The sequence below is a fragment of the Pecten maximus genome, chromosome 14, assembly GCF_902652985.1.
Source record: "Pecten maximus chromosome 14, xPecMax1.1, whole genome shotgun sequence".
In the NCBI taxonomy this organism is placed as follows: domain Eukaryota; kingdom Metazoa; phylum Mollusca; class Bivalvia; order Pectinida; family Pectinidae; genus Pecten; species Pecten maximus.
The window spans coordinates 29,148,608-29,220,696 of record NC_047028.1 but is presented as its reverse complement, the minus strand read 5'-3'; the positions used below and the strand labels follow the sequence as shown (position 1 = coordinate 29,220,696).

The following is a 72,089-nucleotide window of genomic DNA, read 5'->3' as shown; positions in this document are numbered from 1 at the left end:
CACACTGGGAACCAGCGCGCAGAATCCGTCCATGTTGATTATAATATAAGAAACGGAATGACGGAAACCGTCATCTGCTGAGATTCCGGCTTTGATAAAGGATAATTATTTTTGACGGCACAAATTGGTGATAGGTCTTTAGTAAAGTCTGGTATATTCTCAGTAGTCACGGAATATAGAAAAGCATTTCGACTCTATCAAAAGAACATATTTACTGTACTGACTAACTTTTGTTTTTTTATCGTCATGTTTTCATCGTTAAGGCAATGGTTGTAAAGAATGGCATGGAATGATGAAGCAGTTTTCTCAGAAAAAAATCAAAGATAGATATTATTTTATTAATTGAACAAATCATAGCAAAACACATATAATTCTCAAAAGAATTTTATACTAAATATAATAAGTATGGTATGCACGATCTTTTTAAATGATTAGTATGAATATCAATTCTAAATAACAAATCGGAACTGGATTTCAACCTAAAATGAAACGGGGTGGCAGTCTTAAATGTATGTGGTAGCCGCTCAGTCAATGCTATATGATACAATTATATAAATTTCCCCTTTTTACTCTCAAAGATATACTTCAATAATTTTGTTGATATTCAATCTGATCTTTTTCGACGAACAAGAATTACATTCTCGAGGTTATAATAATTAAGAAAGTTGTTCCATGTGCTTTGATTGGTAAAATGTTAAGTTTTCAAAGCTTAAATATTATAAATGATTAGGCATGGCTTTTTGGCACAAAGGCTATTTGAAACACTATATCATTATACTATTGAAATCTATCTCTTACGTCTATATACGTAAAGTAAGTGAATATCGTCATCAGCGAAATTTGTCTATATTATTTCACCATATACACACCACATCATGGTTAATGATATGCACACTAGTCTTACCAGATTGTCACGTGGTTTTAGTTAAGCTTGTATGAGTATTGATATTTTTTTCTCAATGATGCTGATTTGGATGCAACCATCTAACTAAGGTAACCCGATTTTCATCTACAAGTCAAACCTTGTTATCTCGATATTAGACGGGTCATGAAAAAACCTCGAAATATCTGTATTATTCATGGCAAGTGAGTATACTTTAGGCAGAATTTTACCTGTTTAACTCAATTATTACTTCGAGTAAATCAGGGTCTTTCAGTTATCAGAAATCGAGATAGCGAAGTTCGGTTTATATTCTTTTAATTAAGAACGATATTTCTAAGCTTAAAATTTCAAAGTAAAGCATCACAGAATTTAAACATATTTGCTTTTCTAAGAATTTTGTCTCTAATCTAATAATGCTTTCCCATGTAAAGTGTGAGCTAAGAGACTTTCTCAAGGTATGGAACGTTAATGAAGTCTGGGCTACTACAAACCAGGTAGCTAGCAAGGGTGAAGAGCTGCTCATGTTGCATTTGACATTCGTCGAATTTTCTCTTAATACCAAATAAAAAATGGTTAAAATGATAAAAATGGAGACATAAAAAGCAACATTGATTCTATGATGGCACATGTCCACAAGGCGACAGCAGATGATATTTAACATTCGCTGAATCTTTAAGTCGAAATTCATTCTCATTACTTCAGCTTATTTCCAAATTTTGATTTGATGTTATTCCCCACACGTTTCGTTTCGAAGAAATGTTGGTCATTATAACTCTTCAATACTTACGTTTAACAAAACTGATCTGTTTCCAGGACCAAGAATATTCTATGGAGATGGCAGGGTCACCGAAGCAACGTTGTGATATGCCTAAGTCTGTGAACAAACATTGGTGTTATAAAACAAAATGATAAGGAACACAACGGGGTATCCGTAGACGTTTCACAGTTAATCACACTCAGGCAGCTGTTGATGATGATATGTTAACATATTTGATAATTAACTATAGAAAAAAAAAAAAAAACAGAAAATGATTCGATACCATTCTCGATAATTTTGACCTGGAAATAAATTTCTTTGTTATGACCAATCACATCTAATGATAATTTCAATGGACTCCATGCAAATCTGAATTTTTGTTAATATTTTACTCTTGCTTTATCAATGATGTGTTAAAATTATGTCTGAATTCTCTGATTTTCTTAGGATTAAGATACTGGTTAGTTTTTCCGGATTAAGATACTGGTTAGTTTTCCGGATTAAGATACTGGTTAGTTTTCCGGATTAAAACACAGATCGTAGCCAGAAACGTTAAATTAATTGAATTCTCCTTTCTTGACATGCTTCAATACAAAATGTTCTCAAATGGCAGAGCTCGGTCATTTTATGTTCGAAATATAGGAGCCAATACAAATGTTTGCGGACGGATAGGAGACAATATACAGATAAACTACATTTTTTTTTGTTACCAAGACACCTGTAATGTATTTCAATACCGCATATTTCATTTATGCAAGATATAATGTTGTAATGCATATATGTCAACAAATTGTGAAAACGAAAGTAAAAGGCCTCAAATCACCAAAGGACATTATTGTGGAATCTCACTATCGTAGATGTTTTGGGCCGCAACCTTTCGCATTTCACAACTCCATAACGTCTGAACAGCGCCACTGGGAGTTCCTAGAAGGACAAAAAAGCTGTATGATGATAAGGCTGTATACTCGTTATTCGGTAATTTCAGGAGTTTCGACCTTTGTCTTTATGCAACCTATTGTAATAAAAAGTAAGTTAGATGTTAATGTTTCAAATGATACATAGACATTTTAGTTACTGTCCAGTTGGTAATATTTGTGGGGAATTTATTTTCGCCATATTCGTGGTCACATGCGAAAATAAATACTCATCAAATATTCATAGATGTACTTTGTTTGTTTGCTTGTTTTGTTTTTGTTTAACGTCCTATTAACAGTCAGGGTCAGGACGTGCCATGTTTTGGAGGTGGAAGGAAAGCAGGAGTACCCGGCCTACGGTCAGTACCTGGCAACTGCCCCACGTAGATTTCGAACTCACAACCGAGAGGTGGAGGGCTAGTGATAGATGTATACTGCATACTGTTTACATGAAGTTTAATACTCGCTAAAAATAGCTCTGACTGAGACAACCGCGAAACAATAGTATCGTGAAACTTAATAATACAGTATACAATCTGTATACATTTATCAAGTATTTTGTAAAAAAAAAAAAGCTTCTTCTTGTCTTGACTCCGGTGATGATCTAAAAAAAATGATGAGCAGTCCTGTATCAGGTTAACGATATTCTATAACCGCTTATTACATAATTTATCAAGATACACGACTGATAACGAAACATTTATAATGACAAGGATTAGATTCTTCCCCCTAAATGCATTAATATATAAAGATACAACAAGCCTTTGATACGAATATGGTTTTGCAGTATCTTATTGTCTTATCAAGCATTGTTTAAAGTTTTATCAAAATCAGTAAAGTATAACATAAAATAGTGTCAAAAGGACAATGACGAAAACATAATAAAGGAATAAAAGCATTGTTTAAAATAATCTATTGTTTTATGTTATTTCATTCCATATTTATGTTTTGTTCATCAGTATATATATATACCTCTTTAGTTTTGATTACATATTCCAATAAATGTATTCACTTTAGAGGTTCGCAATGCATATGACACATATATATTGTCAGCAGTTTGTTGCATATGATGAGAAGAAATATGCATGGTTGTCATCCAGGAAGTGTTTCAATACTATTTATCAATTTTTCATGCTCCACTTGTCTCTGAATAACGAGTTTAAACCAACTACCAGGATTAAGCCGACATGATCCACACATTGTCGTTATTTAAAAATTCGTTTTAAAACACATTTAGAGTTTGGATTTCAATTCTGTTGTGTATTGACAGCTTTGAAACAACGTCAAAGTATTTTAACAAAAACAAAAAAGGCCAAAAACAAAACTCTTAAGTATTAAATACCACCCATAGCGGTTACCGTTGATGCCACGTGTGGGGGACTACGCAACGTGGTGGGTATACGTCACAAAATATCGACTAATTTTCTATAGAACTTTGCGTTTCACGCTAAGATTCGCAGATTACGACTGCTCATTGAGTAACCTGGGGCGTGCAGGGGAACCGTGAAGATCCTTTGCGACATGCATTATCAGCGCATAGCAGCTTGTTTTCCCCTGCTTTCATTCCCTCTCCTTTCCTGGGCCGTTCTTTTCACCTTTTCGAGGACTCCCCGCCTTCAAACCTATTTGTATGCATCGGAGTCTAGCGTTAATCCCATACGTAGACTTGAAGTCTCAGTGACGACGAATTGGGTATCAAAATCACTTACGTTGATAAATGAGATACTATGTTGTCAATATAAGTTTAAAAATCCGTGAATAAACTTCCATATATCTGACGCGATGGCTTGCAACTTGAATGAATTTAACACTAAAACTACATTAATCCATAATTGAAGTTTAACTCTGAATCGTTCTTTCTGATGTTACTATATATTAAATATTATATCAGCAATTCAGCGTCATAAGAATAGTTAGCTTTTCCTGAAACGCCCTTCACATATTTTTGCTTTTATTTTGCTTCATAACATAAATTAAGAAGATAATTTGGCGACAATAATTAATAAATATTTTTTGTGATCTTAGTAATACTGTTTTGTGATTTTCATTTTTCAAATAAAGCAAAAAATTTGATAAAAGACCATTTTGCTTTATTTATATCATCCAAAAATGACGCGGAATGTTGCAAAAAATATCATCAATAAATGCGTTTATAAATGTCATTGGACGATATCAAAAATATACAAATACCCTTTAAAGACCACAACATAAGAGTTTTGCTTTCTTTAAAGAACATTTGGATAGTGTATATGCTTGCATGTGTCTTAACAAGCGCAGAGCTATTTGGTAACGGTTTATTAAAGCAATCACAAATTTTCAATTTTTCATAATCATATTTGATTCGTTGCTTATTGAGCAGAAAGGGGCAAGCTACACAAAGAAAAATCAAACTCACAGAAAGGTTAAAACCTACTCTACACGTATCAATTATAGACTTCGACGAAGTGAATATTTGCGGTTATAGGAGAATGTGGAACCGAAAAGGTGAGGATGATATCACTTTTGAGGTTCACATAATCTTATATCCACAGAAAAAACCCGTAAATGACTCGTTTAACACCAAGAGAAACATATGGCTTTTTCAGTGACGTAACAAAAGTTAGAATGATGTTATGTAACAATAGATCGAATGACGTAAATAGTCACTTTTGACGTCTCTGCAAATTGAAACCCCACAATAATCTTTATCAATGTCAGTACTTTAAACGGAGACTTAGTAAGTTCCATTTGGGGTATTTATAATGAAAATAATATTATCATATCTCACTCTCAACGACGGTTATGAAATCTTTTTCATGTCTCCACAAAGACATCTACCTCGTCGAAAGCATTCGGAATTATTCCTACCTAGTCAACTACTTTAGTTGCAGTATTATTAGTAGCATACAACGTACATCATTTGCATTTGCATTTTCATACATTTATTCCACTTTTCTGAAGGTCTCTGATAACTTGATGCTTATTTGCTATAATGATTTTATTGATTCTGAGTTAAATCGTTAACATTACAATATAAGTCATGTCTTGTTTTCATGAATTTAAATCTCAAGTTGAAAAAACGAATTAAAAAATACATTGAACTGTTTCATTTTCACGTGCATAATCGTAATTAAGGAGATATTGCCGATTATTCTCCGGCAACTGATTATTATCGGTATTAATTACTTACCGATTTCTAACACACAAAAAATAACATTTTTTACGTAACATTTAAGATAAAAGAAAGTTTCATACATATTTTCATAAAAAATATCGTAGATTCTGTGCGCCTTTTACACCCATATGGCACAAACAACGTTGTATAACCCTTCATATCTTTGTTCTTCAATATTTAAAGTAATTATTCAAACAATATTTGACGAGACTAATATCAATATATCGAACAGTTGTCTGAATGATTTGGAGTTTTTTAAAGTGAAATTTTAAGATTAGCCCTCTATTGCAAGATTATGTATACTTGTATTGATATTACTTATCAGGTAATATCGCTTGAGACTTAACAATCATAAATTAGATACAGCAATTTACAGTATTATTCAAAAGTGTTATTAAGAATGAATTGTTAAGTTATACAATAATCTGGACACGATCTTATTTCAAACGGTTTCGGATGGTTGACAGTAGTGTCGAGTTTTGGAAGCAAACCAGGCTTGCTATTATCTCTCAAACCTCAACCAGCTGTCACCACAAGATGATCAAATTATCTAAACTTGGAAATTATTTAATTATCAATGTATAATACTTGTTATTAACATATCATTCTGTTACACATATGTCACGTAGTGTTCTCAGTATACTGTCTCTTGTTAATTAAGCAGATTTCACTATATGCTGTTTTTCTGTTGTTGGTTAAGCAGATTTCACTATGCTGTTTTTCTTTTGTGTATTTCTACGTCAGTAGCTGCTTCAATAACAGTTACCGTCACTTCATTCTTTTATTTTTCTATTTTTACATTAATCCAGAAACTGTTTCGATTCAGCTTGTCAACATTTTTTTTCAAAGACTTAAGCTGTATCATTACTTTCTTTGCCCATTGTCATTATTATGTACCGTGAGAGTGTAATAAAGTATATGAATCCAAATGAAAGAAATTCATGGCAACAACATCATCGTATTGCTTAGCTTATGTTTCTTTTTGTATGTTTTTGTTTGTTTGTTTTTTGTTTTTGTTTTTGTTTTAAGTTTTTCATTTTTCTTTTTTTTTTTTTTATAATTTGTTTTTGTTTTGTATTTTTATAGAAGTTATGGGTCTTTTAAAGTATATGAATCCAAATGAAAGAAATTCATGGCAACAACATCGTATTGCTTAGCTTATGTTTCTTTTTGTATGTTTTTGTTTGTTTGTTTTTTGTTTTTGTTTTTGTTTTAAGTTTGTCATTTTTCTTTTTTTTTTTTTTATAATTTGTTTTTGTTTTGTATTTTTATAGAAGTTATGGGTCTTTTACGACCCCCCCCCCCCCCCCCCCCCCCCCCCCTCCAACTTTTCACATCTCTTTTGACCTATCTAAAGTTTTCGAGCTAACAAGACCTACAAGGACGAAACAGTTATATAATGCCGTGTAATTCATTTTTGACTCTACTGTGAATAACTCACAATTCGTTTTAAATTGTGTTAATACCTGGTGTATCTTTTATAAAATCCTTTGCAATATCGTAAATCAAATTATTTCTTACAAACTAGAGTTGGAAATAAGACATTTCTTTAATTAAAACAGACATGTTCTGATGTCTGAATGTTGATAAAGTTCAGCGAGAATCATTTCGACATGAATAGAATATTTAAAAATAAATTCAAAATATGAAATGTGCACGAAGTGTTCGATAACAATCGCCGGGAACAGTCCCGTGAAATTCCTCCCTCTGCTGCACCTGTTGAATAAGATATTATTCTAGACTATATACAGTTTGTGCAAAATTAAATTTCCAATACCTTGCTTCAAACGGATCTTGGGACCTTTGGTGAATTATAAGAGTAACACTATGTTGTAATGGGGAATTATCTTTTATTTTTCGCCTGAACCTACTTGTCAATTACGTATTTCCATCCTTTATCTCTGAGGAAAATACATATCTTCTGCATCAGCACAAAATATTATTACTGTAAGTCATAACATTTCAAACATTGTAGCACATTTCATAACCTATCTCGCAACATAAGCAGCTGCATAATCGATTTATTTCGATTTATCAGCAATTAAAACATGTTTTTAAATCACATTAAAAGCCATTTTCGCACGTTCAAAGGAAAAATTTCCTTTAATAAAGTACATATCTGTTTTACGTATCTATGTAAGAAATGTCTTAGAGTAATGGTCAACCGCCCTTCTGATATCCGGAAAAATATTCCGTCATCTTTCTTTTGATCGTTAGATCGCCTCTTCCGATACACAAAAGCTCGTATATAAAGTTACGGCGTTTGAGAGCATGTGCTAATTTTCGGTATCGTTATTGCAAACAGCTTTGCTTTGCAGTATCATAATGATAAATGTATTTCATACGTGCAGATTGATGGAGATGTCATCTTCTTTCAGCAGTTCAACCATTGCAGACATTGCATATAGTTTGCACATCAATCGTTAATCTGATAACAATTTAATCTGCTTCGTAATTTTAAAGCTTTTTCTTTTCTTTTCTTTTTTATTCACTGATATTTTTCGGAAATACGTACCAAATCTCTTTCATGAGCGATATAATCTGATATGATATGATGCATTCGAGAAGTTTTGTTCTGAGAAATTACGCCTGAAATGCCAACTGTTTTGTAGATAAAAATGTTTTGATATGATAGACTGGTGTGTTGTAGGTTACACAGTAGGTGCGAAAGTGTAATCTTGGTGTTAAAGCGTGAAATCAAGTGCTAAAGGTTTATTGTAATCATACTTATTCAACATACATTTTTTAGAGATACTATATAATATATAGATTACATTATCCGTAGAGAGTGAGATTAAACGATGGTTCTTATGGTCTGACAATATGTCAAGTTTGTAAATATGACCATATTTTTCACCATATTTCTCTGTTAATCTTTCCTTTTTATTTCGTCGTTTATATTGTCAGTTCATGCACCATATTCACTTAAATATTAAATTTCAATGTCCTCGCCACATTTCTCGTCTAAGTATTTTCCTTTTTTCGATATCTATATCAGTCCGGTTTTTAATGTCTAATTTGATTTCTTTTTTTATGTATTGCCAGTTCCTGCATCATTTTCGCTCTTTATATTAAATTTCAATGTCCCCTGAATGTTCTATAGAACCGCCAGTAGAGAAAAGAGATCGCGAAAACACCTCCTTCAAGTCAGGTCTGTCTTCTTAGTTCCCCTGTTCCCTCTGTAGTAGACAGTTCCGAGCGAAGATCTGACTTTTTTTAGTCTTTTTGTTATATAGCTTTGGCACGTTTTCGTCCTTTAGATATCTCGCTTGGCGTCTTTTCGTGGGTGACAATGCGAAAAGACGAAATGGCAGATATGAGTCACCATATCTAATCTTGTCTTGTAGAGAATTTCCTCCTCTTTCAGGAGAACCTCTATCCTTCCTGCAGAGTAAAAACAAAAGAGAGGAGATTTAGTGTAAAGTTAAAATAAGTAGTATTAGTATATACATGTATACATATAAGTGATTTGAGTAGACTTAGATATTTACATTGATCACGGCTTGCATCAATATTCAATCTAGCTATCAATATCTAATTTTCTATAGAATAGACGACGACAGCAGCAACAACAACGTATTGAAGCCAAATACCACCACCAATGCTATGTTTATCTTAACCATAGCCAATACAATGTCTCTCTCTATTGTTGCTGTACTGATGAATTGTCCTCAGTAATGTTTTCGACAATATATTGATGAATACAATACCTCTGTATCTTAGTCAATACAGTGTTCGCTACAATGTAACTATTCTCGGATATTACAATGTTAACATATTTATATTTTATCTTAGACAATACAATGTTCTCTTATTCTCACTACTTCTTAGGTAACGATATTTTCATTAACAATAACTATATTCAAAATAATATGCAAATCTTCCTTATTGCTGTTTTACCATATTATACAACATCATCTTATTTCTTTTAATTTTAATTAATGCGGTATTTTCGAAAGGTAAACATATTTTTGATAATATAATATTCTAATCAAGCGATATATTACCTAATACCAGATTCCCTTTTTGTTGCCCTTGATAAGTTTAAACAATGTTCCAATATTTTTTTTGCGAATCTTAGATCAATTAATCTTTCTTTATTGTCGCCATATCTCAAACAATAAGAAATAATCCCCAATATAACGTTATCTTTGAGATAATACAATGTTTCATTTTAACATTTACTAGATATTATACAATAAAAATGTTTATCTACAGGTACTATATTCCAGCTTTAACAATGCTCCCTTATGTTACCACATCTAAGATCAGAAGATGCTCCCCTATGCCAGCTCACTGTGTTCGTCTGACATGATTTAATACCAAAGTACGTGGCTAGGTTATATAATTTAATCCGACTACTAATTTCTTACCCCGGGGGGTTGCTAGTTGTCCCACGCCCATTTGCTTTACCCCCTTCCCGCCCTCAAAAGATATAGGCCTATTAAAATAGTGTTGTGTTTAACAGACTGTGTGTCAAAGGCAAAGCCAGAACACATATCTCTACCATCTGCTCTTTGAACAAACACTTTTGACTTTAGTCAAATTAATAAATCCTGATTTTGTTTTACTATCAAAATACTGACTCATTGAATCCTGCTGGTGAGTTTAACAAATTTTGCTTGTCTTACAGACCTATTTGTGATTGTTTACGCACTCAAGGTTTAATTTCTATCCCCTATGACGGCATTGCATTACTGACAAATCCCCTACCACTGCGCAACTCTGCACGAGCACAGCACGCGCAACACGGGGAGCGCGGAAGAATCTCTCGGAACATGATGTGTGAGGCAGATAACACTCACTGCACTTCTAACGCCGCGGGGAACTTGACAATATCCGTATATTTCCACCTGTTTCTAAAATCTTGTCTATATTTTATACGTCACAACTTCAAACAAGATCTCTTCAGAGTGAACGAAGAGTGAACAAATTACAGTAACGTTCCCGCCCGAACAGATGCGCCGTGGATGTTAATAGTTCGCCCGAGAACGTTGATATTTACCTCATAATAGGTTTGAATATGTGCGTGTTTTTGCTTCAAAAGTGCTTAGATATTTGATTATCAGCTTTATAATTGAAGTATGCATCTGTTGTATATGCTATCGTTGAATGTGCCGAGCGATTCTGTATCTTTATTACGGAAATGCCTCTCTGATCCCAAGCAAGTCTAAGTGTTTAATGTTATAGCATAAAAATTATCATCGTATTAATATAACACAAAATATTTGATAGATATCGGCTTTAAAGTACTATGTGTTAAAAGCGAACAAAGCCCAACATTTGTCACAACTCGAATTACAATTTGATAACCGATAATTGGTACAACCTTGACTAACAGTTTGCCTCATTCGTACAGAGAGGATGGAGGTAAATAAGCTTACATAGCAATTATCATTTCTCTATTTGAAAAAAGGTCATTGTGGTATTAATATTTTAAACTTTGAGATATTTATATATATTAATGCTTTAAATATACATGTAGTTTATTTTAGATACAGTTAAATAGTACGAATGTATCTGTCAATATGCGCGTGGCTATCATTGGCATTACATTCAGAAGTCTCATTTGTTTTTGTGCATTAATTATTCACTGAACTACCGGTCTATATGGTGTTTATAGTCCTTATAAATGACACCCCTTTGCTGACAAACATATTGCACGGTAGCCAAATGCTATATTTGCTATTTGCCTGTACAGTCTATATTTGTATTGATAATGACTCAAGTATGTATTTGTATATATCGTAAGGCGAATGGTTATTGGTTTACAATATTTCATGAATGTCAATTGCTTTGGAAAAAATGTCATCACGACTTCAATTAATTCATGTTCGGCTTTGCCGTTCTGTTTTGATTTATAACTTATCTTAAACTGTCTTTCTCAAACTAGCGTCGTCCAAGACCATTAAAGACAATATGTTATTCAACCTCAGCATTTCCACTGGCGTAATGGAATCTTTTGTTTCATAAAGAAAACAGATCAAATTAGAACGATTTTCATTAATAAGGGAGACAATTATAAGTCAATACACGCTGGTGATGGGGGATGATGGATCGAACGACGTTAAGGACAGGAAGATAGGGAAACCAACAATCAAAACACCCTACACAAATCACAACATCTTTCTCGCCATCTTTGATTAAGTGAAACCCAATATGGCGGAGTTTGTTGTACCTCGTCAGGGCGGTGTCGGGCCCTTCACTACAGCACACGTGTATGTGTCGGGGCCTAATTATAAATTATGGCGATCATTAAAGATTTATTCGTTAACAATATACGGCTGTAAATTTAGATGCAAATAATGGGGTTCGTTGCCAAGTTAATGAATCGCGTTCCAAGCAGTTTCGACACACTCTATCAAAAGTAATGATCGACTAGTAGTTGGCTGGGATTGTTAAAGGTAATTTGACTAACTCATCTCTCAAATTGAAATTTGTGATCAGTAATATGCACCCGGAGAAATACCACTTTTTTTTCTTTCAGTGAATTTGGTTTCAATTCCTCTCCCACAACAGAATGAGTACCGTTTATTCTTGTCGCAGCGGGGAGACCGCAGACGACACACATGCGCACGTGCAGTCTCGCTTTGAGGTGTCGTCTGCTTCTCTCGACGGTTCCTACCTGTCTGGCAATGATGTATTGGCTATTTAGAAAAAGACAGAGGCTTTTCTCAGATACTGTAAATAAAACCTCAATCAGATATATCGCCTTCTCTTTCTTTAAAATTTACTTCATATGTGATGCCGTTAGAGAATATAGAAAAAAGGAGCGAAAGTATAGTTCAATGGCGTAGCGAACAGAGGGTCAGATATACAAGGAACACAACAGCGGGAACCCATGACAAAAAATAGTGACGTACTATAGTGTGAACTTATTGTAACAAAATGATACATAATTAATAATATTGTTTAAATTATCTTGGTTGCTTTGTGTATCATTTTTTTCTCTATAAATGAATGTTGATAATATTTTCTATTTTGTTTTTTAATTGTTCACATTTAAAGGGACATTCCTTCGTTTGAATAAAGTGTAGGTCACCAAAATGAAACTAACGGAAATGTGTATTTTTCCCCGAGTAGTAAAAACTAAAATATTTAAATTAATGCGATAGTTTCACTCTCAAGTGAAAACAAACTGCTTCAAGTTTTAACTCATAAAAATTCTCAATTCGACCCGAAGTATCACTAATTACCGCAAAGGCAGGCAGTATTCCTGTACGAAACATCATTTTTATGTACATTTCGGCTTTACTTTCATTACTGGTAGGCACAGAATCTCATATAATCCTCATTCGGGCATATATTTTATCAACAAAAACTTTGCACGTTTCTGTTGCCCGAACGAAGGACTGTCCCTTTAAATTTAGTTCAGGGAGTATGATTTGTTACTTGTATGATTTCAGTTTTTATCTAAAAACAAACAAACAATCAAAAATTATTAAATACATGAATAAAGAAAGAAAAGAAAAGAAACCAACCAGCAACAAAACACAACAAAAAAATGAACAGGACACTTGATATATATATTTGGCAGTGGATTAATCAGAAAATAATAAAAACCGACTGTTACTTGCATATTCTGTCAAACAAGCCTAAGTCAAACGGACTAGAATCATCTCATAATATTCCTTTGAAAATAAAAACGATACGAAATTATCTTTTACAGTATTCCTCAGAATCACAGCAACAACACATAAGACAACAGACAAGAGAGAATGAACTGTGGGAATGATCACGTGACAGAAATCGGAGTCGCAGAAACGCTTTACGACATGGTTAATGCACTTTAAGATTATTTTGAGGATTTCATAAAGAAAATACGGTGTTGGAAAATATTGATATATAAACAATATCACACAAAATATTAACAGATGTTTGCTATTAAGTCAACTCAACGCTACATATCCGATGAATCAAAAGAAAACGACGATGATTACTTCATCAACATGTCTATACTACGCAGCTGTTCTATCAACGTTATATTCGAGATTAAATTTTCTTTATCTCGAAGAATCAACTATAATGGTAAGGACCGATAAGAAAAGTAAAAGCAGTCTGGTTTTATGATTTTATGTCGGTATCGTTTGAGGTAAAAAGAGACGGGTTGTACACCGAACGATTTTATCGCCGTCTATTTTCAAAAGAACATTTCTGAATATGATATGACCATAAGATATGCTAGTGTTACTATGAAATTCGGTCTGTGTTTTCTGTACAACCGTTTTTCTTTGAACACGTATAAAGAAATAAGAAAAAAATTGTGTTTTGGTTTAAGTATATATAATTTAGGTTTAATATCACTGACACATATTGTTTACGACGGGCAATCCTGAGGTTCGACCGGTGTTTTGAAATCTTGTACTGGAAAAAAATATTGAAGTGGGTCTTAAGTACAGATGTTTTAAACGACAACTTGTTTGAAAGTATTTTTTATTGGTTAGGTGATATTTAAGGAGTTCGTGGGATTAAACAAAATATGTTTGGCATTAACGCTAACACATAAGCGGTTAACCGTAGTCTAAACAGTGTTTTCTTCGTAAAAAAATAACAAAATGAAACATTTCATTTTTTTGTTGTATATTTATGAATTTATCTACAGTTACTTAAAATCTAGTGACTTGATTCTTAAATAAAATACCACTCTCACGTCTAGATCAATGATATTTAAATGATATTTTAAAATTGACTGTGCTATTGTAATATGGTATTACAACTTATGAAAAAGCTAAATGCTAATAGTTATGTTGTAAAGGAGTGTAGCTGGGTTCTCGTATTATATTACTTGAAGAAAGACAAAAAAAAATTTGTTTGTTTTTGTTTTGTTTTTGTTATTTGTTTTTTGTTGTTTTTGTTGGCGAATATGCAAAGGGTCGTTTTTGACATCCACTCAAACACCATTCATTTTTTGTCGTTTGTCGATTCAGAATTTATTTGTAACTTCTTATCATACTAATTTGAATATATATTTATTTGTAATTTGTATATAAATGTCCGAATATTTTATTAAGACTGTAATACAATTGTTTCTTAGTAAGATTTATCAGTTCTTATGTTATATAATAAACTATGTTAACCATTAGAATTTCAGGGTTATTGTGTGATAACATTCAATAACGTTATCTGATGATCAACAATTCACCACTATGGTATGGCGCACTGGATAATGCACTTGTCTTTTCTGAGACGTCAGGGGTTCGACTCCCCGACCGGAGGTTAAAAGGTTTGCGCTCGACAGCCCACATGAGATATCTCCGGATACTCCGATATTCTTCTGCATTGTAGCTACCCTAGACCGGCCCCTGTCTATAGAATATCAAAATTATATATTAATTAATGAATGAGCTTTAATTATGATTCTTGTCTATATGATATGTCCGATTCCTGCCAAAGTTTCAAACTAGGAAATCAAGTATAATATTTTAGCTGAAAAATCCTTAACAAAAATCTTAAGGGCTAGTGGCCAGCCTATTGCTATCCTACGGATTCTAACCTAATGCTTTTCCATCAGAAACAGCAGAGATTTCTATGTGTTTGATAAATGTTGATATTTTTTTTTACAAACGTTGTACAAAATGTCTAATATTTACACTTCTTGCTTATATATTTAGTCCGTTTACTGTTCAGTCAAACATATCAAGAATCTGCGGCGTAGAGGTCGTTGCGCCAAAGACTATAACAGGCCATTCGTTCGGCCTTTATCCTTCAAAACACTGCCGTCATCAAGCTCGCTCTGCTCTCTTATCTTAATTCATTTATGAAGTTTATAAACCCCTGTTCCACTTCATCGACGAGATTTAGCGAGATTATCGCGGGGAGAGATCTTGATCACCATCAGTTATCATACAAAACATTATTCATTTAAATATCCGAAACGAAATGTACGTTTTTATATCTACATCAGCGCCGGATAGCTGTTGTCGTGTTCCGTCATTTGGCCACGAAAGATTTTAACTGTAAAATCCGATTTCCTGTCCCGGAAACTTGAGAGCTAGGTTTGTCTTATCAGTTAGTTTCGTATTTCTTTCTCTTAATCCAAGGTGGATGGTTTCCATCCACATTTCTTAAAAAACTGATACAAATGTATATGACCAATATCGTTTTAAAAAAGTATCATAAAAATTGTACTTTAAGATATGAAATCATGGGTATTTATTGATAAACAGTATCTACATATCTATAATAATAATTCCCGACGTACGATTACAAATTGTTTTATCAGACTATACCGCTGTTGAATCATTACAAAGAGTATTCTGAACTCTATATAATCGTAATAGATGGACTTTAACTAACAGATATGTCGAGCAAAAAAATCGTCACAAAAATTCAAGATAAAATATGACAATTTACATCGTATTTTTTTTACACGAACAAACTTGTTATATGGCATATTTTATGTTAAAAGCTTTGTTTGACAACAACTTAAAAACTACGCAAATGTATGCTTCTGGAATCCAGTATTATTCCATTTGTGTGTTAAGCAGCTTTTATGGTACACAAAAACAACAAAAAATTAAACTCGTAAATACAAGATAAACACGTGGAGTTACATTTCACAACAAGTGCATACAGACAGTTAAAAATGTTTTATGCAACTCCTCCCAATTTTGCAGAAAACATGTTCACTAATCTTAAACACTTGAGACAAACTGCATCAAGAACAGCGAAGAATACCGACATAATAACGAAATGCTGATTTCCCATCACATATTAATGTAATATTAATTAATGTATGTACAATATCGACTAAAGTGCTGTTTATGATAACGAAACCGTAATGCTAACTCTAAGTCGATAAAACGAGGCAAAGTACACAAAAAACAAAAAAAAAAGATTTCGAGACTCTTGAAAAAGTACAAGGAGAATAAGACCAGGTGTTTCGGAAAATTAAGCGTCATCAGACTTCATATCGCAATAGGATGATGACCATAAAATTTTCCCATAATTTTTTATAAACCTACATCTTTCAAATTCTTGTTTTGCTTATTTGCACGTCAGTGATCAATAGCTGTTACGGAAACTGTGGTAAGTTGAACTGGTCCTTACATATCGAATCAACTGGATCCTGTTAACACCGTACATTTTGTATATAGGGGAAGCAGGGATGTTACAATATAGAAATGGAAAAGACACAATTTGGAAATTGAACTAAATACCTTAATATTAATAGCGGTTGAACTCCGACATGTTACCTCCATTCCTTCAAGGTTTAACATAGGATTAGGTATTTGTGGTAAATTAAATGCAATGCGTTCATGCAGGGGTGTTTGTATAGAAATACATATTCATTGCGTGTTTCTGCAATTATCGAACTCCAAATATAAATGTCTACTTTTTTATTCTTGCAACAGGCTCCTTTCTTTAAGATATTTGCTTATGGCTATTATAGCACAGCTCGCGAACAATTCTGGATAGTCTTCAAGCAGGAATTGTAATTAAAACAGTAAAAATAGTTTTACCATATTAATAGTTGGCAAATCTGAAAACAGAATTCGGAAGTAGACAAAAAAGAATTTTAATATTCTTTAGCTCAAATAAGTTAGTTATTCTTATAAATCTTTAAACCCATCCATTCGACAATGTTAAATCCCTTTCTCTTTCTTCTTTCAAACTAGCTCTCTCTCAACCTATTTCTACTAGTCTGCCTTGCTACTATAATTATGGTGAAAGAAAGTTTAATATAATACATACAAAATTAAGATATAAGTGTAGTTCTCTTAAGGATGATCTTTTTCGTGTAAATTTGGCAGAGGACTCTATCTGTGTAAACTGTGGTTACATTTGTGAAAATGCGCATCATTTCTTTTTTGAATGTCCAAGATATGCTACTGCTCGTGCTGAAATGTTCCAATATTTTAATGATTTAAATATACATGTAAATTTAAATTTGTTATTATATGGTAATGAAAACTTGGCTTTGGAAGTGAATAGTTATGTATTTGGATATGTGCAGTCTTTCATAAAGTCCAGCAGAAGATTTTGAATATATATACTTGTATCTCTTTATTATGTAAATGTACATTGCATGTTAAATTATCCATTTTTCCTCCTAAATGTTACATGATTTACTATATATTATACCTATGTCATTACTTGTAAATATTAACATGTTGAGTGGAGAAGGCTTCATAAGTTGTAATAGCTTGTGCCTAATCCTATTGCTCTTGTTTAGACAATAAAATATGTTTAAAGTCAAATCCATTCGACTTAATCATTAACGATGAAAACAAAAATGGATGCTGTTCTTAGAGACATATAGATACAAAGGACGAAACGGTACTGATAGGCGACTACTGCCGCCTTAACGCACGTGCAATCAAGCTCTCACGTGCTTTCTAAAATAGCAGCAACGCGCACGTGACACATTTCACAGCAGCTTCGTAGTAAAACGGAATACAATGTTAACCATGGGCACAGTATCCATCCGCCATTCAAGATACTACCCTGACGTAGTACAGGAAAACGCTCTCGGGCCGTATGCAGTTGTGTTGAATAAATGCCATTCACAGTTTCTCTGTTGAAACGACGATCCCGAGACTTTAAATCGATGTAAGCACAAACTGCAGTCTATAAAACGCTAGCTCACTCCAAATAAATTGAGGCGTTCATTTCGCTCCATTACCGCTATTCAGACCTCCGGCATCCTTTCGTGCCGTAATGTTCCATTTATGTTAGAGAGGCGACGTTCTGCCCGGGTGATTTTTAAGGCGAAGATGCGATTATTCTCGGATGAGTGGTTTGTGGAAAATAGACTTTATTCGTTGCCTAATGAGACTTCAGAAACGATTGATATGAAGAGGTATCGATGGAAGTGATTCTGTCTATTTATGACATCCGCGCCGGAGTCATGTTTGCGTTTTCACACGACGCTTCAACAGTTTGGGGCATTTTAAAGAACTCACACAATGTGTTGAGCCAGCCTATACTTTTCTTTATCATTTACATAACACGATTTTCATATTCATGCTCGTGAAATGATTATTCCTTTTATAAATAAAACGATAGTAAATTGTGACTTTTGTGAGCTTTTTATCGTGACCTATTGCTTACTTCCGGTTGTTGATCCAGGTCGAGCAGACGCTTCACAGGTTCATGTTTGTAACAGAAATGAATTCTGAAGTTGAAGGTGCCGATAGGACATAAATTGTTTAATTATATCGAGAAATGTCAACACTGGGTCGTTTTCGTAAGCCGGACGCCATTGTCTGTGGTAAGTGACACTTCTGACAGAATAGGCTTTGTCGAATTTGTCTTCTTTTAAGAATGGTATATGGCGAACATAAAACGCATTACAGGCAACACAATGAATGGTAGTGTGTTGTCTCGTAACGTAAGGCTGCTTTAGGAGAGGGGATAGCAACTCTGAAAAAAACATTGGGGAAATCAAAGCAGTATGTTAAAGGGGCGCTATAAAGAAGAGCTATGTTCAATGCAGACACGAATGGTTTAGACCCTGGGCCAATGTAATAACTTATCATGACGTTTGAAAGGCACTTAATTGTTATAAAACGCTACCGGTTTTTATTATATATACAATATATATATATATTATCGAATCATTGAAGGCCAATTCCGTTCATGTATTATCCTGAAAAAATGTCGATTAAATTTTTGTCTTAACAGGTGAACAATTGCTCATTATATACTTCGGTTACATTTATGATTGCAAATCAGAATTGTGATTTCCCTGGCATGGCTAATCATCGATTAATTAATAAACTCAGGAAAACTAGCCAAATCATATTTAAAACAAAACTAGTCGACTAATCTATCAACCACTCAGAAAACTTTTGAATGTTTATCTGCATTGACAACAACATTTGCATAATTATATTTAATTAATTTACTGTAATTAGCGCTAAAATCACTTTGATTGTCGATAGGCAGTAAAGCAATAAAAAACAAGAGCCGTTATATCTTTGTATGATGAAATTTGAAAACAAGTAATAATACGTAAATAAATGTTACTTACTAAGGTGACACGGCAAAATTATATTGAAATAGCCGTATATATAAAACAAAATGCATAATTAACAAAACAAAACCTAATTCATTTTGTGTTTAAAATATTCACTGCTTAAACTTTGTATGTACCTGGTACATGTATATTTCTTAAAACTGTTGTTGACTATTTGAATTTATTCTCACCTTCGAAAGCTCTGGTAGCGAAAATGAGATTATACAAAATTGAAACTATTTGGTCCTCTATACAAAATGAATAGATAGAATCCGCGTATAAATCAACCGAAAAACTCTCCCTTTCCGCATTTAGTCCGTGAATGATTAGCATTTGAAATTACAAAGCGATTCCCGTCAGTGTCAATAAAATGCTTGATGTTATCTCGTATTAGAATGACCTGTTAACGGTTACAAAATGTGTACCTAACGCGCCCATAGACACAACCGCCAGGGGGCGTAGCAAGTATCTCCGAACTCCAAATGAATCTTTAAAGTACAATCAACAGGAACTGTTTTGTTGTCTGAGCTTGTAAAGCAGATTTCTATTCAGAGGGTTAACACTCCAAAGAGAGGAGGGTGCACTTTGTAAATATCTTTATTGCCCGTGTCGGCCTGAACTTTGAGGGCTGTTTACCTTACAGATTGTGTTTCGTAATTTTAAATTACCAATCCTAATTCATTACCATTCAATAAAGTAGTTTGTGTCAGTTTGATAGATAAGTCGAAATGTGAGATTTATTGTATATCATTAAATATCCTTCGGAGAGAAGCAAGGCTAATTTTAATCATTTATACTTCTATTGCAGCTTTCAAACTGTAGTTAAAGGATCCACGACCCTTTTCTTTAATGGATTACCCTAAAATGTCTCATTCATGTTGAATTGATGTTTAAAACATCATTAGCTTAATTTTGATTAATTTATTGCAGTATTTTCAACGTCGAAGTTTTAAAAATACTGAGATTGGTTCCTGATATTTTAGATTTTAATTTAGAAATTGATTACCAAACGGAATGGAATATGAAGTTTGATGAGTGAAGCATATCTCTTCCAACTAAATTTGAATATGCAGTTTAGGTTTGGCTTTGTATCGTTTAACGTCCTGGTAAACGTGTTAAACTGAGTTCAGAGGAAGTGAAAATAGTGTAAAATCTTCTTGATTTGTGTGGCCAAATAGTATTTATTTCAGTCGAGGGAAAGGTAGTAATGAGTACGTGTGATCTCACTGGCAGAAAAAAGTTTTTATATTGCATATTAGGACGAATTTTTTATAAATTTGAGATTTCTCGAAATCAATATCAAGCACGTACAAAATGCGTGTTATTTCCATCAAAAGGTCTGTTAGGGGAGGATACTTAATATTTATTTCAGAATTCTATTCTATGTCAAAATTGAAATCATTTTATGTAAAAATGTCGTTTAAATTTTATATAACTTTGGATACACATATGTTACAGCAGATGAATGTCTGTCAGTTAGACACGTCAGGAATGTTAGGGGAGATAACTCATCACGAAAATAAAGGGAGATAACCCAGCATGAAAGATAAGGGGAGATAATCCAACACGAAAATATGGGGAGATAACCAAGCACGAAAATATGGGGAGATAACCCAACACGAAAATATAGGGAGATAACCCAACATGAAATAATGGGGAGAGAATCCAACATGAAAATATGGGGAGATAACCCAACATGAAATAATGGGGAGAGAATCCAACATGAAAATATGGGGAGATAACCCAACATGAAATAATGGGGAGAGAATCCAACATGAAAAAAGGGGGAGATAACCCAACATGAAAAATAAGGGGAGATAATCCAACATGAAAAAATAAGGGGAGATAACCCAACATGAAAAGTAAGAGATAATTGAATCCACAAAGAGGATGGCAATCTTTATAATAACTCAATTCACTGTACCTAATGGCGGTGTGACACTGATGGCAATGATGCTTTAAAAATTTTCCAAAATCGCGTTTATTTCTTGCCGATTTGAAGGCTTTGATAACGTTTATCTAGGTTCCTTTGTAAAATGACCGATGAAAGAGTGTCTGCAGATTGAATGTATAAACATAATGACCGCTCTGTTGGTCATCACTGACCATTGCAAATACCTGGTCTTTCTTATCCATTTTCGGTAGTCCCCTCCCTCCTAACACTCGCGAAAGACTTTAAAGAACCGGGGACTGAAACTTTTAACTTTCGAAATAAAATTATGTTATCTAATGAAAGTAAAGTTGATCTTTTGTATCCTTACTCCTTTCGATTAAGTTGGTTTTTAATATTTAAGCTGCCCCGTCTGAAAAAAACCCCGAAATGTCACTTTGTGTTCTCTCATTAGTGTGTTTTAGCAGTTGTATGAAAGCTATGGAGTCAAATTGTCAATAAAGCTATTTACAACGTACTTACAAATTCCGGCGTTAGTCTTGAGTATTTTAAATATTGGTACCTCTAATTAAATGAGCACGCTCATATCTGTAGGCTACATTTGTGACGTCACGTAATTAAAAACAGATGGCGGGATTACGCTAGTGTGAACGAATGGGTCCCTCATTGCCTGGAAAAATGTGCAATTTAGATGTTTTGGTTTTTGACATTGTTATTTATGGTACGTAAGTAGTAGGTAATATGCCCTATAATGGTCTACATGGACATTGAGCACACTTCTTTCAAGCATTGTAAGCTTACAATTTACTTTTATTATAAATGTAATGATCAAATATGATTTTTTTGTCTGAAATATTGCAGTCAAATTAATTTCTCTTTGCTAACAACGCAAAACAAAATCGAAAAACATATGGAAATCATATTTTTGAAAGAAAGATATAGATATCATTTTTTTTTCAAACTAACCAGCCATTTTAGAAAAAAATTGCCAGATGTACAAGCAGATCCCAAATAGCTGAGATCCATCAAAATCTAAAATTATTTCAATGTCAGATGTTTTCATATTTTAATCAGGGGAAATAATGAAAAACTGTCGTGGTACATCAGAAAACAGTTTTTATTGGGGAAATATGCCATCTGTACATGTAAAACACGTGTATCTATTTATAGATGTGGGGGAGGAATATGTCTCAAGTATTTGGATTTCTCAAGGAACTTTCCTCTCAAGGGACAAAACTCAGGCTTGATAAAAAATACAAAGTTCCAAAACGTTGAAAATGTTAATGCCTCATACAGAATTAGATTGACAGCGAGCTTGAAAATAAACTTATTGATTTGCCTGAATAGCATCTACAATTTGTAAGTCAAGTAAGTCACAAGACATTTTTAAGGCACATTACCAATACGTTTGCTAGTATTATATAATATATAGAAGAAAAAAGCTTAAAAAGGACTAAGATCTAAATACCATTACTCCACATTTTTATGTATTTTCGAATTATTAACTTTCATTCTTAATTATGAATCAATATTTGCTGTTTCAAGTTTCATCGTTTTGCTTTTCGGGGTTCACAATAGGCAATATGATGTACAGGTACAATTTTGGAGTAGATGCTTTTAGCTTTTAAGAGTGCGTGTTCGAAAAATAAGTTTATATATTTCAAAATTGACATTTCCATGGGAAAGAAAATTAAAATTCTGAAACAGAAGCTTCTTTTTTCTTATTTATTTATATTTATAATAAAGTAAACCTGTAATTTTCGTTTTCCCATGATAAAATAACATCAATATCTATTCATTCAACATTTATAATTTCAAAAATACAAACTGATATACCCGTATCTTAATTTAATGGAATTGTAATCCGCTCCACCTGGCTGGTATAAAAAGAAAAATCGAACTTATGAAATTGACACCCCATCAATCATTTCGCGGGAAACCGACACCTTCGTGATTATTAACCTCCATGTTGAAGAGCTCCCTTACACCCAGCTGAGATGGGATAGCTTATCAGAGCGCCCCCGGGCAGTTGTAATACCCGACGGACTAGCAAAACATACCCAGTCGAAATTGGCTCGCTAAATATTTACGATAAAGCACGAAGAGCCTCTGTGAAGGTAATCCAAATATATCCCGAAACCCTGCGAAAACGTACCCAAGGGTTAAGGCAGGGTCGCGAGATCTCTCGCCGATTGTTAAATTAGACTTCAAAGTGCTATAATTCCCGGGGTGATATGTATTTTGAACATATAGATATGATATTTCATTTAATTTACCGAGAGAAATGTCAAGATCTGAATACGATAGGTATCAAAAGTCATCAGAAAAATGTATATGTACGAAGAAACGAACATTCTTTATATCATACTTTATTCGTACGTTTACATGCGTGTATCCTAGTGCTCAGTTACTAGTATCAATTGGAAAGCAATTACTTCTGAATTACGTAAGAAATGCAATGGATGTATAGCTTTTCCATTTATTTAAACTTTCAGCAAATACGGAAGAAAAAAAGTCGTATCGAATTTATTGACAAAATTTCGAAATGTTTATCTAGACTGAACCAAAATAACAGAGATTACTTTATCCGGAGCCTCGTCGATCTTGTTTGCTATTATCCGGAGATTATTATCTATAGATATTAACGTTGTGTTATAAAGGGAATTGCTTTTATGTTAAAATTCAATAGTGATAATTTCAATATAATATGGTTAGATGCAATACTGTAGACATTTCTGGCAGATAAAAAAGTCTGGTGGCTTTAGATTAGCAATAATCACAGGTGTTTTTAAATATCCAAGTATCAGTTTCTGAATAGCGTATTATAAATTCACCATATTTCTCGGAAAAGCGAGCAACATCAGAAAAAGCAGCCGTTTAACAAAACTGTAAATAGTATGCATTAAAGCGACTATAACTGAAGTTTTCATACTCATTAAAGCGACTATATCTGTAGATTTAACACCTATTAAAGCGACCATATCTGTAGATTTCATACTCATTAAACGGTTATTTCGTTCGATAGTGAAATGAATTTATGAAATAGCTTATACCGTAAATACTGTTCTATTAAAATATGCTTACAAGTTTTAAAACTCTGCTTACCTCAAATGATGAGTTTGACCAATTACCTTTATCTGAACTTAACCTGAAGTCTGCCTTCATTCAAATGTTCTCCGATGAGTACATGTATATATTTTTTCTTATCTAACTCACTGTACACATCAAACCTCGTGTCCTTTCCATTTTGGTGTATTTCTCTTTTATTGCTTGCGTTGTTTGTTTGTTTGCTTTGTATGTTTGTTCATGATTTAACGTCCTTGAACCAGCCAGATTATATGAAGACGAGCGCCAAGGATCCAACAGAATATATCAAACTACATAAAGCAGAAATAGACAGAATGTAAAAGGAAAATCAAGAAAAGAACGTGACAAGGTTCCAGTGCCAGCAACATATCCAACGTCCTCTAAGCAGAAGACACAGAAGGAAATATCTGGATTCCTCAGGAGGTCCACTAATAGTCGCTTCCCACGATCAATATGCAGAGGGTTAAGAAAGCCTTTCCCTTAGAAGCTCCAATGTGCCATAAACAGAGGATGTCACCCTTATCCCGCACAGGTGAGTTGAGGGATGGGGTATACAGCATAGGTTTCACCACTTTTCTCGTCCTGAAATAGGTTTTATCTCTTCTCTCGTTCCGTATTTCTCCTCATTTCCTTCCACGGTTTAATTCTTTCAAGCATTGATAATTTGAAATCTTTAGTCATGATATGGGATGCATTACGTCAGGCACATAGAATGTAATGACATCAGTATGGTAAAACAGACAAACTCTCCATTTCCGTTGATGTCCGTTTTTTTTAACTTTCATAGAAAGCCGAGCTTTGGTTAAAAATCAAACCGTATGTTAATGATGAAGTTATTTTTTATTATGGTTACTACTGTTTGATGCCATAAGTCCACAATAAGACTAAGTAGACGGTGCCTATTTGAATGAAGTCAATTTGACCCCCCCCCCCCCCCCCCCCCCCCCCCCCCCCCCCCTCCATTAAGCAAGCGGTATCTTCAATGAAATGTTATCATCTTGGCCAATAATTATGACATCTCATCCAGCCCATCATACCGACACCGAAATAGGCCATTATATCTAACCGGACAACTTTCTTATGGCTGAGCATCAAGCCGGAAGCACCAAGTACCTGTACCAGTTTAAAAGACGTTGGTACCATGGGACAAAACCCACAGCCTTCCTCACAGGAGGAGCGCTAGACTAAATGTCAAACGTACATGCGGCATTGCCAAGGAAGACGTTAGAACGGGAACAGTCATTTCGAGGTATATCATTTTGTAGGGGTTTAAATTCCTCGCAACAGCTTGTGTCAAATGAGGTCGGGTGCCAAGGAGACAACAATAGAAGAAAATAAAGCACAGAAAGACAGAATGAAAGCGGTATATGAAATGAATCAATTAAACAGTTGTGTTTTTAGTTATTGGGCAGTTTGTATTTGTTTATAATTTTCGTCCGCGCTACAGCCGGGGTCATATGAGGACTGATGTCGAAGAGGATTTCAACGCAGAGGAAAAGAAGGCACCAAACGGAAGAGCAGTTCGGAAAACAAAACTTAATTGATGCTTTGGGTATAGGGATAAGGTGGGTTGGTTCGGGGCTGGGATAGGAGGTAGGGGCTAGTTAGTTGGTTAGAAGGATATTTTTGTTTGTTTCTAAAAGTCTCCTGAGTGGAAGACATCACATACAGAGAGATACAGCACATCCTATTCTGTCTGATAACCCTACATCCTAGCTTCCTGGTCTTTGTTACGTTACGAACAGATGTCGCATCCACTTATCGGCTTGGTAAATAAATTATGTCCTTCAACAAAAAATATAAAAGTGCAAGTCACTTGTAGACTACCCAATAAGCTTACCAGTCTTCACAGTCGGGAATTTTAATTCAACATTTCATTAACCCTATATGCAAGTAATATTGACATACATAGTTGTTTTTTTAAGTCTGTGTTGGAATTTCTCAAGAAAAGTTATAATATGAAGTTCTCACGGAGTAAATTTTGTGTTACATTGGCGTCGACTTTTTTTGTGTTATAATAGCGATAATCTAACAATGCGTCCCATTGCTCCAGATGTTTCCCTGTGTCTTTGTAAGACATTGTCATCATTTTCATTGAGGATATATACAATGTAAACTAACTTGTTCGAGTTCTTTGTGGTCTTAAATGTTGCTAAGTCAAACGTTATATATTCTAAAAAGACTATTTTAAACACAATATAGTCTATTACGCATAAATACCCGATAATACTAGTCTTTATCGGACACAAAAGCTGTCAACAATATCTCAAAAGACCGAAACAAATTGACTCTCTTCCTCTATGTGGTGGCTAGAGCTACCACTTGCAAAAGCCCGGAATCGAATCGTACCCGGATGGACCAGATTTTGAAGGCATAGCACGCACACTAACTATATCGTTGTCATGGTCCAATTCTTAATATGATAAAAGTCATCGTTGTATCTAGTTTTGATTGGATTAAATTTATTAAATGACAGTGAAAATATGTCCTGTTTTTTAGATTTTGGGTTGTTCTGCTTCAATTTTCTGTCATTCGTGACTTTTCTACAAACATCTTTCTTCATCAGAGTTACCAATGATTGAAGCAGACGACAGAAGTGGAAAATAAGTTTAAATTTGTTTGTTTTTTTGTACCTTTCAATTGACCTTCGTCATTTAGCAATTGGAGGGGTCAAAACTTTGCCAAATAAACAATGGTCTTTCAAACAGACGACACAAAATAATTTTGGATTTTCAAAAATATATCCTCTTGCCTCAAGTGAAAATTCTGCTCTAGGACGGCGAAAGTGATCTTTGGTTTCTTCTGATAAATCATGTTTCATCCGGGCTTTATAGGGTTCTTTTTCTTGGCGAAACAAAGATTGTACAAGAAGAGAAGATTGCTTCTTTATATATTGTACAAGAAGAGAAGATTGCTTCTTCGTATATTCCTCTTTTTGGTGATTTGGAGATGATTATCGAAGGTTGAGTTTTTTTTTATTACCAAATCAGAAGTGCGGGTTGTTGAATATTTAATACAGTTGGATACAAATATATATTTCGGTGATGATGCTGATGTGAAAAAAAATCGCATTCAAAGATAATGACCTCATCTACTTATATCCATTTTTCATTTTGCTCACCTGCTTCATCGTCGTAATCATGTATCGTGGCATTTTCAGGACATACCTGGAGTATCACGTAGCTTAGAACAAATTTACAGTTACAATAAATTTAGTATATCATTAAAAACAACAACAAAAACAAAATCTGGTAACAATTTTAATAACATCAATAACACATTTATAAAAGTATTAATTAATTAACGCGTCATAGACAATGACGTCATTCTTGTTTTAACTGACTCAACAGATTCTGTACATAGTCGTCATAAGGAAATGTAGCGACATGTTACACAGGCGCCAGTTATAGGAGTAGACAAATATAATAAAGAAAGGGGATCAACATAAAGATTTTTATTACCCCCTTGCATTGAAATATGAATAACCCATGACTGATAGGTTACCATACCCCTGAGAATTATATAAAAACATCGCCATATCTAAGAATCAATTTTGGCCGCATGCTATTTAAGGAAAAGTTCTTGTTAGGGCGCCATTTTTAAATATCTGTAAAAAAAAAATGCAGTTTCCACACCAGTAAACGATAAAAAAAATATATATATTCATTGTACTTACATTTTATATATAAATTCCTACGTGTCAAATTTGATGTTTACATACTTCTAACGAGCACACACTGGAAATGTAAATATCATGCAAAAGTTTGTAAACATGACGTCATTATATGCTAGCATGACGTCACAGTTTATCATACGAATTACCATGATAGAAACAAACATGTGTATGCACATTGCAAATGAGTCTTTCATACATGTATAACGTATTTGAGTGTGACGAAACGTTTGAATACCAACACGATTTTTTATAAAATGTGATGAAAACCGCGATTCCGACTCATTTTTGACACGTGAGGCGGCATGTCGCAACCAATTATGTTTATGTGGCTTGATAATATTTGCAGACGTCCGACCAGATGGCCGCCATATTGCTGACGTCATTATGTCACGTATTGAATGCAATATGATTGGCTGTGTTACATGACGGAAACCAATGTACTTCAAAGGTTTTACCATTGTTCGAAATACAGTTGTATACGTACACGGTACCTCAAAAAAATAAAATTAAGGAATCTAAATTTGAACGAGAGGGAGAAAACATTACGAGCCTGGAAATATACAAGTTGTAAGTCTAGCGAAATCAAATTTTAAAATAAATAAACCCAAATATGGTAAAATGGAAAAAATGCTTTAGAAAACGCGAAGTATCCAATTTGATACAACTCCTTTAACACACAATGTCTCTATCTACATGTACATTACTTTGTGCATTTTACAGCAAATATTTGAATATGAAAATTACTTGAAAATATCCCACTAACTTATGGAAATTCTTTTATAATGGAACGCATGTACAATCGTTCTAAAATCCATCCATGTGATCTTATACAGAACATGGTCAGTTGACACAAGATTTAAAACCCAAAGAGCAAAAAGCAAACATAAATCATTAGATTGAGATCTATTTAAATGAAAAATACCCATCTTTAAGTTAATAAGATATGTTTTGGTTTAGGCAGTATTTATCTAATCTGAATACAAACATACAAAAATATCAGTTCATAATTTGCAAATGTTCTGGAAAGAAGCTGAAGGCTGTCCAACATAATTTAAACTACTGTACAGTGAAGCATAGCGGTCAAGTCACAACACTGCTTAATCATTTTACAATTTATATAGGAAGTGTCAATGAAAATGTATTAAAACATAAGATGTACATTCAAGGAATGAAATGTCAGTCAAAGAACATTGGTGGAACATAAATAACGAAAATCAGTTGGGAGTTGTTTGAATATTATACATTGATACACATTTTCAATTTGATTTGTTACCGGGGATAACCTTGACATCTATTCAGATTCCTTTCGTCAAAATTTTAGAATAAAAATGTTTTATGTAACAACAGTATTGGTGTCGTTCAAAGCTGGGTTTAAGCTTAGTGATGACGCGTTTTCAGCATTTCTTTAAGGAGTGATGGCTACATCTCCTCTATTTCAAACAAAACACAAGTGTGATAGCTTCAACAGAATCATATTAATATATCTCTGCTATACAGAAAGTAATTATACAAAAGTGAAAAATCATATGCTTCAGGTATACCTCGCACAATACTCTATACCATTCACAAGAAATATTTTGTATTTTCTATTTAAACCTTGACTGGTCAACAGCCCCTGAACTTTGTGTTGAGAATTGTTAATAATAATTTATTATCTCCCCTTAGTTTGAAACTTTGAATCAGACATTTCTTAATGTTTTGTTGTGAAACAGTGTATCGACTATACGAACACTACTTTAATTGTATATATTATATTGTAAATATGTTTTTTTTCTATACATCATGTCAGTATGTGAAAAGAGAATAAAATAAATTTGAATTTGAATAGAGACCAAAATCATAAAGCTCAATTTTGTTTACAATTCTCAAATTCTCGAGACAGAGGGCCAGTCCGTAAACCATGTCTTACAGTCATATAAAGAAGATTCTTTTCATTTAAACAAAGCTCTATATTTGGAATAAAACAATATCGTGTATTCTAATACATGCTACATAAGCTTTGTCCATACATGAGGTAACTCTTTAAGAGCATGGCTCGGCATGAAGAATCTTCGAAAACTGAGACAAAAAAAAATAACTTAAAAAACTTTCCTCTTATATTCTCATCCTTGCATTTCTCCTGGAGAAACGAGTACAAATGGATACTGGCACACTTTAAATTATGACTGTTTTGTATTTTCACTGGTGTTTAGTGATCAAGAGTACTGGACAATGGTCGGAGGCTGTAAAGTCTGTAGATGTCCTAGGGCGTTAAAGGCCGGCTGTTCGGACAGATGTGCTGATGTCAAATTACCATGTCCTGTTGATCCCTGACAAACGTACCATTCACTAAGGTTGGGCGGATGATGAGAATGAGGCAAACCGGATGTGACGTTTGACGTCAACCCTGAAGAAGATATTGACGATGGTGTCGTGAAATGACTCCGATTTCCGGGTGATGCTGAACTTTGGGATGATGTTTTTGATAATGGTGATGTATTTTGTATTTCAATACCACACTTTTCGTCATCTGAGAATTTTTCCTCGAATTCTGAACAATTTTCGTGAACTTTCATATGTTTTCGGAGTGAACTTGGATGTGTATAACTTTTTTCACATCCTTTTATCCGACAGTTGTATGGTTTGTCACTCGTGTGCACGTGACTGTGCTTCTTCCGGTCGGAACTGTTCGCGAATCTCCGGTCACATCCCTCATATTCACACATAAATGGCTTCTCTCCTGTAGAAGACAAAAAGTTTGAAAAATTTAAAATAAATAATTTAAAAATATATTTACATTTTTATCAGACATTAATAATACTTTCGATACTACACATTGTGCATCTATTTTTGCGATAAGACGACTTCGCTTAATTCATTGTTATACTGCCATGATATCTCTGTAGAAAATTTTCAAGGTGCAATAATAATAATGATTTGGATAGGATATTGCAAAGTTATGTTGTACTGGCTGAAGTAATTATGAGGATATGCATTTAAGAAATCGTTTGCGCTTTAGTTAATAAGTTTTAATGTTGAAATTGTATGCTCAAACCAATCCCCTCAATTTGATATTTGAATTGGATTCGGTCGCTGAATTAAGAGCCTTCGACAGACGATGAAATGTCTTGCGTGGTTCCATATATTAGCTGGTGGAACTCTAGTTACATGTATATGCTGTAGAAGGATATCTATTGGCAGAAACATTATTTTCGCGGTGTAAACGCTTCATATACCCCACTAAAGTATGACTTTAAAACAGTATTTTTTGTCTGTGTGTTCTTTCATGGCAAGAATTCCATCAAGGACTTTACTTTGTTGAAATTGGTTATTTATTAAATCTTAGTTCGCCAATATAAGAAGGTTTACAGAAACAGCAAATGAGAAATAATATATTTGATATTCCTTTTACCAGTATATAAAAATTGGTATAATACACAGGCATTTTATACCAATGAAGTCGTGATCTATTGATTTATTTATATAATAAACTAATACGTATTGTACATTGTAGGTATTGTTATGTACCGAACGTATATTTATATACATGATCTAAATTTGATTTGATATATACAAGTAATTGCTAATCTAAGAATATTATATAATTGTAAATGGATTCGAAAAGGACAATAGAATCTTAGTTATCATGTTCTTGTTTTCAAAATTAGAATGATGCTAATGAAACATTTTCAAAATTATCGGAATATGTTTGAATTCGCCGCCAACTGATTTTTTTTTTTACAAAACTATTGAATGCTTACTATTTAATATTTTCGATCTATCGCTTCGTAATTTTCTAAATTATATTTTCTCAATATAAACAAAAAAAATTAATTGATAAAAAAACATAATTATCCGTCAAGAAATTATCTTAATCTAATTCCATCTACATTGTGCATCATAATCGATCAATTTTCTCAGACGTATCTAATTATGGAACCGGACGGCTGTAATGATGGTCACGCGAAATCCGGATCACATGTAATTTATAAAACCTAAACAGTTAGTAATTATAGATAATATACGGATTTTGCGTCGTATTAAAGAAAACTAAACAAACATAATATATCAGGCTAAATAAAACATGAACGACTGGATTGTCATAATTAATCAAATTGTATACATGTCGATTTCAGGATTAATCCTACTAGACAGAGCCCATTCATCTCGCTTCTATTCAACAAACATCTAATCGATTACAGTTCAAACAATTCCCGTCTTATGGACCTGTAAAATCAGGGGATTACATTTTTGATCTTAAAGTGTTATGCCGCATTGAATGGAAGCCAATCGATTTTCATTATTTGCGTTAAAAGTGCTCTTCATAATTTCTGAAGCTATGCGAGACTTATGAATCACATTAGTCAGAATAATTTAGCTTCCGGATTTAAGTCAGGAAATCAAATCAACCCGACAATATTCCAATTTACGCTTTCTAAACGTAAATGAAATGTAAATATACCGTTTTCTGCTATGGTATGACAATGACTTAAGACAATAGTGCATTGTAGTAGATAATAGTATAAAGTACATATGTAGCTATCGTAGATCTAATATGAGAAAACATTCCCTTACGGAATAAAATTACAATACCATTGCCGTGAATGGAAAGCCCTATTCTTATAGGTTAATATTCAAAATATTTTCATTTTACTGAATTGAAGATTTATCAAAATTGTCATGTATTATATCTTTAAGGTAATGATGTAATATTCATATTTCTACAGTAAAGATGTAAAAATATTGTTTTATGATAAATATGTAATCGTTATACGGTAAAGATGTAATATTTATACGGTGAAGATGTAATGGTTACATTTCTACGAACGGTAAAGGCGTTAAAGTTATACGGTGAAGATGTAATGGTTACATTTCTACAGTAAACATGTAATCGTTATACGGTGAAGATGTAATATTTACATTTCTATGAACGGTAAAGGCGTAAAAGTTATACGGTTAAGATGTAAAAGTTACATTTCTGAAGTAAGCAAGAAATAGTAATAAGTTATATGGTTAAGATGTAATACATTTGTATTTATATTTCTACAGTAAAGATGTGATATTTACATGTCTACAGTAAAGATGTAATATTTATATTTCTACAGTAAAGATGTGATATTTACATGTCTACAGTAAAGATGTGATATTTACATTTCTACAGTAAAGATGTGACATTTACATTTCTACAGTAAAGATGTGACATTTACATGTCTACAGTAAAGATGTAATATTTACATGTCTACAGTAAAGATGTAATATTGATATTTCTACAGTAAAGATGTGATATTTACATTTCTACAGTAAAGATGTGATATTTACATTTCTACAGTAAAGATGTAATATTTACATGTCTACAGTAAAGATGTAATATTTATATTTCTACAGTAAAGATGTAATATTTATATTTCTACAGTAAAGATGTGATATTTACATTTCTACAGTAAAGATGTGACATTTACATTTCTACAGTAAAGATGTAATATTTACATGTCTACAGTAAAGATGTAATATTGATATTTCTACAGTAAAGATGTAATATTTACATTTCTACAGTAAAGATGTGATAATTACATGTCTACAGTAAAGATGTGATATTTACATTTCTACAGTAAAGATGTAATATTTATATTTCTACAGTAAAGATGTAATATTTACATTTCTACAGTAAAGATGTAATATTTACATTTCTACAGTAAAGATGCAATGTTTATTTTTCTGTAGTAGAGATGTGAAATTCCTATTTTACGGCTAAGATTTAATAGCACGGGTAATTTATCTCTATAAATCACCGGTATTTAATTACGTACCGGCTGTGGAGTTCGTTTTTATTTATCGTAAACTGACCCAAAGGAACAATATGACATTTAATTATCATCGCTGCATATGGAAAACGTTATCAGCGATAAAATATTGAGTTTAACAAATTGCAACGAGTTCTCGTCGTTATTACTGTATGTAACTCTCGCGATAATATACGAGAATCCTTGAAGCCAATCGAACAATTAATTTGTTTGCGGAAGCTGACAGTGTCTTATTGGGGCTCACCAAGGGGAGTCTTTAACAATTATAAATAAATTGTGTCATAAGACGACTTTAAAATCCACTAATTGATTTAGAACAAGCTGTTATCGTCACAAGAAAATTCATTATCAAACAATATATATAGTCAGTCTGTTGTTTCTGTAATATGATTAATGCTTTGTCTTTTCTCGGTAGCCTTAGAAGGCCCCAATCAACCATGCAGATTTGTGAGCAACACGACTAAGTGGCCCGAAGTGGTGAAACAATCGTCTGCTTGGCATGTAAGGCAGTCATTTAGTATCTCAACAAGATTACATTTCCAATCTGAGTGTCACTCACGGCCTCAACTGACACATCCAGCATCCTTCAAAACTTTGAGCATGGTTAGTTTGGGAAGATGCACCCTGCATTCCGTTACCATAGCATCAACCGTCTTCTAGTCATAACAAATTCAATCTAATCTCGATATTCATAAAACGTCTGCCGGTCAACTTTTTTTCCGGAATTAGGTAACAACTAATAAAAAATAAATACGTAACACCTACTGTATATATCCGGAACGAAGTTAATTCCTCTTCATGAAATATAAATGTATGTCACTAACCAAATTTTGGGGAAATACACATGTGCCATGAATGAGAAATATTATATTTAATTATATTTTATATAAATTGATACATATTCCCACCATATGCAACTAAAGACGCCACAGAATTTAAATATTTCCCTCGAGCAGAGAGAGTATACACAGTTGATTTGAAATAAAGAAAATAAATAGTGTATATGTGACATTGGCCTCCGTGACATGAAAATTGAAGAATTGAAAAAAAAAATCTGAGTTGTGTAACTGATTAAAACAGAACACAACTTAATAAAACGCTTTAATGAATTTAATAAAAAACATAATAATTTAAATCCAGAAGATCAACCGATATGTATATATATGTATATTCTAGACGAAAATATTTCGGGAATGTAAATTATAATTTTCACTAAAAAAATATTTATTAAATGCACCTGCATATGATTGATAAATGTATTAGAGTGTAAATCTGTACTATACCGACTGAACGTAGAGACGGCTAATTTGTGTCTCGCTGTATAATTATCATTGATAAGAAAGCTTTAAATGTTTAGACAGTCAGCCTGCCTCGACTTATCTCTATGTCTCGTCCGCCGGAGCAAATGATACTATCTCTCTATCATTCCGTATCAGATGTATACCAGTACTGCCTGACCGATACTGGGGAGTGGGGATGGCGAGGGGGGAGTGGTAGGAGTATGGGGGTTATTGCGCGATGAGGACACTGTTTTGAAGGTCTTGAAGAAGGCGCCCACAAAGGCGAGAGGGTGATATTAAGGAACTCTGTCAAGAGTTACGTAAGGAGAAAGAGCGGGGCAGGAGAGGTAACAGGATACTCGGATTGAAGGGTACAGAGTTCCATCGGTATATAGCTAGGATACAGGGGTTCATGGGTATATATAGGGTATAGGGTATATATAGGGTACAGGGTATATATAGGGTACAGGTTATAGGGATACAGAGATTCAGGGGTATATATAGGGTACAGGGGTATATATAGGGTACGGGGTATAGGGATACAGAAGTTCAGGGGTATATATAGAGTACAGGGTATAGGGATACAGAGGTTCAGGGGTATATATAGGGTTCAGGGGTATATATAGGGTACAGGGTATAGGGATACAGAGGTTCAGGGGTATATATAGGGTACAGGGATACAGAGTTTCATGGGTATTTATAGGGTACAGGGTATAGGGATGCAGAGGTTTAGGGGTATATATAGGGTACAGGGTACAGGGATACAGAGGTGCAGGGGTATATATAGGGTACAGGGTATATATAGGGTACAGGGTATAGAGGTTCAGGGGTATATATAGAGTACAGGGTATATATAGAGTACAGGGTATAGGGATACAGAGGTTCAGGGGTATAGGGTACAGGGTATAGTGATACAGAGGTTCAGGGGTATATATAGGGTACAGGGTATAGGGATACAGAGGTTCAGGGGTACATTGTATATATAGGGTACAGGGTATAGGTATACAGAGGTTCAGGGGTATATATAGGGTACAGGGTATAATGATACAGAGGTTCAGGGGTATATATAGGGTTCAGGGGTATATATAGGGTACAGGGTATAGGGATACAGGGGTTTAGGGGTACAGGGTATAGGGATACAGAGGTTCAGGGCTATATATAGAGTACAGGGTATAGGGATACAGAGGTTCAGGGCTATATATAGAGTACAGGGTATAGGGATACAGAGGTTCAGGGGTATAGGGTACAGGGTATAGGGATACAGAGGTTCAGGGGTATATATAGGGTACAGGGTATAGTGATACAGGGGTTCAGGGGTATATATAGGGTACAGGGTATAGGGATACAGAGGTTCAGGGGTATATATAGGGTACAGGGTATAGAGGTTCAGGGGTATATATAGGGTACAGGGTATAGGGATACAGAGGTTCAGGGGTATATATAGAGTACAGGGTATAGTGATACAGAGGTTCAGGGGTATATATAGGGTACAGGGTATAGAGGTTCAGGGGTATATATAGGGTACAGGGTATAGTGATACAGGGGTTCAGGGTATATATAGAGTACATGGTATAGGGATACAGAGGTTCAGGGGTATATATAGGGTACAGGGTATAGGGATACAGAGGTTCAGGGGTATATATAGGGTACAGGGTACCGGGATACAGAGGTTCAGGGGTATATATAGGGTACAGGGTATAGGGATACAGAGGTTCAGGGGTATATATTGGGTACAGGGTATAGAGATACAGATGTTCAGGGGTATAGGGTACAGGGTATAGGGAGACAGAGATTCAGGGATATATATAGGGTACAGGGGTTCTGTGGTATATTTAGGGTACAGGGTATAGGGATATAGAGGTTCGGGGTTATATATAGGGTACAGGGTATATATAGGGTACAGGGTATAGAGAATTGAGTTTCGGGGTATAGGGTATATGGATACAGAGGTTCAAGGGCATACGGTAAAGGGAAAGGAAAGCATATTAACATGGGTACATGTTGTTGGGTACGTAGTACAAGATATAAAGAACGCGGAATGGGTGACATGACACTAGAATGTAATACTCCATATCGCCCCCGCCCCCGAAATAGTTGAGTTCATGTTACAAGCAACATGATGCATTGTATCTGAATGTCCTTTTATATAAAGACAAATGATCAGATGTACTTAATTACATTAGTGCGAATATTTAAACAACGATCATGTGACGAATACTGCTACAATTCTGCTCTCTGACAATGTACCTTGAAAACCTGACGAAACCACCATATTGACTCGGCTCCTGTAGAGCGGACTCTATAAGTACATCATTCACAAAACAAGTACTCTCTATAAAAGTACGCACTTCATACCGATATTTAAATAAAAAAAAGTGACAAAAATGGAAACTAGTTCATTATACCTTGTATCTCTTGTTAAGTATAAGCTCTTTATGTTATTGATTTTACGAGTGTCAGATTTCATCATTCATGATTTAAATGAATGAATGAAATATTGATGATATTGTCTACTTCTTAGCAATATTTGTGTATTTTTTGTCATTTTCTATCATCTATCCAATTATAATCGTATTGTACATAAGTATAGCTATTTAGCCATCTTATGATGTATGTACACGTTTAATTAAATTATTAGGAACGGGCGTTTATATACTTTTGCTGTAGTAGAACTGCATATTGTCCGAAGGGGTCCGAGGAGCAGATCTATATATTGTCTAAAGGGTTCCGTGGTTTAGACCTGCATTTTGTCCGAGGGGCTCCGAGGTTTAGACCTACATATTGTCCGAGGGGCTCCGAGGATTAGACCTACATATTGTCCGAAGGGCTCCGAGGTTTAGACCTACATATTGTCTAAAGGGTTCCGAGGGTTAGACCTACATATTGTCCGAGGGGCTCCGAGGTTTAGACCTACATATTGTCCGAGTGGCTCCGAGGATTAGACCTACATATTGTCCGAGGGGTTCCGAGGATTAGACCTACATATTGTCCGAGTAGCTCCGAGGATTAGACCTACATATTGTCCGAGGGGCTCCGAGGATTAGACCTACATATTGGCCGAGGGGCTCCGAGGAGAAGACCTACATGCATATTGTCCGAAGGATTCCGACTATTATCTACGATTTGTGTTGTTATTTGTTTTTCGGCATAGCCGTATAATATTCTTTTGTTCCCGGAAATGACGCGACAGGTGGCGTTACTGGTCAAGATGAAGTATGTGATTGGTCAATGTAGCGGTAAATGCAAAATGCAGATAAGCAGTTAAAAACGGAACAAAGTTAAGATTGAATGCAAGCTGAATAAGTGGATGCATCTTTTCAAATGACACATTAATAAAATTATATTCCTGATTGAAATGCAGTCGTATTCAGGCGCAAAAACAAAGCAAAGAAAGAAAAAACTCTGTTATTTATATGAGCTTTTCTATACACAAACTATGAATGCTGTACCTAAGTGATGGTTCTAGTCAAATCCCACTAATTGATATAACTAGTCATTACGTGGTAGGGAACGCAATCAATCGGTCGGTTAAAGTGGGACAAAGAAAAATCCGAAGACCTGTTTCTTTGGAAGAAATTTCAGCTCGCCCCGCAGGAACCATCAGCATCAGAAACAAGTCAAAATGGTACACCTGATGTAACAAAGCTCCGTGGTGGTTGTCAGAATTGCAAAATGTTTACGCTAACATTTTAGAGCATTCAGGACATAAAAGATCAATGCCAAATTTATGCATTTTATATACAAAATTTGCAAGATATATGTATATATGAGAGGTTGAAGCAAATTCTAAATAGCACACAAAACTTAGTTTTGATATCCCACGGTTTACACAAAATATGGGGAAAATGAAAATAAATCCAAATAATTTCAAAATTAGTTGTCAAATAAAACAGATGCCAGATATATATACTAATATAGACTAAAAATCTTAATATAGACTTAAAAGTGTTTCGATAAGTTTAAAATGAGCTTTGATACAAAAACGTTAAGTCCTAAACATAGGAAACTTAAATTAAAAGAAAAAAATAGAATAAATCAATACATTTTTTTTGTAACTTTACTCTACTAAATGATTATTAACTTGATTCCGGTTTGGTATCCCCCACCTCTTTTGTCTTGATGAATCAGTCTATTTGGTATTGTTCTACCTTCAAAATAGAGCAAATTACATTTTTTGTATTTTCTAAATTCTCCTAATTTTCTTCTGTTTATCTCTACTACCATTCCCTTTTACAATACATATTTATTTTATACAATTCAGATTATCTTTTTTATATGTCAGACAATCTAACAGCTATATTCAGATACGGATATCTTATGTAAGATATGTTATCACGATAATATGCCGAAACACAATACAACATAGAATTGTAATTTAACTCATTCCAATTATACACAACGAGAAAAACTTTTTTTTTTCAAATATGTGTGTGTGTGTGTGTGTGTGTGTGTGTGTGTGTGTGTATTTCGACACAATTGCATGAAACTTGTAGAAAAGATAATCTGATACTTTCTCAATTAAGAAGAGTAAAATAAGCGCCTATATCATCTATTGTTAAACGTACATGTAGTGAATGAGCGAATAGTGAAAATTGGAGATAATATCTCATTTACATATTTAAATTGCTCATTTAAATATGATTAAAATTTGGGCATAGTAACATTCAAATTTTTTCTGAGGTCTGATCTAGCCCACCATCCTCCCTTTGGTGCCATTCCTATAAAGGACTACTTACAACCGGAAACCAGGGGTGAAGTCTGATTTACATATTTGTTACGGTTAATCTTAAAATGAATTATAAAACATTAACCAAAAGAACAGGTCCGGAGTTATATATGCGCATAGAGTACAAAATTCACTATTGGAATTTTCCTCACTACATGACAGTTGGTAAGATGCAGAAATGAATCAATACTTTTAAGGAAATCGTTTGCTTTCAAACGTTAGGTGAACGTTACTATACGTATGCTTAGGAATGTTATTGAATATAATGAAACACAGCTCTCTGAACGCAGATAGACACAGAAATCTAATTTTCAAATGTACAGATTTTGATATTATATATGTACCCTTTGTCTGATCTTCAATGAAATTAGTAAATTAATGTATTTTTAAATCATTAGGTTTGCACACCAACGCTGTCACGAATGTTTTGCCTTATATATGAAGGCTGCTAAATAGTGGGATTAACGTCTCCAAACGAGACCAAGTGTGGTTTTCCTGGCTTGCCTGGGTTGTCACATGAACATAGTTCCCTGGTAGTTAAGCTTCTGAACTCTGATCTCTATCTGAGAGAGTGTCCTAGGCTCGGCTATAACTGGAACAAGGACATTAATCCTCGTGAATCAACCCCTTTCTGAGTATAATGATAATCGTTATAATTCCAACTTTTAACTTAACTCTAGAACACATGTCGTGCTATGTTATGACCACCGGTACAGTCGAAAGATTCATTTATATTAAATTCAATTCGACTTTACTTGAACTTTTATAACTACAACTGTATTTTTATATATAAATGAATTTCACCTACACATACCGTCATGAAAACATCACCCATTGTCGCAATGCTCATCCCAAAACGTCGTGTTACGGTAACACGACCTAAATACAAGGTTGATCTCAGGTTTTTGGTCTTGATTTCTTTCTTTTACAGCCCTTCCCACAGGAAAGGTATTGCTTTGCCCAATGGACTATGGTTATGTACGTATGGTTATTGAACACATATTCGGACATTATGTAAACTTGTTCCAAGCGTGCAAAATAAGGTAAAGTCAACACAAATTATCATTCTAAATGCTGTACAAGGCTCATCGTTTCAAGAAAACAGGACAACGTAACTATTCGGACATCGTTAAATGCCGGACTTAAATTGTCCAAACACTTAACTGTATATCATAATACGGTACTCATTCACCCCTCATTTCATTTCTCTGCATACACATACAAAATAACTTGGCTACGCGCATGGTATTATAACCAAAATGATTCAAACTGATATCATTTTGTTATCTGTGCTGAAACACATTAGTTCGTTCATTTATTTCACCAGCAGTTTTATATTATAAACTATGCCGTTTACCGTTTTTAGAGATATTTCTTGTTTTTTTTTTTGGGGGGGGGGGGGGGGGGGGGGGGGGGTTTCTCTCATTTTTGTTTTTTTTGTTTTTTGTTTTTTTGCTTTTGTTTTGTTGTTGTTGTTAATATTTGTCCGAGATATCGCGAGAGTTTCCCTCCCTTGCGAGATATTCACATATAGAAAATGTAGGCTATAATTGTATGATTTAAAACGTAATGCACACAAACAATTAGAAAAAACATATCACACGTGTTTTGATGGCTACACGTCTATTGCCACCTACCACTCTCTCTTTAAATACACAGTACGTAAACCGGATCCAGCTTTTCCGTATCCTATTTTATTATTAGTGACAACCCTGACAAGTGAGAAAGAATTTGTGATAGTCTATTTATTTTCTTAACGGTTAAATTGATCCAGTGTGAAGATCGTGTATCGGAGGTTCGAAATTTCATATCAGTACCGAATGGTTCTCATTAGCTTTCAGGTCTCATTTCGATGTTCCCGTGTAAAATTTGCATAAACAAAGCGAAAGGCTAATCCCATATATATTTATATTTACTCACAACCTGCAAAACTCGCACTGAAATTTTACAGTAACAGGGTAAGGTTATTTAAGGCCGCTTATGTTAGTACAGATATCGCTTATGTAATAATAAAAAAAAATGGTGCGATGCCATTTCCCATGAATTTTATGTGGACTTGACAGTGCATTGTTATAATAAACATGGTTTTAGGTACATCTCGCCTCCCCCCCCCCCTCTCCCCTCCCCCTTCCCTATACAAGTGCGAGGGGAAATTGGCCTGTCTCAATCCGGACGAACCGTTGGCAGCGATTGAACCTAACCCCTTGCAGATATGGATGCTTCTCCAATGTCTGCTGTAAAGGCGACATAGGACAAAATAAATCATATCTGATATAATCCTTTCCTACAATTTAATCCTTTCTTTTTCCTTTCCTCCTATCTTTTCGGTCTAATATCTCGCAGTGTACTCACTCTGGGAGAGATTCTCGTCTCTAGACAATATCACGTGGTGTGTGATAAACTGAGGAAGAACAGAAATTATTTAATTAATATGTTTGAGACATGGCTTCCTATTGGCTGTTTCTATATGTGATATCATCCAATCTGAATCATAAAACAAGATAATTGTTTGTTACGTCGCTTTTGATTGGCGAAAGATAAGATTAGTATACATTGTAGAATTTGCTGTAGATGTTATGTTCACAAAGTGAAAAACAAATCGTGCATTGCTTTAAACATATAGCTAATTAGAAAAATTAATATGAACGGATTTTATTAACAGTGCAATCCATTTTGTGGTATATGACGTAAAACAAAGTAAAATACTTTAACTCGAACTTGGATAACTCGAGGATCCAGTTTAACTCGAAGTATTTCTCTGGTCCAACTACATTTATAGTAATAAAAACTCGGATAATTTCAAGATCCTGTTTAACTCGAAGTATTCCTCTGGTCCATCTATAGTAATAAAAACTCTAATAATTCGAAGATAAGTTCAATTCTAAATAAACATCAACTTATAGAAAGTAAACAATGCTCGCTGAGGTCGATGTCATAATCTGCCTTCATATCTAATATACATATATATATATCAGTAGCTGATCAATTTCATATCTAAACCATTCATCAATCAAAGGTGATTTTTTTCAGATAACCTTTTTTTTTAACTAAAGTTACTTCACATCAGTTACAGATATACACATTTAAAAATGCATATGAAAACTACCACAAATTAAAATAAAAAAAATAAACAAAAGCAAAAGTAAAACTGTTTTGCAAACGAAACATGAGGAGGCAATATATCTTTCACAATATCCACAAGTTTATAATTTCGACTTTAGAAAACATTATGATCTGGACATGCGCACAAACAGCCCACATCTGATATATCTGATTTTCTACAGATGACATACAAAGATTAGTTCTAACACATTTGACATTTCGTCTGTAACATATATTTTATCTACAATATCCAATGTCAAGTTAGAAGCGATATAACATTCGACTATTTGAAGTCTATACTGGCAACAAATCGTACAATCTCGCGACTACTGATCGTAGTAGCTCTACGAGTGATTACCGGGCCGGAATTCTGGGGATAAAACAGAAGATGTGTTAGCCTTGTAAATATCAGAGATGAAATTTATCAAACACGTTTATGGAATATTTGATATATGGCATGAAACCTTTCGCACTTGTCACATACTGACAACTGTACATGGTTAATATTGTACACGCGAGTATGAAATTCTATTTATCATACAAAAATGAAATTCTATGACCGATTACTACCATTTCTCAAACCTTATATACTTTACCGATATATGAATCAACCCAAAATAGGTTTTATTATTTTTCAAGATTATGGAAGGTAAAACTCCCCCCCCCCCCCCCCCCCCCCCCCCCCAACACACACACACACACACACACACACACCACACACCCACCCACCTCCACACTCCCCCACCCACCCCCGGAATTAAATATGTGTATTTAGAAGCTAAAACGCCAAAGATTACCCTAAATAAAAGAAACACAAACCTTTATATATATATTATACGCAGTATATATACAATCTACTCTGCATCCTTGAGGATCGGTTGCCCCTCCCACGAGTCAATACATGTACAATGTGTAAATGAGGTGCTGTCGAGGTTTTAATAACCGTGAGAAAGTACAGACGGTTGTAAGTGATGTATAGGTGCGCGAAGGATCGGTGTGGGCATGTTGAACCAAGTGTTTTGGTTTATGATGAGCAATAAACATATATTTGTGACGAGCATTAAGTTGTTTTATGTAAACATGTTTTCTCGCTCGTTGAGGCTCCCAAGGGTAAACAATCACATGCATATTTGAGGTTTCGCCAGTTTTCTTAAAAGTACAGCATACGTTGTCTTGCCAATCAACAACTAGAGATATCAGGAATTAATACATTTGTAAATCGAATTAGATAGTACTTTTTATTTGAATAAACAGTGACAGATAGTGTGAAACAGACTTTACCTCGAATTTCATACAAAAATGTGAAACAGGCTTTACTCTAAAATTGTATACAAAAGTGTAAAATATACTTTAACTAGAATTACATGCAAAAATGTAAAACAGACTATACCCTAAAATTGCATACGAAAGTGTGAAACAGACTTTATCTAGAATTACGTACAAAAAATGTGAAACAAACTTTACCTAGAATTACATGCAAAAATGGCAAACAGACTTTACCCTATAATTACATACAAAAAATGTGAAACAGGCTTTACTTAGAATTACATGCAAAAAATGTGGTTATAGAGAAATTGCGAACCCGAAGCGTTGCAATGGGGGTAGCAGATTAACTCTAAAACTGCATATGAAATGTGAAACAGACTTTACCTAGAATTACATACAATAATGTGAAAGGCATTGCCTAGATTTACTGACCTAGAATTACATTAAAGAAATGTGAAACAGACTTTACATAGAATTACATACACAAAATGTGAAACAGACTATACATAGAATTCCATACCAAAAAAAATGTGGTTATAGAGAAATTGCGAACCCGAAGAGTTGTAATGGGTGATAGCAGATGTAGATATTAATTACACAGAAGTACATTTTACATGGCGCTGTACCAACTTCATCATTGTATACATTATCTAATAACTTACGTCTAGTTCTTTCTGATTACTTACTACTCCCCTCTTTTTTTCTTCACTTTTTAATATTTTGTTAAATATGTTGTCAGTTGAATTTGAAGGCGCTACTCCTAACATTTACACACGGGTTTAGTATACATGTACCTGTATTATCGAGAAAACATTGCAGTAAGTTTTACATATAATACCTTACGCCCAATCCTTTTTCGTAATATGATACAATGCAATTAGCTTATAACTTAATTTCAGTACCTTCAATAGAGGGTCGCTATAGAGCGAACATTGAATTTCTAAATATCGAAATCAATGACCTTGACATTAGCTGTCACAACATAAACAAAAACAAGGTTTTTTTTCTAGATTTTCAGTAAAATTCTGTTCAAAATTGAAGACGATTTCGTTAAATTGACATCACCAGTAAGTACATGATATAGTAGGCATAATCGTGATCGACATTGTATTTGCTATCTCTACCCTGAATTAAAATAAGTTTTGTCTAAACATTGCTTGTGACTAATCTGACGGGATTTCTCAAACACGTCAAAATACTGTACATGGAAAAATTAACCAGAGGGAAGAAGCAAATCCCACTCACGTTTTTCTCCCCTTTTATAACTACAATTTATATAAGTATCTGATCAAATTCCATCAGATGTATTCACATTAGACTCTATTGTCATTATGATACGATGTCTATGCTGCTATTGTAACGTCAATCTATATATATAGGTGTCAGATTTATATAAATGTCTTGACACTTGTTTCTGATTCCGTATTGTATCATTTATATGATATATACATGTATATATTGTTAGAATTTGGCAAATAAAACACAGTTTAAACTAAAAACAATAGGTACGCTGTTATAGTTTTCATTGTTATTTACTAGTATACCTATAGATATAGGTATACATCTTTATTTTTTTATCATAGCGTCCTTTATAACCTTGATTTTCATTATTCAACCATGTTGAATACGTACATGTATACCTATTATCAGTGTTATTGCGGATTTTATTTAGATTCCAGTCATTTATTTATAACTGTTCATATAGATAATCACCATTTTCATGTTTTCTCCATTTTTTTTCATATTTACCATCATTTCATTAACTACTGGAAAAAATAGTTTTATTTCTTCTGAGGCATATTTAAACCGCTACGATTATATTTTCCAAACGACTTCTCAAAACTTAAATTATTTGGGTCATACTTTACAACGTAATGATAATATCCTCCTCTATGCATTTGTACCTTTCAGATAAAACTAAAATGAGAAGTTATCAATAATAATCAACAACGATTACTGGGCTTATATATAAATTACCACGATCAGATACACAAGATTTCTGATCCTGCAAGACTGGAACCGATTGAAGCTGAAGATTTATTGACGTAGACGGATTTTTATCGAGTTGAATTTATGAATTGGTGGATTTTGCGCGTGTATGACTGTTTTTGAATACAAGTAACATTTGGCGACGGTTATATTGCAACATCAAACAACACATTTAGGTCACTATCTACAAAATGATGTGAAATAAGCCAAGTTAATCTCGTGCAGATATATTTGGATATTTATTTAAAATATATTCATACATATAACATATCGGGAAGTTTGTAAACAACAATTTGTCATTGAACGCCAGTTGTCGTATGTTTAGAACTGAAATGTTTTATAATATATGGATTTTTAATAGAAAAAGGGTTTCGATAAACCGCCAGCATTGAATTAATATGAAATCCCGTCATTGTCTTTGTTACACTGCCAATAATTGCTAATTACAAATAATCCTCACGTTATATTGTGAAGGGGTTGACAAGGGCGAATGGAACCTTTATGTGGGGCGTGAGACGAAATGACGGACATCATACGGCAGATGCAGGACGAGACGTTGGACATTATGTCGACTCTGCAGATAATTTTAGTCAGAATAGCAGACATTCTATTATCTACATTCTGCTGGAAACGAAACGATGAGTTTTGAGACGAAATAACGGGCTTTCTGTCAAGGTTTTGAACGAAACGACGGACATTATATACACATGTGGAACGGGCATTATGATTAAGACGAAATGACGGTCATCATATGACAGATACAAGACGAGTCGGTGGGCATTATGTCGACTCTGTTGATGATGTCAGACAGAATAGCAGACATTTTATCATCTACATTCTGCTGGAAACGAAACGATGAGCTATGAAAGAAATAACGGACTTTTTATCTAGGTTTGGATCGAAACGACGGACATTCTATCGAGGTTTGTAACGAAACGACGGATATTCTATCCAGATGCGAGACGTGCATTATAATTTAGACAAAATGACGGGCAATATGTCATAGAATGAGACGAAATGACGGGCATGATGTCAAATAATGAGACGAAATGACGGGCATGATGTCAAAGAATGAGGCGAAAAGACGGGCATGATGTCAAATAATGAGACGAAATGACGGGCATGATGTCAAAGAATGAGGCGAAAAGACGGGCATGATGTCAAGTATGAGACGAAAAGACGGGCATGATGTCAAAGTATGAGACGAAAAGACGGGCATTATGTCAAAGTATGAGACGAAATGGTGGACATCAAAGTGTGAGGCGAAAAGACGATCATTATATCAAAGAATGAGACGAAATGATGGTCTTCACCATACTACAAGTTGGATTCGCAGTGAATTCCAATAAAAGTAAAGTTTTACAGGAAAACGCATATCAAATTAGAAGCTTCACGACATTTTTATAATTCAATTTCCAAAGAAAAATAATATATATACATATAGATAGAATGACGACATCTCGTGTGTATGGAGAAAATACCATTCCCCTAAAATTCATGTCGTCATATTTTCTGGTTCATCCTGCTGCTTTTTCCTCAATGGGGCCTGTGATTTCTGACCACAGGACCATTTCACAGTCTGATGAACTCAAATAACCTTACTAGATTGATAGGCAGTTAAACCACAAACAATTAAGTCGTTAATTTTAACACCATTCCAGATTTAAAACCCCAATTTTGACGTCACAAGAAACCGGGAACAGGATGAGTTCAGAAGCGTATGGAAAAAACAACAAACAAACAAACAAACAAACTGATATGTCTCTTTTGAATGAGCAAATGGTATCATGTCAGTTTGAATGACAATTGCCACATTCTTTGTTTTTTAGAGATCGTAATGGAAAATGAGTTTCGTAACCATTCTTTCATTAATACAAATGTATAAATTCATACATAAAACAGACATTTTCTAGAAAAAAATAAACAACAAAAAATAAATAAAAAATAATGACAAAAACAGCTGTCTTTGCACTCTACTCAGATCGAGACCTGTACGAGAGTACAAACTGAGTTACTTCCCCTTAAGTTTTTATTCCCACTCCTGTCTGTTACTTACACATCTGTCCTGCACGTGCAAAAGTGCTTTAGAAACAAAAAGATAAAAAAAACTTCACACAAACACTGGTTGATTTGATTTCCGTACGTGTTAAATGTATTTTCCGACCTTATATGCCATACATTTTCCTGTAATCTCCGAGCTATTACACTCATTCGACTATCGGCACTCAGAAACAATTCTACCAGACGTGTTCAGACTTCATATACAACCGAAAACGCGATGTAACTTTTTTTCTTTATACATATTCCACACGCCGGCCATCTTGTCAAAATATATGTATATCTTAGTCAAGTTTGACTTTAATGTATTATTTTTTTTATCATTCAAATTCCATCAGTTTCAACGTGTTTGTTGTAAGTGTGGGGGCTGAGTGACGTAAGCGGTTTAAGGAAGGGAGGGTCAGGTTAAAGGGGACAAGGGGCTGTAAGGGAGCAGTATCGTGTAGGGGAGTCTGGTGGGTTTAGAAACAGGAAATGGGAAGGAGATTTGTGTACCGGGTTGGGATGTGTGGAGGATGTTAGAAAACAGAACGGGTCGGATAGGTGTGAACGAGTAGGACTGGGCCGTACTAGGCCACGAAAAGCGAGGCTGAAGGGCAAGGTCATAATCGAGGCGAATGAACGCGGAGATGGTAAGAGGGGGTCCAAACGTTGGACAAATAATAGGGCTTATGACGGGGTCATATGGTTGGAAAGTACTTTATCATTGGTATCTAATGGGGTCGCGTTGTTGGAGTGTTTGGGGGTAGGACAGAGTCGTTGGACAAGTATTAGGAGTTTTTTTTATTATTCGAACAAATTTTATTGTTTAGAAAGCAAATGGATTGGACAAGAGGGAAGCCTACAGAATTCCTCTCCAATTTGGAGGTATGACGGAGTCGTAGATTTGGACAAGAATTAGGAGGGTTTTTTAAATTATCATTTAAACAAATTGTATTGTTTAGAAAACAAATGAATTGGACAACAGGCAAGCCTACAGAAGTCCTCTCCAATTAGGAGGTATGACGGAGTCGTAGATTTGGACAAGAATTAGGAGGTATTACGGGGTCGCATAGTTGGACAAGAATTTGATAATATTACGGGGTCGTAGAGTTGGACAAGAATGAGAGAATATCACCGGGTCGTATAGTTAGACAAGAATTAAGGGGTATGATCGATGACGGGGTCTATAATTGGACAAGTATTATGGGGTAGGGCGGTGCCTTTGTCATATATTTGGACAACTTTGGGTATGACGGACTCAGATTTTCGGACAAGTATTATGGGGTTAAAATAAAAAGAAATCGACAATGTAACATAGAGTTATCGTGGATTAAGAACAGAGTTATATCGTAAGTGTTACGGGGACGGCGATGTCATTTAAGATGGAAATCAAGAAGACGTAATAAGATGACGGGACGCCAATAAGAGACAACAGGGAATGCAGTGATAGGTATAAAAGAGAAAACGATGAAAGAAACGCAAAACTTGGAGAAAAAGACCGTTGCCGTGGAAAGGGTCGTGGGAGGAAGGGGTGGGATGTGATTACCATCAATTTCCATGATTATTTTCAGATGAATTTGCAAGTCATCAACAGGAATGTAAAACAAATGTTCTCGAGTTTTGTTTTAACGAGACGTGTTTCCAATTATCTTTAATGTCCATCACGTTGAACGTTCCCCGTTGTATATATGGTTTAGTGTGTGTTAAACATCAGCCATTACGACGAAGTCATCATTTCACGAGGTCAACTCGTATTTTTTTGTAAGTAATAATACAAACCATGAACTGTAATGAACTCGTCTTTAAATCTATAACGAAAAATGTTTATCTTCATTTAAAGCCGCTGCATCGCTGACAAGGAGTGATTATGATCGATTGAAAACAAGATTGGCACTATTACCTTCCTCTAAAAGTTTCTCTCTTTTTTTCGTTTAAATTTAGAGTGATTTAATAAAATGATAATTTCATTCCGGAAAATTCAATCATGGTTTGGCTCTATATTTAGTACATAACTTTCGATATTTTAACCGATCATTTTTATGACATGGTAAGGTCATTATTCCATGAACACGCACTTTCTTTAAAATTGACATATACGCTATCAGTTATGTAGCATCTTCAGTGATCATTTGGTTAAAAATGCAAAAAAAAAGTTGATTGTGAAATAGAAATGAATGTCTGTGGATCTTTGAATACTTTTGGTGACGCATATCTATAATGTACATACATTTAGATATCTTGACCACTCATGAACATGTCAGTGGTCAGTATAGCACCAGCCAAGCAGACCGGTCAGCGATAAAGACAAGGTCACTCAATCACTTGACCACGTCTTAATGCCATCCCTGTCCAATTTAGACATAATCAAAATGCCCAGAGTTCCTCACGGAGAAAATTAGGCGACTAATTGGTGAGTCGGTTACTGAACCAACTTTCCGGATTCAATTATAAGCCAAATTTGAAATCACATTTAATTCAGACACAAACACAAATTCCGATGGAAGGCAATTTTTGACTCGTGCCCTCTCCAGGAGTCCAACACATAATCTCCAGCAACAACTATCCCAGTCTAGAAATATTTTGACCCTTGCCATTGCATAATTGTGGACTATTCTGAAGGAGAATGCAGAGTTGTGATATATAGGGTATGTATTATAAGGATATTACAATGTAAAAGTGCATTGTATACATTGTAATATCCAGTCATACTCGACAACTGCGTTCTCCGTAAAGAAGAAATCTTGCGCAAATTCAAATTCTGAAGCATATGAAAAATATGTGTCTGGACCTCTTTTTGACAAAAGGATACGTTAAAACTTCATATTTAAATCGGCTATTTTGGGATCAATATAATTTCGTAAAATATATGAATAATCATGAAGTTTTAATGATTATTTGTGTCCAATTTTAGGATCCAAAATCTCTTCAATAGGAAGGGTTGTCAATGATGTACGGTTTATTTATCAACTGACGACATTTATTTTGGTCCTATCTACTACACATGCATACCGGAGAAGTCTTCTTGTTTACCATCCTATATTTGACGTTTGATTTTATCTAAAAAGAAATTATAAAGTCATTGACGTATGAGACAAGGTGTCCAAACCCTCTCTGTATTGTTACCCTGTCCTGCGTAATTGCGACTTTCCTCTTTTGTTTCGGTTTAGGCCCCTTTGTTTCGGTTTAGACCCCTGTGTTTCGGTTAAGAACCCCGTTTTTCGATTTAGACCCCCGCATTTAGGTTAAGACCCACGTGCTTCGGTTTAGACCCCCGTGTTCCGGTGAAAATTCCTGAGTTTCGGTTTAGACAACCTATTGGAAGTGTTCTTGTCACTTGTTTGTTTGTTTTTCGTGTTTGTTTATTTTCTATAATGGTTCAGCTAAAGTATAACTGAACCGACTAAGATGATATTTCATAGAATATTGGATGATGTTTAGTTTAAATTATTGTAAAGAAAAAAATATATTCACTTTTTCAAAGCAATGAGATTTATCATTACTTAAAACCTGGTATTTCACCGGCACTTAAAACTCTTACGAAAAAATACAATTGATCTGACCAATTGATACCAGTATGTGATATTAGATTAATAAATATAAACAATAAATCTATAAATACTGTTGTCTATAATAACTCAGTATATTTAAGGATGATATCCAATAATTTGATGAAATCAAGTAATTATCCCTTGATAAAAGTTAATAATTTCATCTTGTACATCTTATAGAGCCAACCTCCCATCTTTCGCAACTTAACCACAGAAACGCTTGAAACTCACAAAATACAACAATGAAGGTTCTCTATGAACAATTAAGCGATCAGGTGAATCAGTACTTTTGGGAGAATAATAATTTATGGACATCAGGGTGGGTTGATGACGTCATACATTTGTAGAGTTGTTTATCAGGCACTGTATAACACAGTTCAGAAGTGTCGAAATGAAAGATGAACGGTGAAATATCCATTATACAAGAACTATTGCATCAAACCATTACGTCATCTCATGATAGAATGACGTCATACATATACTCTTCATAATGTCGGATGTAAACAACTTATTTGATTTATGATATAGACATTAATGATATAGAGGTATTACAATGTAAAACATTTTAGTTTTTATGTATATAAGAAAATATATATCAACCATGTAAAAATGATGTGCTCTTCAATTGAAAAAAGACCCATTGAAAGTAAAACTATATATATATATATATTAATAAGTTTCCAAATTCAACATGTATACTTTTTTCCTTTAAAATGAATTGTTACTTAATCCCGTTTACCATATTTTACACTTAATATTTACTTCAGAAATATGTAAATATTAAAAGCTCGTAAATTTAAAATAATTATCCTGGTTCTTCTTCATATCTAATTTACAAATACCTATATCATCTTAAAAGTCTTATGTTTAAGTATACAGTGTATATTTATTACTAATTTGAACGAGAGGTACAAAATGTACCCCGGAGTCATCCTCAAGTGCATGCACTTAAAGCAATGTTTGTAAATGTTATGTAAACCCGTCTAATGAGACGATCACCTGCCCTCTATCAAGAACTTGTAGCAATGCTTTCCAGCGCTGTTAACTAAAGCAAAAGAAGTACAAGAAACACCTTTTTTAATTGCTTACAGCAGATTCCATAAGTAGGGGCCCTCGAGCAGTCTTGTTCAACCCAACAGTTAATTTCCTCCAGTGTGAAAACTTGAATAGATATACTTGTCTGAATTGAAGATTAAACGTTCTGCTTTTTATTGAGTGACAATCTTTCTTACCTACGTTTATGGTGGTAAAATAGACAATTTATTCTCGAGTTTTCGCCTTGAGCGATTGGCTTTCTACTGGTTGTGACAATTCCGATTTTCCATGTATATAGTTTTGTATCGTCTCTTTAAACAACTCCCATTATCTAATATGTGTAAGGGAAATATACAGAAGTGTTAAAACATTTATCTACAGTTATATCAGCTTATATAATTGTATAATTGGATGTCAAAATATATACACAAGAAATATATCATAATCCTTTTAAATCGTTAATCCAATTGTATTTGTCTACAAACATATTAAGGGAGTATGTCAATCGCGTCACGTGATCGCCAATATCGGCGATAGAAAAGTGTTAAGAGTTAATTAAACAGAAATGTAAACACTCGAGTGTTTACTGACGGATCCAGTTATTGACTTTTTTATTTGTCAATAAAATACCCTGTGTTTATTTAGAGTTTATGCTACACGAGCTTTCACATTCAAATTGGAAAATACAAACTTTACGATGGCAAGTGGAATCGGTGTTCTGTTAGGTATTTACAAACAAATATATACAATCATTAATTTTAACGGATAAATAAGTAAATATATTTGCTATCTATACGTAGTGAAATATTCGTTTAGCTAAACATATCTTCAGTATCTCCAACCAGTACACAATCCAGGTTTTCATTCGCATCTCCGCATAAATGAACTCAGCATAAATAAGTCACATGATTTTATCTAATGAGAGATGTGTACTTGCTATTTTGTATAATAAAATTCGATCATTCAGTTTAAGATTATCTTTTGAAACGCTGCAACAATAAAAATGAAATAAAAAATCATTTCATCCACAAGACTATACAGTAACATAATTAGATAGAATGTATGCGTACAAATAATTAGTTTGCCATTTTGAGTTTAACTGATTATTAATTATGCTGCGAGAAATTATATTACTAGTGTATTGTGAAAATTATGAATTTCTCGACTTTCGTTCAATTTGTGATAGAACAGCATTAATATCAGTAACTTGTGCTTTGGACTTGGATATTAAACCTTTCAGAGGAGGAAATAGTGACTGGTTTGTGCAGTGATTTCACCTAGGCGACTGGGGTTCGATTCCCGATCGGACGTGCATAGGTATGGGGTCACCTGCACGACCACGTGTGGTTTCTGTATGAACTCCGGTTTCCACACATGGTAAGACCCCCTCGGGCACTCCCACCCGGACAAACAAGAGTTATTAATATTGTTGATAAACTTGTAATCAACATATTAAACAAAATAGTACTTCTTCGAAATCATCTTTCTTTGTACAAGTAATGCATTGATTTTTTTGTTAATCAGATCTGTCTAAATTTTATTTTCTCGTTGTCGAACTCTTAATTGTGAACAAAAGATTTAGTGTTATATTGCATACATGTATATGAATTACGATTTACCCAAAACTCTTGTCAGAAAAAAATGAATATTTGTATGTGGGTCGCATAAACGTTTATAACGCTTATAAGAATTCATATTTATATTGTTTAATATTTGTGTCATAATGAAAAATATTTTTGTTTTATAATATTCATTTAAAACCGGGAGTGATCGTCGAAGCACATACGGAAGACAAGGTCTAAACAGTTGCGAGTGACCAAATTATCATTGCTGATACTGACCTGTATGTGTTCTCTTATGTATCTTGAGGTTCTCACTTCGGGCGAACACTTTTCCACATCCCGGGAATGGACAGGGGAAGGGTTTCTCTCCGGTATGGACACGGATATGGTTTACAAGTTTGTACTTGGCCTTGAATGGCTTTCCCTCACGTGCACAGTTTTCCCACGTGCACATATGACTATTCTGTTCGGCACCCACGTGTTCTACGGTCACGTGTGAAACTATCTCGTGCATAGTACCAAAAATCTTGTTGCAAGGCTTTTTCGGGTCCGGCCCCTCGGGATCTATCCACAGACACGTGTGTTCCTGTTTTATCGGGGGTCTCATGTACCTGAAAAACGCCCCGGGGCCATGGGGACCCATGTGGTTCATTGCTCCCATGGGATTCACATTGAAGGGCTGTGTGGTCCCAAAATGGTCCGCGCGTGGTCCAGTCATGTGATTGAACTGGTCCGCACGTGAGTACATGTCTGTCGCCCCAAAACGCATACCACTGTTGACATGGTGACCGGGGTTGTGATGTGCCGCAGCATCATGGAGACCTGGAAACAGAACATGGTTGGAACTCGTGTCCGGATGATGAGCGGAATGGAAACTTCCAGAGGACGGAACAAACATACCGGGGTGTCCTGTGGTCCCGGACTCGGACAGTCCAATGTCCGGTCTCCTCAGAAGGAAATCCCGGGCAGCGTAACTGCTAACGTGTGAGTGTGGTAGCCCATACCCGTTAGACTGGGCCCCGAATTGATGGCCCGTCTGGCCATGAATTCCCCCACCCTCGGACATGGAATGAGGGGGTGTCAGCTTGATAGCCCCGGGTGGCAGGTGGGGGGCGTGTGGTGCATCCATGAATGGGTTTATCATTGTTCAAATATCGTAATCCCAGTAATAACAACATATAAATAATCCAACAACACTTTTTGGGAGAATCGTAAAAACGGTTAATTGAGTTGCATGACCCGTTTCTTGTCTGATCATGGAGTCCTCGTCAATGATAAGTCATGCTAGGGTAACATGTATTGCTGGCGAGTACACACACCAGTCTGGATCCCGCGGTGCCTCCGTTTGTGAATTCCTCGGGGGCCTTCCCGCTTTCGTCTCGAACACGCTCTTCCTCTGTAGGACCACCACAAGGTTGAACAAAACACTTTTTCGATATATCGGTAGTGTCCTGAATTTTTTAGTCGAAATAAACATTACCCCCTTGAATTTCTAGTCAATTTCATATTAAAAGTTTTTATTCCTGGTAGTAACTTCATTATTAACCGTTTCGGAGATTGGAAGTGTAGAGAGACAACCATGGGACAAGAGGCGTGTCTCTGATTGGTCGATCGGCATCAATGTAGGCGGCGCCCAAATATTCATGAGAAGGCGTGATCAATATCACTGGGCGTGTCTCGTTAGTGCGCCACTTGTGGTTTTGACAGCTTGACAGACAAACCCTCAACTTCATTTTGGTTTTAATCAGTAGCTTTTGTAGACCCTGATTCCAAGCTGACAAAGAAACACAGGCCGTATCGGGACGATTATTTGTTTATCTAACAATAAAAACACTTACCAGACTAGACAGTACAATCAATTTATTATTATGTTATAATGTTGTGTTGCGTTAATATAATCATATCATGTTCGAGTAAATTAATTTAAAAGTTTGCCTTTGAAAACAGGGTGTAGTTTTAACAATGTTGTTGACATGAAATATCATATCGAGGTAAAATTAAATAGATATGTTTACAATTCAAAGGCATACATTTATCGATATCAAGTTTCAACATTGAGTACATGTTCAGTTACGAGAAAAAGTATAATGGGCTTTTATTGTAGTTTTTAATGATTAAGGATAGTTTTTCATTGTTATTTGAACTTCATAGATATGTAGTAATTATTTTATCATTTCGAACAAACAACGCAACAAACACGGGCGTTATGATTATTTTCTTTTCTGAAATGAATTATATGAAAATAGAAAATTAAGACTAGATATCACAGGGTGAATTTAATTCTTCTCTTGAGTTGGTTTTAATTTTAGATTCTACAATTCTTTTTATTTTATTGTTTATCATTTATTAAAATTTCGGGGTATTCGATTGATTTAAGGAAAAACCATTTCTTTCAAACTCTGGTAAACTATTTGTAAACGATAAAATTAGTTAAATTCTTACCGATGGATCGTTGCCAGCACACATTTTATAATTTAACTCGTAGGTACGTCAATATTTCCGACAATATTTTGGCTGGTTAAACATTAAAACATTAATATATAGGACTCATACAGAAATATCTGAGTTATTGTGAGCAAAACATCAAAAAACACTATGAAATCAAATTACAAAATCTATATCTAATTGATAAGTTGTAGGATAACACTTTGCAGTGTCGTATTATATTGTAAAATATTTTTTTCTATACATCATGTCAGATTTTTGGTGTTGTTTAAATTCCTGATGAAACAACTTCTATCAGCTTTACGAAATGGTTCTCGAACTCCTATCACCATCCCATTCTAAAGCCTTGCAGCCTTTCCCTTTCTTCGTTCTCTGCACGTGCTATATATCTAAGACATGTACTATTTTTGTACATTTAGCCTATGTACACCCTTTCATTTTCTTGTAAAATATATAAATAAAGCACATTTGTTGGCCCGGATAAAAGTGCGAAAGAGGTCAAATCGAAGTACGTCGCTTACCTGAAAGACTTTAGCACTATATCCACTACGCCATTCGACCACCCAAACATCATTAATGTTATATTATAAACCTAACCTTACGAACCGATAAATATATTTTGCTTGTTATTATTACAGCTGTAATATTAAAATTTTGATATCAGATTTAAGCGTTTTTTTAACCCGGTAAAAGACAACAATTTTAACTGTATACTGAATTCCCTACAATAGCGAAATACTTAAAGGTGAAAATGGAAATTTCAGTCATATTTAACCTCATTGATTCAAGAAAATAGTTATGGATATTTCCAGAAATTTTGGGTGTTTACAGGTAAGATGGATACAATTTGTATGTCATTAAGTTGTATAACTTGTATGTCGATTGGGTACATAATATATCATGTATGTTTGATAACATGACACATTGTGTATGTAAGTTTGGTAACATGACACATTCTGTATGTAAGTTTGGTAACATGACACATTCTGCATGTAAGTTTGGTAACATGACACATTCTGTGTGTAAGTTTGGTAACATGACACATTCTGTATGTAAGTTTGGTAACACGACACATTCTGTGTGTAAGTTTGGTAACATGACACATTCTGTGTGTAAGTTTGGTAACATGACACATTGTGTATGTAAGTTTGGTAACATGACACATTGTGTATGTAAGTTTGGTAACATGACACATTGTGTATGTAAGTTTGGTAACGTGACACATTGTGTATGTAAGTTTGGTAACATATCACGTTCTGTATGTAAGTTTGGTAACATGACACATTCTGTATGTAAGTTTGGTAACATGACACATTCTGTAGGTAAGTTTGGTAACATGACACATTGTGTATGTAAGTTTGGTAACATGACTCATTGTGTATGTAAGTTTGGTAACGTGACACATTGTGTATGTAAGTTTGGTAACATGACACATTGTGTATGTAAGTTTGGTAACGTGACACATTGTGTATGTAAGTTTGGTAACATATCACGTTCTGTATGTAAGTTTGGTAACATGACACGTTCTGTATGTAAGTTTGGTAACATGACACGTTCTGTATGTAAGTTTGGTAACATGACACATTTTGTTGGTAAGTTTGGTAACATGACACATTGTGTATGTAAGTTTGGTAACATGACACATTCTGTATGTAAGTTTGGTAACATGACACATTCTGTATGTAAGTTTGATAACACAACAGATTCTGTATGTAAGTTTGATAACACAACAGATTCTGTATGTAAGTTTGGTAACATGACACATTCTGTATGTAAGTTTGGTAACATGACACATTCTGTATGTAAGTTTGGTAACATGACACATTGTGTATGTAAGTTTGGTAACATGACACATTCTGTAGGTAAGTTTGGTAACATGACACATTCTGTAGGTAAGTTTCGTAACATGACACATTGTGTATGTAAGTTTTGGGCATTTTGTATGTCATCATCCTCGATAAGAATTACGTTAATTTTCGCTGAGAATATCGAGGATGGTATGTTCATTACTATTTTTTTTTTTTTTTTTTTGTTATTTGTGTAAATTTTGTATGTGATTTGGATATATTCTGTGTGTCATTAATGTATATGTTGTCATATAGCTTCATTATTTCTGCCGGCTGGCCTGCCTCTGCTTGTCATTAACAGTATACGCTAACGAGAAACTGGCTTTACACTAATAATTGAGCTGTCATATATCCGGAATATTGTAAACGGCATTGACTCTCTGATTAGACATCTATATATAATACAAACATGATTTATTTAAGACAAGTCACAATAGCTGAGCTATATATAAGTAATTCTGCGAACGTATGTTCGAGACACATTTTTACTGATTTAGCCCCAAGGTACAAGTAAAACGGGATTTGAGTGATGTTTTCGAGTAGCATTTTAGCTGACCAGCCATTCTCTGTCTAGCCCACACCCCCACCCTTACCCACGCATTGCCTCTCTTTTTCCTAATCAACAATTTTCAAGATATATTTTTATATGTTTGACATATCATTTTGCAAAATAAACTCATGCATATTTCCCATAAAATATCGAAATTGATAAATTCCTAATCTTTCTGGAAACTCTGCACGTGCATCGTACCCTGTTTTACTCAGTATCAGCAGTTCCCTAAATCGTACAGGACATTTGGAAACCATCGGATTCATTCGGAACATTTTATAAGAACAATACCATTGACTGATACCACTGTATTGTCTGCTCCCATTTTGCCTCAGCTGTGAAAAATATATTGAAAATATTTTCGAGCGATTTCTTTCAAATATTTTTAACCACTAATAAATAATACAAAAATTTGAAAACAAGCAACCAAACGAATGTATTTATCTTTCAAGATAGCATCGTCATAATATATGATTAAACGTTTAAGTGCTAATGATCAGTAAAAAAAAATAAAAAAATAATGCATATTCATATTTGAAAATTTCCGTGCAATATTCTAATGTGAAATCTGATGTACGTTAGGATATTATATAAATAGCCACGGAAAATCTCCAATATAAATGAAACAGATTGATAAAACGTCCTTGAAAAGTACAGGTAGGTAAATATACATTTAGTAGGTACAAGACGGAAATAAATATCGTGGGAAAATGGCCAATTAGCCCAAGTTGTTCGTCCCTGCCTATATTCTTCCTCCCAGCGTTTAAACACAATAGCCAGAGTCTTGGGCACCGCTGGGAGACTGAAAAGGAAGCATGCTACCTATTGTCAAAACCTAAATCCCCGCGGTCAGTCTGAGAATGGCCGAAGTTCTGACAGCTTTGTTACAGCGTTGAAAGTGAATCGGTTGTGGTCAGCGAGTATATCTAAATACGTATTAATAGTAAAGGCGAGGTGCCACATACTCTTGCGAGAAAATCGCCGGTAATCGCCTCCCAAAGAAAACAATTTTGTTGCGATAATGACCAACCACTGGTCTCGTTGGTACTGAGATACATGTGGTAATTGTCACATACTTATTGGATAGTCGTCATTATGTGACCACTTAATCGTCCAAAATCTGAAGTCTTAAGCCTACCTGGTATGTCCCTATATACAAACTGTCAGCCTTTCAGCTCCATTCAATTGGAAATTGTCCGGAAATGCCTTATGAGATGAGGAGTTTTAATATTTTCTAATGATTTTTCTTTCCCTTTTCTTTATTTTTTTACAATCGAAAATAAAATAAAGAAATATTTATCAAAAAAAAATCTTTTATGGAATTTAGTTGTGTAAAATAACAACTATAATTTTACAACAAGTCTTACTGCTACTAAGAATTCCTACTACTACGGAACGACTTCCGGAAAATGTCAAACGGTTCGTGACTCCGGGTATTAGATAGAACTGTCACATTATAAGCGGATTTCTCCTGAAATCATTTACAGATACTTGTGTAAAACTCCGTTATGTTTGGTAAGCGGATCGGTGATTGAAACCGATTAGTTGTTTAGAATACACCATGTACATCCTCCATTTGATCCCCATTGTTTACACATGGATCATATCTGATGGGTGTTACAGATAGAAAACTGTTATATCTAATATGGAAATATCCGAAGCGAGGGATAAAGTAATCCGTACGCAGACTTTGCGAGGTATAACTTACGTGACATTATACCGAATATTCATGAGCAGTTATTTGAATTCATATATAATTTATCATAACGGGTGAATATTCATGAGTAGTAATTTATATGTATTATAAGAGGTAAATATTCATGAGAAGTAATTCAACTATATCATAACGGATGAATATTCATTAGTAGTAATCTAAATATATCATAATGGATGAATATTCATTAGTAGTAATTTAAATATATCATAACGGATGAATATTCATGAGTAGTAATTTAAATATATCGGGTGCAATCATTACAGGTGAATATCCCACGAGTGATGTAAAGTTTGGGATATACATTAAGTTCATGTATGTTTTGGCAGTACCTATATTATAAGAGGCCGAAATACAAGTAGTTTCTATATACTTAGTACTCCATAAATTTCCATTTTAATCGAAATAAACACACGTAGTCATTTTAACGTCCTTAAAACGATATACAACATTTGTCTTTTTAAATATATGATCTTATGTAAATATCGCCAAGTGCAAAATTAAACTTTTGTTTCTGTTCATACAAGAATATTTTAAGGATGCATAGAGACTCGGAGATTGTTTATGATTTATCAACTGAACGACATGAAGCTGACTTAGTTTTATGTATTGATACAATCGACAAGAATTCATAAGTCAAAAGAATATTTATGTGTCGTTATACTTTTTATTTATCAATTACTGGATAATTATGAATATTTCAGTTAATTGTAAGGAAGTTTAATTAATAATTCAGCGTAAACGTTTTCCCATGCTATTAAGCATTAACCCAGAAAAACACGATTCATTTAATTGTAACCATGCATAAAAAAACAAAAACAAAACAAAATAATATTAATGAACAAACAAACAAACAAACCGCAAAAAATAATCAAATAAACCACAAACCCTCAAACACACACATTAAAAAACCATCCCGCCAAATACATGTAGAAACATTATTAAGAAATAAATCGGATATCTTGAAATATATTATGAAATATACTGATATAATCCAATATCTGACGAACTACTTTAGCTATCTTCAGATATCAGTCACCAACGGTACATATATAAAAATGTTTAGGGTATAGCATTACACGATATGAATTATGAAGTACCCGCCCAACATTAGCACGGCACAGCTGTTCATAACCCTCATCTTCACGGAAAACTACACCGCCGCCATCTTTGTCATGGAGAAATAACAAAAGAGCTCTAATTTATATCTGCGACATTCCGTCCTCTATTCTGAAGAGTTCTGTCTGGGTAATCACAAACTCCAATTATCGAAATTAGACCCAAACAAACGGGGCGATTTGGTGAAAGTTTTCCGCCGTTTGTCGCGTGTTTGTTTATCGCACAAGTAATTTACCATATTATGTATTTTCTCGCCCAAGTGCACCCTAATTACCTGGAGTGTGAGCGGCGCATTCGACAGAGGACACCCAAAAATTACTGGTATTTATTGAATGGGTTGTTTTGCTTGAAACCGCTAATTGGATTCCTAAATTACCTCCAGGATCGAAAAGGGTTTGGGATGAGAGTCGAAACTGGATCTCTTTTATATAATTTATTCTGATAATTTGTGATAATTTTCTTTGAATTCTACACGATTTTACTTCAAATGTTCCAAATGCGTTTGTGTGTTTTTTGAAACGTGGTATTTTACTAGCTTTTCGCCAACATTCAAAACATCAACTTCATTAGTACTGAGGAGTTTATTGCTGTTGTTTATTTCATGTGAATTGTATTTACAGAGAAAAATGGCTTATTCATAATAAACCGGCATATCACAAAAATATATACCGTAGATATGTATTTTAGGATATACTGATAGTCATTTAGCTGAAAAATCACTGTTTAGAAATCTTATATTAAATTGTTCTAGTTGAATTTTCGTAATAATTGTAGTCAAAATATATAGATTATGATGTTTATCGTTGTTTAGAAAATTCAACTTATTGTTAAATTAATAACAATGTAATATTATACATATATCTACAATATACCTCCATTTTAATATACAGTGTATTTATATAAATCGATTCAAAGATAAAGATTAGAACCTCTTTTTAAATGCATGTAAATACCATAGATTCCTTACCGGGAATGTTTTATAAAAATATTCCGGATTCTGAAAATTTGAAACTGAAAAATTCCATTTGTGTACATGGATTTCTATGCAAGATATTAAAAGCATCACAGGGTATTTATAAATATTTTCTAGCTTCGGAATCCACGTATTCGTTAAAGAGGCTCAGACACAGGGACTTGGAGCACACTCCCAACTCTAAGACCCGCGCACGTATGTGATAGACCTTGGTAATACGAATCTGTGTCGAGTCCCTGTCACTTTACTGCACAAGACAGTAAACCCTTAAGGTTATGGATATCTCCTAAAAGAAAGTAGGTGCCATATGACATTATTGATCAAGTTTTAAATATTCCCTTGACTGGCCACTCTCTCTAGAGTAATGAAATTATAACGTGGCTGTCTAAAATAAATCATGTTTGTATTATATATAGATGTCTAATCAGAGAGTCAAAGCCGTTTACAATATTCCGGATATATGACAGCTCAATTATTATTGTAAAGCCGGTTACTCGTTAGCGTAGATGCAAGACAGTTTACGACTTGATCAACTATATCGCTGTATTCTTTTCCGTGTGATACCTAGACTTTGGTGACTAATACAGATGGAATTTCGTTTTTTCGTTTTGTTGTCCACAAAAAAATCCGCTAACCGACAATGCGAAATAACGAAATTTCATCCGTATTAGTCATCATAGACTAGGTTTTAAACGGAAACGTATACTGCTAGAAAACATATCTAAAAGCAAAGAGCCGAAAACGAAATCGGAGCAAAGCGAAAAGACGAAAAAATTGCAAAGAAGAATAAAAGCTTCCGGAAATATAGTTTTCCGTTTTGTAAACCAATAGCCATTTACAATTATAGCAACATAAATATTCAAGGTTAAATTGGATTAGAATAAGAGGAAAATATTTCGTTTGGAATTATATAACCACGTTAAACTACACATAAGATACATACATGTATTATATATTGGAACTTTGCCAGTCTATCGAATAAAAACAACCGGGCGTTAAATTCTGAAACAAAAATATATAATTCATTGACGATGGGAGAGAAACATGTTGAAATCTCAAATACGACGTGTATTTACTACAAGTAATCGAGCATAACTGTTTATCATATTTTACCAAGTGCGCATCAAATTAATTGCTCCTCCCTCAATGCGGATAATGATTGCTCCCTGGAGCGTCATACCGAGCTTCAGTATGCTACACAGTGCCCCCGTGGGGAGGGGCGGGAGACCACAGTTGAATCCCCGGGGATGAAATTATCTTCAAAGCCATCCCTGCCATTCATGAATCGCTCCAGTTCTATATGAGACTGGTATATAGATACATGTTGTATTTACGATAGCGTAGATCTGACGAAGATGTTATATATACAATGTAGTAAATATTCACGGGTTACGTAATAAACCAAGGATGATAGCTTAGCCTTACCGTAGATTGATATACACCGTCCGCTACCAACAAATTTATAAACACCGCTTTTGTTGTACTTGGTTGGCCGCCCCCTAGAAAACTCGAGTGTTTATCAAGTTATCTCCCCTTAGTATGGCAATGACGTGAAGTCGTGATTCTAAAACTAGTTTTGAGATTGTCTCGATAACACATCACCACATTAATCAGTCCTTATTTATTTTGCAATTGTCTACAAATTATAACTTTATTTATTTCACATCAACTGCGAAATGATAAAAAAAAAACAAAAAAACCCACTACTTTTCCCGAACTGCCATACATGTATATCAAATATTCAAACAGTAAAACCATCATTTTTTGTTGTACGTTATTCTCTTCATAGCAGGTTTTTATAGAGAGTATCTGTCTGGAAGAAGTCAGGATGGTAGGTGGGAGCCAGGTGTCACATGGGTGCGTCAGCGATATAGTCCAACAACATTTACGTCTCGGACACACCGGGCAAAACGACCATGTCCTAATGCTGTCTAAATTATATAAAAAAGAATCTAGCATCGATTGAATTCTGTTACAAAGTACATACATTTACGTCTATATATTGTATACAAGGAAAGGTAAGTACGTTTTATTTATATATTATTTTTATTCATTTATTTATTTATTTATTTATTTACATGTATTTATTTATTTATTGCATATAGTGTTATATATAATATCTATATACATTTCCAAAATTTGAGTGTCAACACCATGTACTACTGTATATCTATCGCCACCGAATACGTCGACGACCACAATTGTTAATTTGCCCCATGCACCTTACTCGGTACACAAAGGACGCAAGATTTGTACCTGCTGCCTCCATAGAATGTCCCGAAGGAAGCGATTGACATTGGGATATTTTCTCTTTTTTTTTCCAGACAACTTTTCTTTTAGTGCCCCCGTGACACTGACTCACTTTTGTCACTTTAACTTAAGCGTTCGTCTCTGATACAAAAAATTTCGCCCATTCATTGGCGGTAAAATGGACTTGGAAGCGGCGTGATATTTCAGTGAGAGGGCGCTGTAATTAACCTTTCACTTCCGGTCCGTAAAGTGCCAACAACACGGCCTACATTACCTGATGGGACAGTTTGTATTTGAACAAAAAGTAGGTGTCGATGATATTGAAGGAACATGCCATGTTATCATACTTCAAACCAGAAGATGGGATACGGATTAGTCGGGAGTCGATGTATGGGAGTCTGTTGTACACGTACCAAACTCCACACGCTCAATTCAGACGAATATTAGCATTCGATGAGCGATTAAGTTTCCTCGATACTCGTCCAATGCCCAAAAATTAACATTAATAACAATTCCAATAGACAATTAAACTATATTTTCAGCCATGTTGAGTTTCAGACAGGATGATTTGCTTTTAATATTGAAAAATTAACAATTATCATTGTTCTTTGAAAATCAGATCTGCCATAACCTTTCTCCCATTTTTCTAAGTTAAGGAGGATTAGAGGTACTACGGGACGTATGATCGGTCAGTGGTCAATTAGTCGATCACGAAATGATGTCTGTAGCATGTCAAGTTGATTAATGACGAACGGGCGCTGACCACCGGAAATGACTGCCAAGTATCTCGGGGTTAACATTTATATGACAGGAAGTGACATCACGTCAGTCAGCACTGAACTAATTTAGATAATCACGTGATTAATTCATTTATAAATTTATTACAGATATATGCTAATTAGGGAATTGAAATCAACATCTCGTCCTTCCCAATCCTAATTAGATGATAAATGTAAACTGGTTATCATGACAACATTTAAGCCTATATATCACACAGGGACATATATCACCAGGGCATTTCAACAGAAGTACAGTATTGTATGGTGTCGTGCCAAAATAGATGTATATTGTATCTACATGTATAATTTTATATTGTTATTAATTTAACCCTTTCACCCCTACTGACTATATTGGACTTCAAATGATGAATGAATGGCAGAGTCCACTAAAGTTTCTTAGGGTTGAAAGGGTTAATACAAACTTTATTTCATTCATAATTTAACATTAACTCTATAACAACACATAGTACATACAGTACGAAAGAATAGGACCCGGAAGCAAGTTGTAGTAACTTATATAAACCGTCTCCTGATATTATCTAATTCAATTTGGACATGATGGTTTATGTTTCAGTTGAGACACAGGACTAAATACCTATTTTCAAAAGTCAAATATCTTTAAACTTTCATGTCATTGTCTACATGTTTTTCGGCATAGCCGTATAATATTCTTTTGGTCCCGAATATGACACGACAGGTGACGTTACTGGTCAAGATGAAGTATGTGATTGGTCAATGTAGCGGTAGATGCAAATTGCAGATATGCAGTTGAAAACGGAACAACATTAAGATTGAATGCAAGCTGAATAAGTGGATGTATCTTTTCAAATAACAAATTAATAAAATGATATTCCTGATTCAAATGCAGTCTTATTATCACCAAAAATTATTCAAGATGATATAATTTTGTTATCTGTGCTAAAACGCATTAGTTCGTCAATTTATTTCACATGCAGTTTCACATTATAAACACCAGCATCAAACCTGTGCCGTTAATCTTTTTTAATGATATTTCTTGTTTATATTTTACGTCATTATCATCATGGTTTTGTCCTGTTCAGCTTGATATTATCATATGAAGTATTTAATACTATATGAATGTGTTTGTGTACTAGTTAATGCTAATTTATTTACATATATATAGCATATCACTTAAATTCACAGCGGACAAAATTTTACTTTTTTATTTGCAGATCAACCAAACGTACAGTAAATAAAATCGCAATAACAACAGTTTCTATCGCATTTATGTACAGGTGTGTTTTAATTTCTATAGACGATGTTTTCCACAAGTGGAATTACAATGTCGGGAACCATCTATGTTATTCACACCTGGCCTTGAAATCGACAAACTCGCTAACAAGATTTACATATATAAACGTATCTCAAGTCAAAGGTTCCGACTCGTCTCCAATCATTAGCACATTCGTAACCTCTCTACGTGATTAATCATGCCGATGCCTTCCTAACAACCGGGGTATATTCGTACACATTAAGGCTATTCGAAAAGAAATCGGTCGGGGGTCTTCGATACAAAACCGCACAAAATGAAATATGAACGGTGTATTGTGAACATGATTCTGGTTGTGCCTGGGAATAATCGATGTTCTGTATATATATGTATATCTGTATACCAAACTTACTGCGTTATTACTGCAGCCAATATAGCGTCCCTTAGAGAGGGTGTTGATTTGAAAGCTGGGTTGTTGCACCTTGAGTAGCCAGGATCATTTAGAGTCGACCCCCCCCCCCCCCCCCCCCCCCCCCCAACCACCCGAGACCCCCCCACCACTCCCGACCCCACCCCACCCACCCACACACCCTGGTAGTAGGTAGTGGCTATCTCGCTGAACGACTTAATATTCAGACCCATTGGGGTAAAATGTCTTGCAATAGGACACGCGATGGTACGTTATATGTTCCTGAGAAGCACTCCCTACCATCGAACTATGGATTTCAGATCTATATCTCGGGAAAATCCGAAAAACTCAACCCAATGTGCTATCGATTGGGGCCTGGGGGATGCTGGGCTGTGGGGTGGGATGAAGGGGGGGGGGGGGGGGGGGAGATGCTGGGTTGTGGAGTGGGATGAAGGAGGGAGGATGCTGGGTTGTGGAGTGGGATGAAGGAGGGGGGATGCTGGGTTGGGTACTTGGATGAAGGATTGGTGACGGTGGCTGGGATGTATGGGGACAAGGATAGTAGGGTGGTGTAAATGGGTGTGGTCTTACCATATACCATATCATGAACCACGCATTTGTCTTTTGGTTGGAATATGATGATATCTAATGGAGTTAATTGCATGAAGGGAAAATGTAGCGTTCCTTTTTCACACTCGAGTTTCTCTGATGTCGTTCGAGGCTTCTCTAAAATTATTGATAGACTGAATTGTTTGTCTGTACCCTATTTTTAACTGTTCGACATACATCCATTCGGAAATTAGATAACAGGTCAAATTTGCAATCGGTCTGTTTTCACTGATTGATTTTTAAATCTCCCGACGGAATATATTAATTCATTATGAAGACGATGTTTGGTAATTTTCTCGAAAAATGTTCTAATTTGTTAGATCGTTCGTGCCTACCTCATTTTCATCACGACACTATTTGGTTACCCGAGAAGAAAATAATTCTATTAATTTTTAAAATGATCAGTTACTACAGTCTACCTCAAATCATGAGTGCTGGGAACATCAACGGGTTGAAACGTGTATTGATAACAATGATTTCAAATGTAATTAACATAAAAAAAAAACATTCAATTTTCTTTTCCACATTTTCAACATTTTCCACATTGCTTGCAAACCGTACCGTCATAGCAAACGTTCGAAAGTCCATGCGTAATGATCAAGTATATAAATGCTGTTGATGGTTAATAATGGTCTGCTATAAGTCACTTCAACGCGTTTATAGTTCTATCATACTGACATGACACAACTTGGCCCAGTGGCGTGACATCACACCCACATTATGATGACAAAGACGGAACCCCTACACCTTGTCAGCAGTTTTTAAAACTGAACATCACGAACCAAGGACCAGATTTGTGGATTTTTGTTTGTCTCGGTCAGGCGACTTGACCATATTTCTTCCTTGGCCGGAAGGGTTCTCAGTTTTTAAGACTTACACTCATAATTGATTTCACCTATTATGTTTGAGCACTTAAAATTGGTTCGCGCTGATCTTGTACTGTTGTGATTCAAATATTCTAAGATGTGTTAAGTTTTGTATACCAGACAAATTAATTAAATCCTATTGATAGAAATAAATTTGGTGGAAATCGCTTCTGGTTACAGTTAATACTATAAAATACGACTTTCCATTGACTGTTAACATATAGACCAAATTTTAGATAATTATCTCCCCTTGTAAGAAGTCTTTTATGGAAACAGAAAACGCACAAGGATCAATGCTAGTTTAACCGAAGAATTAATGTCGTTTTTCACCGGTCTCTTTGGAGCTCGAATGCCAGGGGACGTAATTATGATTTATTTTATCATCATGAATAATTTACCTACAACAAAATTAATCTTGTCCCAGTCGCTAGCTGCATTTTTTTTGGTCGCGTGCAAACACAATACCATAACTTTTGGAGACAGTAAAAGGTTATTAGCGTTCAGCTCCGTATGCTTTCCTTGTCCGGGGTTCTGTGACCGCACGCGGGTTCACAATTAGAAACTGTGAGATTCCCGCGGTTTCAAACATCAGACTCCAATTTTTCACGTGAGCAAATTTTAGTTATATTTTTTATAGACATGAGATAGTCATTCTGCGGTCAGCTATTGACCGTGACAAAGACTGGACAGGAGTCAAGCGGCCGGAGAGATTTAAACAATTATCGACCACAAAGAACCGTGAAATAAACAGATTGAATTATTGAAATGTCGTGTTATATCTTAAAATGAGATCACATTTCACACTTATTATAAATTCATAACAAAATTTGATGATATTTTAATCCTTTTTATAAAATTCAATAGAGAAATTGTAAATCGTGTTTGCGTTTCTGTATAGCTTTAAATAACTGTGGAACGGTAGAGAATCTAGGGAAAGTTCTTTTGACGTCGTATTAAACATGACACAGAGGAGTATTCAAAATACGAAATCTAACACTAAGCTTTAAGAGAAGGCTCAGAAAAATAAAATTGGTTATAATATATAGAATTAAGCACCTATTATCAAAACTTATCCGTATAAAGAACCATTGAGTCGACATGTATGAAAGGATTTAATATTTTTTGCAGGGGGTCCTGCTTTGGGGACTGGGAGGGGACTATCAATTATCTCTAAGCCGCAGGGACACTTGCAAAAATTGATTTTAGAAATGTTTTCATTTGGAATTTGTATTTTATTTTTAACGGAGTTAATAGAGAACATATGCATATATATTGATTTGAACGAATTTCCTCTTTTTTAATAAAGGATATACATTTATTGAATATTCCATTTTTGTCGAAATTTAATTTCCGTCGATCAACATGCTATGCATAAAGGATTTTAAACGGTTTCCATTGTGTGATGTTTTGAAACATGTTAAATATAATTTTATAAATCTAGATGCAATACTGGTATGGAATTTATAGATCTAGAAACAACACTGGTATGAAATTTATAGATGTAGAAGCACAGTCATGGAATTTCATGACAATTTCATGAAAATATAATTAGAAGTGAAATTGAAACTGCTTGTTAATTCTAATCAGAGGGCAAATATAGATTTACATGAAAGCAATTGAAAAAAACAAACAAAACAATTAAGTAAATTAGACAGCGCTTTGTCAGTCTAGTCAAATCCAGGTGATGTCACGTTCTCAAACTGTTGACCAGGATTTTGCGAGGACTGAACAACCAGTTATATCGACAAGGAGAGATCAGCCAAATGCAATCTAAAACAATTGAATTTCGTACGAAAATAGCACATCTAGATTGGTTTTTTCTTGCCTTCTAAACATCAGTATAGAGTTATTGCTGTTTGTTTGTTTGTTTGTTTGTTTGTTATGAATTACCCAACAATAGCCATCGTCGGCATTAGTACAAGTCATCACGTCCAATTGTTTGTCCAACAAAAGCCAGTTGTCAATTGTCATCACGTCCAAACATATTAATGCTAGACTCTATATATATAGTGTATATTCTATACGGAGAGTTTAGTGTTGTATTTACATTTCCTAAGCTACCACCAAAATGAAACATTCCAACTTTACCAAAGAATATGCTGCATTGCTATACAATCACCATAATGAAATGTTTCAATTTATCTTCTATAAGACAGTCAAAGTTATTAGTTAATTTGATTGAGATCCAGAAATAAACATTATGGAATAAAAGACAATATGATGCTAATGATATACAGTGAAATTTTCAGCACATACTGAACTGTTTAGTTGTTTATAAATGATTCATCGTTGTAAGTTAACATTATCTGATATTACATCTATATCATCATATTTGATAATTACAACAATATTCGGCTAACACGGCTGAGAGACATCCGGTCACTATATGACATCTTATTTGCGTATGCATTCCCTAGTGATGCCAATACTTCGCCTCTTCTGCAGCATTTCGATGACGTCATCATATCGCAAATACTATACGAGAACTATTGTACCAGGGCTTCGTAGGTTGTCTCTCCCTGTCCTCCCTCCCTCCCCCCCCCCCCCCCCCTTTTTTTTTACACGTTCAGACATGTGTGGAAGTTTTGTGACTGTGGACTGTGGAGCGACGCAAAGTCTTCCGTCCGTCTGGAAGATGTCAATATAT

The 72,089-nt window shown here is 34.6% G+C and overlaps 1 protein-coding gene across 1 annotated transcript; it reads right to left on the bottom strand.

Moving 5' to 3' along the window:
- Positions 1-27,892: 27,892 nt before the first annotated feature.
- LOC117341917 (zinc finger protein ZIC 4-like) lies at positions 27,893-56,382 on the bottom strand. Its single transcript, XM_033903777.1, has 2 exons — positions 54,930-56,382; positions 27,893-31,041 (listed from the first exon to the last, which is right to left on the bottom strand). The coding sequence occupies exons 1-2, from the start codon at positions 55,792-55,794 to the stop codon at positions 30,518-30,520; spliced, it is 1,389 nt and encodes a 462-aa protein (XP_033759668.1). The 5' UTR covers positions 55,795-56,382; the 3' UTR covers positions 27,893-30,517.
- Between the last annotated feature and the right edge of the window lie 15,707 nt (positions 56,383-72,089).

Coding starts and splice junctions, on each gene's coding strand:
- LOC117341917 (XM_033903777.1), bottom strand. CDS start 55,794: ATGATAAACCCATTCATGGATGCACCACACGCCCCCCACCTGCCACCC. Junction 31,042..54,929: donor ACATAAGAGAACACATACAG/GTCAGTATCAGC, acceptor TGTCTTCTACAG/GAGAGAAGCCATTTATGTGT.